General features: G+C 35.7%; 4 protein-coding genes and 1 long non-coding RNA gene across 11 annotated transcripts; 3 read left to right on the top strand and 2 right to left on the bottom strand.

The window, feature by feature from the left end:
• Positions 1-1,069: 1,069 nt before the first annotated feature.
• LOC140863034 (probable choline kinase 3) lies at positions 1,070-3,080 on the top strand. Of its 4 annotated transcripts, XM_073266133.1 has the most exons (8): positions 1,070-1,141; positions 1,286-1,637; positions 1,710-1,831; positions 1,900-2,089; positions 2,176-2,293; positions 2,376-2,423; positions 2,509-2,609; positions 2,830-3,080. In XM_073266133.1, the coding sequence occupies exons 2-8, from the start codon at positions 1,296-1,298 to the stop codon at positions 2,926-2,928; spliced, it is 1,020 nt and encodes a 339-aa protein (XP_073122234.1). In that variant the 5' UTR covers positions 1,070-1,141; positions 1,286-1,295; the 3' UTR covers positions 2,929-3,080. The 4 variants fall into 4 exon arrangements, with proteins under 4 accessions (XP_073122234.1, XP_073122231.1, XP_073122233.1 ...); XM_073266130.1 differs by having other exon boundaries at positions 2,509-3,080; XM_073266132.1 differs by having other exon boundaries at positions 1,090-1,141; positions 1,291-1,637; positions 2,509-3,080.
• A 1,869-nt stretch (positions 3,081-4,949) lies between these two features.
• Positions 4,950-10,396, bottom strand: LOC140864323 (DEAD-box ATP-dependent RNA helicase 39). Its single transcript, XM_073268431.1, has 9 exons — positions 9,823-10,396; positions 9,261-9,356; positions 8,995-9,183; positions 8,046-8,186; positions 7,339-7,479; positions 6,269-6,411; positions 5,890-6,019; positions 5,755-5,803; positions 4,950-5,660 (listed from the first exon to the last, which is right to left on the bottom strand). The coding sequence occupies exons 1-9, from the start codon at positions 10,351-10,353 to the stop codon at positions 5,209-5,211; spliced, it is 1,872 nt and encodes a 623-aa protein (XP_073124532.1). The 5' UTR covers positions 10,354-10,396; the 3' UTR covers positions 4,950-5,208.
• An 18,314-nt stretch (positions 10,397-28,710) lies between these two features.
• Positions 28,711-35,685, top strand: LOC140866507 (uncharacterized). 2 transcript variants are annotated; one of them, XM_073271508.1, is made up of 14 exons: positions 28,711-28,838; positions 28,946-29,097; positions 29,727-29,800; positions 30,603-30,686; positions 31,150-31,230; positions 31,460-31,540; positions 33,284-33,376; positions 33,837-34,016; positions 34,181-34,248; positions 34,320-34,371; positions 34,824-34,877; positions 34,991-35,083; positions 35,228-35,294; positions 35,386-35,685. In XM_073271508.1, the coding sequence occupies exons 2-14, from the start codon at positions 28,956-28,958 to the stop codon at positions 35,475-35,477; spliced, it is 1,161 nt and encodes a 386-aa protein (XP_073127609.1). In that variant the 5' UTR covers positions 28,711-28,838; positions 28,946-28,955; the 3' UTR covers positions 35,478-35,685. The 2 variants fall into 2 exon arrangements, with proteins under 2 accessions (XP_073127609.1, XP_073127608.1); XM_073271507.1 differs by having other exon boundaries at positions 34,293-34,371.
• An 83-nt stretch (positions 35,686-35,768) lies between these two features.
• Positions 35,769-39,188, bottom strand: LOC140866505 (receptor-like protein kinase 7). Of its 2 annotated transcripts, none has more exons than XM_073271505.1 (2): positions 36,511-39,184; positions 35,769-36,386 (listed from the first exon to the last, which is right to left on the bottom strand). In XM_073271505.1, the coding sequence occupies exons 1-2, from the start codon at positions 39,071-39,073 to the stop codon at positions 36,019-36,021; spliced, it is 2,931 nt and encodes a 976-aa protein (XP_073127606.1). In that variant the 5' UTR covers positions 39,074-39,184; the 3' UTR covers positions 35,769-36,018. The 2 variants fall into 2 exon arrangements, with proteins under 2 accessions (XP_073127606.1, XP_073127607.1); XM_073271506.1 differs by having other exon boundaries at positions 36,182-36,386; positions 36,503-39,188.
• Positions 39,189-45,208: 6,020 nt separating this feature from the next.
• On the top strand, positions 45,209-46,661 carry LOC140867538 (uncharacterized). 2 transcript variants are annotated; one of them, XR_012145173.1, is made up of 4 exons: positions 45,209-45,344; positions 45,725-45,788; positions 45,864-45,891; positions 46,482-46,661. It is a non-coding gene; the product is annotated as an uncharacterized lncRNA (long non-coding RNA). The 2 variants fall into 2 exon arrangements; XR_012145172.1 differs by having other exon boundaries at positions 45,214-45,788.
• Positions 46,662-60,045: the final 13,384 nt, after the last annotated feature.

Here is a 60,045-nt window from a genome sequence, read left to right as displayed (position 1 = left end):
TTATCCGTTTTTATTAAATTATCCAAATACATTTTTATAAATTCTCTTTATTTTTTAAAAACTCACATGTTTTTTTCTATTATAATTTTTTACGTTTTTTCCCAAATAAATAAATTGTCGAACACGTGAAATCACGTGTAACGGTTGCTAGTATAATAAAGCAAGATTTTTACTCACGTAAATTAACACGTGTCATTAGGTGCGAAAATTTATGAAAGAAATTTGTATACAATCAAAGTAAATATTACAAATTAAATTCACAATCCATTATTGAAATAAACTTAAGATTCAAGCATATGTAAAACCTTTATCTACTATTAGAAATGAAAACATCTCAAAAAATAAAAGAAATAGAATTTTTGGAAATTTAAGCATTACTTAATAAGATATTTTTGCATGCAAATTAAAATGCCTCTAGATTCTCATGCACTTTTAGCAGAATTATTGGGTTGGAAGATGAGTGGTGTGAATGTAAGTGTACTTCAATAGTAGATTAAATTATTTGTACCTCTATTGGACGACGACTAATAAGAAGAGATTTTAGCTGAGTAAAGCTAGATATTTTTCCTTTGATTGATATAGTCAACTATTGAATTTTATATTTTTTCTTTGACCTAGTCAAAGTTTGAATTTTATAGTTTTTTGTAGTATAACATCTATTTCATGGTCAACATATATTAAAAAATATTTCTTTATAGCATCACTAATAAAAAAAATATTTTTGTAGCAAAAAATATTAGTTTGGACATACGAAATTTTAAACTTCGCATTCATTTACTTTCAAAAAATAATTTTAAGGTGACCCAGTTTTCTTGGTAGCTGTCAAGTTGAAGGGGTCCGATCGTATTTGATTTTGGGAAAAATAAATATTATCGTAAAGTTTGAATAAATAGATAATAAAACAAATGGGTGGCATAAAAGTAATTGTGGGAAGATTCACCACCGACACGTCGTGGAAGCCACGCGTCAAGTTTCTATTGGCCTATGTCCGCGTTTCTTACCGGACGTATCTTCAGATACTATTCCGACAGATTTGACTTTTGTTTTTTATATATATATATATATATATATGATATGATCATATGATTCGTTTAGATTCTTCCTTCCCCTCAGCTCATTCCTCATTTTGTTTAATTTTATGGTGAGTTTTATGGTTTGATTAGACTAGTTTGTAACGATTCATATATCAAAGAAATGATAAGGTTGTTTTTTGGATTGAGTTTTAGGATGGTTGGGCTCTCTTTCAAGAATCAAATCTTGATATATTATTTTGTGTGTTTTGAAGATTAGACACGATGGCGGTGAAGACTAATGGATTTATGGAAGGTATTTTGCCAAAAGAATTGAGGAATCTCCTGTTGTGTCTTGCTTCAGAATGGGGAGATGCCATAGATGAAACTAACTTGGAGATAAACCACCTTAGTGGTGCCATGACTAATGAGGTTTACGCTATCAGTTGGCCAACAAATTCCTCCTCGACAACAGTTTTAGTTCGGATTTATGGGCAAGGGGTCGATCTTTTCTTTGATCGGGAGGATGAGATTCGGACTTTCGAATGTTTATCTATGCGTGGTTACGGGCCCAAGCTTCTTGGTCAGTTCTTGCAAGGGAGGGTTGAGGAATTCATCCATGCTAGGGTATGTGTACGTTTTGTTTTGTTGTCGCAAACTATATATATATATTTTCACTCATTTGGTTTTCTGTCACAGACTCTATCAGCTACCGATCTTCGTGATCCTATCGTTTCTGCCCTCATAGCACTGAAACTAAAAGAATTTCACAATCTTGATATGCCCGGTTCCAAGAAAGTTATGCTGTGGGATAGAATGAGGTACAAATCCCACTAAAAGTAGTTAAATGGCTCTTTTTTCGCCCAAAATCAAAAATTATTTCTTGCAGAAAATGGCTTCAAGAGGCCAAGAACTTGTGCTCTCCCGAACATGCGAGGGAGTTTCACTTGGATAACTTGGACAAGGAAATCGCCTTTCTGGAAAAATCAATGTCCCCCCAAAAGATTGGTTTTTGCCACAACGATCTGCAGTATGGTAACGTAATGATAGATGACAAGACACGATCCATCACTATAATCGTAAGTTTCACATATCTTCTATCAGTTACAATGAGCGAGGATATATATTCAACTTGTATTAACCTCTTTTGTCCTTGGGAATATAGGATTATGAATATGCGAGTTATAATCCTGTGGCCTATGATATTGCAAATCACTTCTGTGAAATGGCCGCAAATTATCATACTGAAACACCTCATGTCTTGGAGTATAGCAAATATCCTGGTTTGTTCCGGTGCAAAATTGGATTAATCTTTATAGTTGATAACAATTTTGCTCACACCCATGTTGAATGTTGTTTCTACAGGTTTAGAAGAGCGCCAAAGATTCATACGTCAATACCTCAGTGATGCAGGTTGTTTATATATACTCAACTATTTCATGTTTCCTAGTGAAAAATATGCTTTGCATTGACATTTCCATTTGTTGCCTGCGTCTAGACCATGAGGCTAGCAACACTGAAATAGAACATCTTGTTGATAACGTGGAGAAGTACACTCTTGCAAACCACATTTTCTGGGGACTGTGGGGGATTATCTCAGTAAGTCCTTTTTGGAAAATAGAAAGAAGACTCGGTTTTTTTTCGTTATATAAAATGCCGGTGATTGTGAAATACAAACTTGGGATTGTTTCCCTTTTTTTTTTTTTGAAAAAGAAAGATTAGATTCATTATCACAAAGGTCGATCAAATATTACAGCTTTTTTCAAAAAGATAGGAATAGCATCCTTTCACAAACTTGGGATTGTTTCCTGATGTGTAGGGATATGTGAATCACATCGAGTTTGATTACATGGAGTATGCCAGGCAAAGGTTTGAGCAGTATTGGTCGAGAAAGCATGGAATTTTCAATGTGAAATAGACTCTAGTGGGGGAGCATATGTAAATATTGTATCATAGATATGCAAGGGATTGCAGTCTATTGTTTCTGCAGCATTCAGTAATGTGTGTTTCATATTGATAAGGTGCTTAGACTATATATATAATACCAAGTTTGGCGAAAAACAAGTACAATTTGCAGTTACTGCCATGATCATTTCAAGAATGTCCTCCTGATATAAACGAGAAAATTCACAATCCAAATCGAGTAAAATTGTCAAATTCAAGGCCAAAATAACACGAAAGTAGGAAGCAGTCCACCAAAAAACTCACTAGTCAGTCATCCAACTGTTGAAGCTCTGCCTTGAGCTGCTGAATCTTGAGCCCCATGGCCCTCTGAATCGCAGCCTTGTCCTTGTCCGGTAGCTTTCTCAACAGCCCTTCATACATATCGACGACTTCACCCACGGCTCTACGAGCGCATTCAGCTTCCTCGTTGAAATAAACCGTCTCTTTGGACTCCATGGCCGATTCTATCTCCTCCCTAGCCTCCGCAAACTTGAGATTTATATCATCCACTTCTTTCCCGCTATCCACACTGTATTGCTTAACATGTTGGAAATTCTTCATGTGGGTCGGTGAAATTATGCTCCTCCGGTGACAAAATTGATGGGCTTTATCGAATCCATATAAGAGAGTTTTCAAAGGAATTGAAGGAAACGGAGATTTGGGTTTCGCATAACTTCGTAAAGGGATTCTGGAAAGCAATTTACAGACCGAACTTGATGAGCGCACATGCATTTTGATTGAGAGAGAGATAAAGAGAGAGGGAGAGGGAGTGGAAAGAGGGGAAGAATATAGATATAGCCTATAGGTTATGAATATCGCGTTAAATTCGCTCGAATCAAAATTAGACGGCCAGATTGGTATTGGGAGTGATTTCTTTGTATGAAGTTATACCAAAGTCACAATTTGATCGAGAGTCGATAAGGACGAACAAGAATCATTTGTAACTAATTCATTGAACTGCTTTGACTAGGGTATTTTAGGCTAGCAGAAACACTGAAGGCGGAAATGTTGAGTGTGTCGATTATCTAAACTTGAAAGCAGAAAAATATCGATAAGTTCAACATGTTTATTTTAAAACGACATATTCGTCAAAAAGTCTAGTACGACAAACGCAACAAGTGTTTTTCTCTCGATGTGTAGCATAGGTTCACCCCAATTTACTTGACCTTGATATAGAAAAAACTAAACATTAATTTAAGATCTCTACGCATTTTATGATTGCTTATAAAAACAAAAAAAAAAATCAGCATCCATATCCTATCCATCATAGAAGGTTCAAGTTCACCAAAAGAGAAGACTTTAGGGGTTGGTATGACATTAAGTTTCAAGTGGATCAGGAAGTTCGATGTAGAGAAGTTAATCTCTTGGAACCATATATACAACACACATTTTCAATTTCTGTCTCTAACTAAAACTTACCGAACCCACTACACAAAAGCCAAAACTCAAATCAAAACCAACTCACGAAACTCCTATAAGTACACAAATCCACCTCCGAGTTCTATCGCAACCAGCAAATATTTCTAAATCCCCAATGGCTAGGCAAATCCTCCTAACCACCGATCAAGTTGACATTTCTCACTTAAGTTTGGGCTTTGGAACTCTACTCTTAAGTGCATTTGCTCTCTTTATGTGTGCCAATCATTCCAGAAGATGGACTCGTAAATGGAGAGCTTGCTATGGATATGGATATCAAGAACCAGTCATTCAACTCAACCCTGAAGATATTCCAAGTAGTCATTTTGGAGAACTGGACCCAAGTACTTGCAGTGGTGAAGATGTTTCTGTATGGAAGAAGAACATACTCATGGGAGGAAAATGCCAGCTCCCAGAATTCTCTGGAGTCATAATCTATGATTCTGCAGGAAATGTCGTCGCTCCCACAAAAATAAATAAATCTCGTCCACCACTTCCATGCGAGTAATGGAGCTTCACAACTTTTTACTTTCATAATTGAACGTTTCGGGAATGAAAATCAACAACAAAAATGCAAAACTCTTTACCTTTCTCTTGCTTTGTGGTTCCATTGGGTTCACCACAGCATCTTATTTTCATTAGGAAAAAAGAGGGACATAGTATTTTTGTTACGTTCTTGCAACTCTGCAATACTATACTTCATACCAATTGCTATTTGAAACGACAATGATACCACCCTTGTGATATTTCAGTCAAAATAAAACATTTTTTACAAGGAAAATAACGGATATGATATATCAATACAATGTCGGGCTTGTTTTGACGGCACTCCCTTAGATCAAGAAGCTTTCACTGCACTTCGACCCCTAAATCCAACAACATTTAGCTTTGATGGAGATCTCTTGGCAGCAAAGTTTCGCCCCCCGGATTGTTTCTTCCCGATATAAGTCGTACCTTTTGTGGTGATAGGTTCAGAAGACCTGGATGTTTTAGAAAACTTACCCAATGTCATCTTGGCCTTAGGTACTGAAAGGTTCTTGGTAACTGTTGCTGCTGCCTTCCCACGAGCTCCAGTTGATTTTGTGGAGACATCTTTAGCCTTGTATTTTGAAGTTAAACCCCTAACCATCTTTGCATTTTTTTCTTTCTGCTCATTTACCCGAGACCTGGCGATATCCCTTTTGATACCATCTACGGATAAAGATTCCAAGCTCTTATTCTTCATCATAGCCTCCTCAATGTTAGTTGCCAACATGACATCTTTTTTAGTTACCAAACTAGTCACCTTCCCTGATATTTCCCGACAGTTTTTTACAATATATAAGCTTCAGTATTCATACTCAGTATAATCAAATTGACACACATTACAGAATAATCTGAATACCTTTTGCTCCCATTCGAGCAGTTCTTCCAGTGCGATGGAGGTAATCGATCTAAACGTGGAAACAAAGTAAATTATATATTTGATGAAAACACAAGAGATTTGACAGAGAGAAGAAAGAACGAAGCAAGTACTTACAGAGTTCAAGGGAAAATCAAACATGATAACATGGTCCACATCCAAGTCCAATCCCCTAGCCGCCAAGTCAGTGCAGACTAAAGTGGGGCAATCTCCATCATCGCTCTTAAACCGCTGCAGGTTTTCAACCCTGTATCGGAGGAATATGACATCATTTTTTACAATCGCACAAAGATCCATAAAAAGAAATTCAAATGATCACTGTGTAAAGTTAAAGTGAAACATGGAAAATGGATGGTATTATTTATTCCGATTAATCTGTATAAGGAGAATACTGGAATTACACAGTGCCTGTGAACCATGTTATGCTTTTAAGGGTAAAAGAACAAATCACAAGCGTGTCAGACAGACAGGATATTAACATGATATCTCATCTCACCTTTGTTCAGCTGGAACCTCTCCGTGGTAATTAACAGTAGATATTTGATTTTCACTTAAATAATGATCCACAGCTCGACTGGAGTTCAGTGTGTTACAGAACACCATCACTCTGTTCCCTTTTGCTAAACTCGGCTCAAGAACCTGCAATTATGCAATAGCCAATATGTATAACCAAATTTGAGAAAACTGAGACAAACAATAACAATTCTCATGTTATGTATCAAAGAACCCATGTAAATTTGACAAATTTTTAATTCTATTACCAAAATGACAATGAATTGGAAAAAAACACAATTAGCAAACCACTATATATAATTGTTTGAGGTATGTATCTTTGAGATTTGAGAATGCAAGCCAGTTTGACACAGTTCAAAAGAAATAAATTGCCAATATGCCAATATGCACTAGGGAAGAATCACAAAAAAATTTAGAGACAGAATTCTCATTTAAAAAGATCGATTTAATACAAATGCTAGTTAAATTTTATGTTAAGATGTTTGCTTTTAACATATAGCGAAAATATGTACTCACTTTTAGTGCCTATATAAGTTCAGGAAAACCAAGTACACATCCCCAGTTATTTTACATGTTCAAATTTCAATATTTAAGAACCAAATAAACAGAATTATCATTTAAAACGGCCAATTTATTAAAAATTCTGGTTAAGTTTAATATTTACTTAGAAATAAATAAAGCGCTTTTTTATGTTCCATTCTCAACCTAAAAAAAAAAAGAAACAAAGAAGAAAGATGTTTCCTATTACTAAGAGCAAAAACATTATTTCTCAGTTTGAGTGCATACGTTGAGGCATTTATGATTTTAATAGTATCAATTCAGCAAAAGCCAAGTTCACCTCCCCAGTTATTGTACATGAGATGGGAAATCCATTGTCTCAATAATTTATTTGTTGATTCTTTCTTAAGACAAAAATGATGTGCTCAAGTGTCATTTATGAGGCATAAGAACAAAACACTTATAGTGAAGAAAAGAACACTGTCATGCACAAAGCTTGTAGGCTCCCATGTGAGATTAACATAACTTCAGGGGCTCAAAAAGAAAGTAATATACCTGTAACAAGGCTTCCAGCTTGTTTTCTGAACCTGAAAGTTTGATAAAATCATGGCGAGCAGAAGCAATCTTCTTGTGGAGTGTAGATGTATGCAAGTGCGTGATTCCTTGAAACTCCTCATCCACCAGACTTTGAACAGCCTACAAGCATGACACACGTGCAAATCATCTAATCTAGAGCAAAGGAAGAATGAGGTGACACATGATTTAACATTTATAAAAGGGGGAAGTAAAAATTACACAAAACCACAATATACTAACCCTTCATTTCAACCCACAAAAAATAACCTAGAAAAAAGTTATTTTCCAAAAAACATTAAATATAAATATGGATTGAAAATGCATCCAACCCCATAAAAGTATTTGACAATAAAACTTATACAGCTATTCTTACCAAGTCACGTCCTATTTGTCAAAATCTTAAGCAGATTTTTAAGTATATAATATGATTTGGTCAACGTTAAGATTCAAATTGGCAGAGATAGTTTAAGAGTCACATCTGACCTCCTGTACCTTAGGCCAATAAAGAATCATAATAACCTTGCTTTTAACCATTGGTGAAGCTATCACAGGTAAACATCACTTGATTTCCGAAAAAAGTAACAGAAGTCCATCTACCATATTTATGTTTGAAAACACCGACCCTTATCTCAAACCATGAATAGCAAGTCCACAACACGCTAAGAGGGTTGCTCAACTGAGCATACCTTTGTCATTGTTGCAGTTACCAACACAGTTTGAAATCCTAGACCGTCTGCTTTTGAAGCACGGTTTTTCAATGGTCCAATAAATTTGCGGATGTCCGGGCCAAAACCGCGATCAAACATGGTGTCTGCCTCATCCAAAACCTGTCACATGTAGCCATCATCAGCGAGCAGTAAGGACAGAAAAGTGACATTATTCATAGTGGACCAGTGACAGGCTGACACGAAAATTGATAAAATGACATCAGACAAGTCAAAACTCAAGCCCTAAATTGATTTACCTCCTTTGTTTGCATCTAGTGTTAGATTCTCATTATTATTTTAATCATTCTGTAATGTAGTTCTTTTGCTATAATTTTTTTAAAAAAATAGCAATTTCTTGTGTGCTAAAGTAAAGATTTTTGCTAGTTTTTATCACTAGTCACTTATATTTTTCATATTTTATGTTTTCTTTAATTTATTGGTTGTTTGATCGATATTGACTAAATTTTCAGTATGACTAAGAGACGTCAAGCACAACATAAAATGGCTAAACATATAATACATAAGTTAATAAATCGTGATTTGTTGTCTATATATCACAGCTCTAATTTTTATACATCTAATTTGATTGTAATGATTAGAGTATTAATTTTCGTTCTTTTTCCAAACTTGATTACTTAAATATCTTATGGACCAAGCAATCAAAACTTGGCATTATACGTTGTGGTTTTTATTTTTAGTTAATCTACTCTAAAACTATAGATTTCAATTTTTTTTTTAATTCTACTAAATTAATATATATATATTTAAATAATTAATTATCCCAAACAATTAATATTCCCCCCCCCCCCTCTTCCCAAACTAATTTTCAAGCTTCGCCCATGCCATAGGTATCATTTGAACTTTGAAGTAAATGCAAATGAAAAAAAATAATGTGAGCTAGAAGATTGGTGGGGGTCGGGGTCATTACCAAGTATTTGATATCACCGTAAACCATATTCCCATCTTCTATATGCTTAAGAACTCTGCCTGGGGTCCCAACAATCATGTCAATTGGGCTGTTCAAAGAATCTTCTTGGGGTCTTAAACGACCACCCCCACTTATCATGGTTGACCTGAATCTTGCATGGTGACTAATGGACTTAGTCACACGAAACACCTAGCAATACGAGCTTGAGTTTAATAATTGGATACTAAGTCAGGTTTAAGCGCATTAACAGATGGACAATAACTAACCTGCTCACAAAGTTCCCTTGTTGGGCAGAGTACAACAGACCGAGGTCGTCTGGACTTCATCAGCATACCATGCAATGCTTCATCCCTTCTCATCAACTACAGGATCAATAAAATGATTCATAAGAACATAAAACTACATCGCATGGATCTGGTTCCATGAACCTTACAAGGGGAAAAGGAGAGCCAAATTTAAACACAAAGTGTAACTCAAGGAAACACTAAGAAAAATTAGTGCAGGAAGTAGGATCGAAATTGGACATAAAAAGTCATTCGACAAAAGCATATGATCATGTTCAGCATTTTTCGACAATAAACACTAAATCATTATTATTTGTAAGAAAAATAAAAAACTAGCATGAGAAATCACACCCAATAACCTCTCCTCAGAGAAGGAACAATTTGAACACATTAATAAAAGACTGAAAAAAGATCAAAACTTTGGCACCTTCTATTCATGAGGCAAACGATTAACATTCAACTAAGTTATGCACTGGCGAGGAATAAAATTACGGAGACTACATGAAAGAAATTAGCAGTAACATTGAGTAGTGAAAAATGGAACCTGAATAAGAGGCAAAAGATAAGCCAAAGTCTTGCCAGAGCCAGTGTGCGACCCCAAAACCACACTCTTCCCTTTCAACACCGCAGGTATTCCAATACATTGAATCTCAGTGGGTGAAGAAATCCCCATTTCTCCCAAAGCTCCCATGACCTCTTCAGTCAAGCCCAATTCCTCAAAACTAGAAACCATTTCCGCCCCACCACTCTTCTCCCGTATTGGAGCCTCGACTTCACCATATTGATATCTCTTCCTCGAAACCAGTGGAGATGCGGTGGGTTTTGAGGTTTGGGGTGAATCTTTGAGATGCCTGAGCCTCAATCTTTCGAGGAGAACAGTGTGTTTTGAGGATTGATAAATTGTCGAAGCTTCGTCAACAGCAGTGGCGGTGCAAAGAGGCCTGAATGTGTTGAAAACCAAAGTCTGTGGAGGTGGTGGTGGTAGTGATGGTGGGTATACATGTGAGGGAATCGATCGGAAGCGTTTTGGTAAAGATAAGAGAGAGAAAGAGAGAACTTTTCCGGTTGTCACCATGTCGCAGAGCTGGTGTGGAGACTGAAACGAAGAGCTCTGGGTTTTGGGTTTTTGGTTGGAAGGCCTGGTTTGGGCTTGGGGGCTGGGCCTGGTCATTATCAATTTTTTTTTTTTTAATATTCTAATTAATTAATGGTTTCAATCAAATTATATATTATAGTATATTATTATTATTACTATTTTGGCATTCAAATTATTTATTTATTCTTTTTTTTTTCTGATTACCTGATTTTTATATAGATTTGTACAAAATATAAATAATAATTAATTTAAAACTAGGATGCCTTTTTTGGTCCAAATTAAAGGCAACATTCGCCCCATAATGGGTTGGTTAAAAAAGTAGGATTAGTTTGTAAGAATTTTTTAAAAAATGATTTTGACTTTTTTTTTTTAAAAAAAAAAGAGAGAGTTGACTCATTTAACTTATAATTTAAATCTAATATTACTTAATTAAACTAATTAATAATCTCTGTCAGTTTATTTGATTCTTGCCGCGAGTTACCCTGATTTTCCCGCAAGAAATACATGTCTTCTTCGTTCTTCTCTTCACCCGAATGCTCCTATATTAGATTCATTTCTATCATTGAGCTGTGAATTAGACCTAATATATTCCAAACATCGTGTAATGCTCGTTCATCTGTCTTTGAAGGAAAACAAAAACTTATCTCACTTCAAATCCAAATCAGTTTTCTCATTTTTTTTGTTGAAAGTAAGCATTAATCTCATGTCCAAGTCATTTTTTTTCATTTAGCAAGTGTTGATAAAAAATGATGTGTTGAAATAAGTTGAGTTTGATTTTATTAGCGATTTATAGCGCTGGAGAAATTATGGGTAGACCATGGTCGACAAAGAGATCTCTATGGGTCGACCATGGGTAGACCATATGTAGACCATGGTACACCATGGAGAGTTCTTGTTATTTTTTATTGATTAAAATAGTCTTAATACAATTTTTGTGAATTTTGTAGGTTATGTCTATAGTTATCAATGTTCATTTCTATGATAGATGGGAAGCAAGTGAAGATAATGTGTATAGTAATATGTATAATAATATAATATAATCATGAAATCAGTTGATTCCTATGTCAAAACATGTATAATTCATATAAAATAATCGTAAAATTAATGGATTCATATCTTAAAATATGTATAATAATATAACATAATCATGAAATCAGTTGATTTTTATATCAAAATATGTATAATAATATAACATAATCGTGAAATTAATGGATTCATATATTAAGATATGTATAATAATATAACATAATCATAAAATCAGTTGATTCCTATCTCAAAATATGTGGGGACCTCGGGTTGCTAATCTCGTTTTAGGGCAGCTAATGATTAATTAAACAATTAATCAAACAATTAAAGAATAATAAATCAAAAGCATAAAAAAAAATCTTAAATATCAAATTCTCGGGTCTGCACAAACATTGGCCTCGCTCGATCGGGCAAAATCTACCGATCGAGCGGGCAATAAAAATCACATTTTCTGCCCAAGAATCACAAGCCTCGCTCGATCGGTAACTTTCACCCGATCGAGCGAGCTACCCTCTACTCAAAATCTGTTGCTGATCTTTGCTGTCAAAACGTGGAACCATAGCATGATTTCTCAATCAAATTCAAGTCTAAACATATAATAAATTCTGAGAACATGCATACTTTCATATACCAAGTTCCTATCATCAAATCATACATGTATTATATCAAATGAATAGCTTAAGAGATATAAAACTACAAGCTATTCAACATAGCATAAACAACTTCAAGTCTTAAGTTCTTGTTATGCTTGATGCTATCACTATACCAAGCTTTAACTTATAAACTCAAGTCCACACTTGCTACATCTCTCCCCCGAGCTATCACTGTCGTCTCAGACCAGCTCCTGCTCCATCTGTTGTGATGCACACATACAAAACAAAACAACAGCCAGATAAACTCCGGTAAGAAATTATTCTCAGTATAATCGACATATAACTGCGTTAAATAAATTCATATCAACTCTAAACATATCAACTCAAGAATAGAGTAAAAATAACGCATATATCGACTCAAACTTCAAATCAAGACTTCAATTTATATAGCGCGCTTATCTCAAGAATTGATTCTTATCACTTCATTGCCATCAAGATTCGTAACCGATCTTGACATGGATATCCATCTAACGAGTTCGTAAACGATTCGCAAATAAGGTTAACCGCAATCTTGGCATAGAATCAACTCAATATACAATCATATCAAAAGCAATAAAGATCCACTACCTGTGATGGATCGACAATAACATAAGTTCTACCTCAAGAACAAGTACTTAAACAAGTATGTGATTTGTTCGGGATAACTCAAGAATAGTCGTTCTTGAGTTTCAAAGTTCCTTGACTCGCGATGTCATCATTATACCTTTCATTCTCGAGTTGACAATTTTCCACATCTGAATAGGAAGTACAATAACAACGCCTACAAGAATCTGATCATTCAAACATCAATCATCTTCACTCACATTCGCTTCCATCTTGATCACTTCTTCTTCGGTTTCAAGTTGAAGTTCTTGAGTCAATAGTCTCCTATTAAACTCTGAAACATATCATCAAAATATGCATATCAAACCTCATTCTATTCAATCATTTCAGAATTGAATCAAACTCATCAATATAGATTCAATCAACATCATTTCAAACTTCAACTTCTTCTTGTTCGGTATAACTCGGAGTCTTGCATCGTTCATCTTTCAAACATGACTGAAACTGAGAAATAAAAATGCTATATCATTTCTAACATTTCACTAACATCTCAATTCAATCTTTGGTTATCAAAACTGATCCTAAAACATCAACCGATGTTGTAGCGATTGAAAATTGGGAACCGACTCGGTATCGAATTCATTATGAACTTCTTATCAACTTCTAATCACTTCATATCATTCATACTTCAAATATCAGCAGATATAATCACATGTTAACAAGTCAAAGACATGCTGAAACCATAACAAGTTCGTTTCTTAATTCATTTTCAATCCGACTGCGATATCGAACGACATACGACTCAAAAACACAAACATCAAGTCATAATCTGATCTCTGCCAAATTTCGCTCTTCAAAACATGCCTATATAAAAAAAATACTTACATCAAATCGAAGGCCTCGTTGCAAGGATTCCAGAACATCTTTCGGAATCGAAATCGGACGAGCGGAACAAAAGTTACGGCGATTTGAACAAATCGAATTCAAAGGAAAAGAAAGAGCTCTCGGCTCTTTGTTCAGAAATCTTCAATTTTGCTGAAGGAAATATGATTTCTCCACGTGCACATGCTGATAATCTTAATCTAAATCGGATATGTATTACATAATTGTAATTTTAGTCCCCAAGTATTCATTAATTGCAATTCAGTTCTCGGCCTTCTTTTTAATTCAATTTCAATCCAAAATAATTTAAGAATATTAGAATTAAAATCAAAACTCTAAATATTCCCAAATTAAATATACTTGGATTAAAATAAATTAAATTTGGATTAATTAAATAATCCCGACCGTTTGCACTTTAACCCTTGCAACTTTGATATTTTCAAATCAGTCCCTGATCGGGTTGTATCTTCAAAATTAATCTTCGTTAATTCCCGAAACATGGAATTTAATCTTAAATCCCATAAATATTCAAATCGAATATTTATTCTTTTAATTTAAGAATTCTCGGAATTTAATTTTCAAAATCCGTAAATTCTCAAATTAAATATTTTCGGCTCGGAAATTAAATCTATCATTTTCATAACTTCTCAAATCAATATTAGCCCTTAATATGGAATTTAATTCTCAAATTACATAATTAATAATTTAATATTTTCGGGCCTTACAATTCCTCACCTCTAAGAAATGATTTCTTCCTCGAAATCGTATTCATCCGGAATATCAAATCTAATTGACTGAATGATTATCTGAAGTGATTCTCACTTCAATCATCCAACTCTGCATTTCGTATTTCACTTCATCTTTCAATCTCATGTCAGATTATTACTTCGAATCTGCTTCTATTCTTTTGTATTCGGTATCTATTCAGTTGTACTTTAAGTCATTGAAAAGAATTTATTTTGAGCTGTTTCTTCCTTCAATCAAGGATTTGTCGAATAATCGACTTAACTTAGAATTTCGTCAATATCTATCTCATCTGAATAAAGTACATAAGAAGAATCTACTGATACTTTTTTCACTTAGATACTGAACTTATCAAACAGGAAAAGAATACATTCGGTCAATGAAATCATCAATTATGTCTGACAGTTCATTTAGTGAAATTCATCCTTTGTGATGATTTGATTCTTTCTCTATATCATTCTATACAAAGTATAGAAATTAAATCAAGTCTACACTGCTATTCAGTTCATTGCTTCAAAATCATTATTCATCGTCACATTCTGAATCTGTAAATTAAACTTTGCACTTTCTCTATTCTGAATTGAATGATGTTTCAAGAATAACTTTTCTACTTAACTAATCAATTTCAGCTTCAAAAGTTATATCTATCATTCAATTACTAATTTTGGTTCATCTTCTCTGCTTTCATTCCATACAGATTCATATTCATTATCCTTGTGTTCCTCAAATCACATCTGATCTGCTGATAATAAATCATGTCTGATCTGATATCATATACTTCAGTAGTATCATTCCAATACAAAGAAATATGATTTCTTCATCATATCATCATGACCTTATCTCAAAATCGATTCATTAGCTGTTACAGGAATTATAATTATCAAGTGGCAACACATCAAGACAAATATTACCGAATTAGGTATCAAAGTTCTGAGAATATTCTCAATATTCGAAAAATCAACTCAGATAATCCATCAATCGACAAATGGTATAATGCAATCACATATAACCAACTCTCAGAACATCAATCAATCAATCGATGCCACATCTGTTGAATAATTCTAAAGTCTTAATCCTGACAATAGATTGTAATCATTCCTGTAATTCATCATATCTCTATCTTCTTCACAGATCTGAATCGATAGCTGCTATTCACATCTCATACAATGTATTCCACAAATCTGATTAGTCTATTCGGATTATTTCGTAATCAGAGTTTATGCTGTATTCACAGATTTCAACGTATTCAGAACTGTTGATAATCGGTATCATATCAGATAAAAGTTTCATTCTCGAAATTCAATTCATCTTCTCAGATTATTCTTTCAATTCAAGGATAAAATATTGTACCTTTACCTCAAAAAGTACTCAAAGTCTTCGAATCATCTGTATTACAATGTAATAGTAAACCCAATGTTTCAATCTGAAACATTATTTCTTGGCTTACTGTTCGTCTTACAACGAATCTAATCACAATTCAGTGATTTGATCATACAGACAAATTATCATATCCAGTAATTTCAATCAATCTGTTCATGACTACCACCAATTTACTTTATATAAACGGCTTCATCTTGGTAGTTTCACAAATTACTCTTTCAAATCATGATCTCATTTCAATTTCTGGAGTTTCTAAACTATCACTGAACTAATCTGGTCAACGATTTGCAACTTCATCAGAAACTCTTTGTACGTTTAACTTCGAAAACATACTAATTCAGTTCCATCTAGTTGCTCTATCTTCTGATAAAACAATTATTGGATGAATCCCAAATTCATTGTTGTGCATTTTCTTCAAAATCTGATATTTCTTTTCGGACATATCAAGCAAAATCAGATAATCAATCATCATAGAATTCATTCATTCTGATCTGAGGCTTCAATTCATATCTTAATCTGGCATTCTGTACTGAATTCTCATCGCTTCAGTTACTTTCTGTGTTTATTTCATCCTCTGAATAGTTCTGGCTTACTTCAAATCAAAAATCATTCTGATTGAGGATATATTCATCTGAATATTTAAACCAGAATACACAGAAATCTAAAATCAATTCATCAGATGTCTATTCCATTCCTCATTTCTATCTCTAAGTACAGATAATTCATATCATCTAATCCAAAAATTCAGGGATAAAATTCAAATTCTTCTATCAGTTACGAGCCAACAATCTTAAAATACGCTGAAATATCATCAAATGATCAATAATTCTAAAAATCAAAATAATAAATCAAGATTGAGAAAATCCCTCAATCAAGGTCATCCAAAAAAAAAATCAAATCGTCTGGATAACAAACTCTGCAAAGTGAAAACAACTCACCTGCATCGTATAACTTAGAATGAGTGAATCAACACAGGCTCTAAACGAAAGCAATGTGCCATGAGAGCCAATCAATATTCAATCATTCAAGAATTATATCTCCAGTTGATGTAATTCGATTCAACATAATCAAAGAAAAGACTCAGCTGTAACTGATTTTCATATCATCCTCTATTTTCTAAACCTCAAAATCATTATTTAGTACATAATCTCATTACGTCGATAATTTATCAATTCATCAATTCGCTATTGAATTCCAGTTCGCAACTGAATCTAAAGTCAAAAATATTACCGGAACATCTCTGTAATCTCTATTCATTGGCATACCTATCACTGCTGGTTTAGATCTTGAACATATCTAGTGCATCGAATATACTGATTTCGGAATATTTCTGTAATCAAACATCATATATCAAACCGAAATCATATAATCTTAATTCGAGATTCTATATCATATCAACTTATTCATATGCACGTTATGTTCTTGTTGATCTAATTTTATGGCTTCTTATCATCAATTCTTCCATTAATCTGTATTCGAATATTGCATCATCATCTATCATGCAATATAAACAGATATTTCAATACGAACAAAAATCATCTTCAGTTTCAGTTCATCGAAGCAATAGTTCCATTCTTCCGTTCAATTCACACAGTCTCTTTTCTGATACAGAGGTAATCATATAATAATCTTTCAGCTATCATGAATCTATTGCACCAATAATAAACAGGTCAAAACAAAATAAATCTGTTACCTGAAATTTCATTCTCAGGTGCAATTTCATTCTGATTCTCTGTATACTTCTAGAATAGAAATTGTAGCTACATATGTGTTTTTCTCACACACCGTAGCATCTTTACAATTTCAGTTCTTTTGCTTCATCATTCAGCTTCAGTTCTATTAAACAAGACCATGTCTTTCATAACATACTTCACTCGTCAGCATTTATTCAGACCTATTTTTCGAATTCAAGCCATAACTAAACAACTCAATCTTGAGCTTCTTATCATTTACAATTCAAAAAATTATAATAGGCTTGAAATCTAACAAGACATTCTTCAATACTCAAAATATTCAACTTCTAAAAGGTATATTTTTTTTTCCTTCTCATCATTTCTATCTGTTGTGGCAAAGAAACATTAATAAAACTCTGTTCTAAGCACTTACCAACAAATAAATATACCTCTATTTTGTCAAAATTTCTTCGTCAAAATCTATCAGCTAGTTGCTAGGTCCTGAAGTTGGTTGACAGTCAATCTGATACATCATTCATCGATATATTCTAGATATCTGAACATCAGTTCTTCAGAACAACTTCTACCTGCAATATATCTATTCATTCGCTGATATTCTGTAGTAACCCAGGTTCCATTTTAAGATAATAATATGTTAAACATGATTAAGGGTTAGTAATTTAGGGTTAGTAATTTTGGAGTGTTATTGGACTTCGGAAGGGAATATGGGCTTTTGACTTTGGGCCGGATCGAAAGCTCCGAACCCAGATCGGAAGCTCCGATCCCAGCCACTTCGGAAGCTCAGCGGAAGCACCGAGATTGGAAGCTCCGATCCTGGAACGGACGTTCCGATCTCCGGCTGCCAGCTTTGCCCGATGACTCAGCCGAGAGTTTTGACAAGTGTTGATCGGGGGTGAGATCGGAAGTTCCGATCCTGGCGTGTCCTGCATGCACGCAATGAGCTGGATCGGAAGCTCCGATCCCAAAATCGGAAGTTTCGATCCTCGTTGGGAATTTTGCCTATAAATAGGGCTCGTTCGATTTCATTTTGAAATACGAATTCCCGAGTTTCCTTCTACAGTTATATAGTGTGAGATATACACTTGAGGGCCCTATCGGTTATAATAGAGGTTCTGGAATAACCAAGGTGTGGTTATAGTCATCCGGGACTAGCGACTCCAAAGGGCTAACTACGGACGAAGGTATGGTCCGGGAATCTATTTAAGTTTTGGGAGTACTTATTAGCTTAGTTAAGGCTTATAGAATTTATGTAGTGATACGGTGAACTTTTGAATATAGGCTTGGAACCTAGGATCCTATTATACTTGAACTAGCCTAGAGGTACGTACACATTGACTGAGATTGCCAGCGAGTATACATGTTTATATGTTGCATTTATTTGGCATTATTATATGGCATGATATATGATTTACCGCTTTCTATATTCATATGTCATGTGCATATACACGTTGAGCCTATACCTTGTTATACCTGACTATAGAGCCGCTCAGCTCTATATTCGATAGTCTATCACTGAGAGTACCGCGACGGTGGGGGCATTTATGTCTGTCTACTCTGGTGTACTAGACGAGTGTGGTTGCACCCAGAGGTTGATCCATGCGGTGGCAGCACTCATGTGGCGCCGGTTTTGAGCATGACTTTTCGGATGACCCTTTACCAGTCATCATGTTGCATGCATTATATACATATGTTTACTCATGTCTATGTACTGAGCGTTAGCGCTCACGTTCTAGTTGTTATCTTGGACACCCTATTCCATGGGGCAGGTCGCAGGATGGACGGAGCTGGTAGTTCAAGGCAGGACTAGAGAGCAGGAGCCTTGAGGATTTTATTATACAGCAGGATCTGATATAGCTGTATAATGTTTACTGTTTAAGATTTCGATTTGGTTGTATCACTACAGATTTAAGCCTGAATTATGTTACTAAGCTGATATGTAAATTATGGTTTTGTTTCCGCATATTTTACTCTGTTAAGTTATTTTCTGTATTAAGTTTAATGCATGCTATTAGTTGCCAGTTAGTAGGTGATTCCATGCAGGGTCATTACATTTTTGGTATCAGAGCCAGGTTAGATTTTGGGATTAGTACTTGGGATTTAGTTTAGTCTTGAGTAATTCTTGCGCATTGGGATTTTAATGTGCAATTCTTTTCAGGATATGGCTGACGAGAGTCACGGTAGTGTTGGTCAGGGAGGTGGTCATCATCATCGTCACCGCCATCATGATGATCATCATCGTCATCATGAGGGTAGACGTCGCTACTCTATCAATAAGTTCATGCAAGTAGGACCGAAACCTTTGGTGGGAGGCGAGAATCCTGAACAGGCGAGGAGTTGGATGTCTAAACTCGAGAGTACTTTTCGTGCTTTCGATTATACCGAGGATCAGAAATTGAAAGTTCTAGAATTTGTTCTAGAGGATCGAGCATGTTTTTGGTGGGATGCCAAAGCTGCTCAGGCACGTACTGAGAGAGGACAGGTAACTTGGGGGGATTTCTGTCGGGAGTTCCAGAAATTGTATTTTCCTCCGGCTGTTCGCCAAGCACGATGTAACGTCCGAAAATTTGCTACGTAAATCCGCATGCATAACTAAGAGATTTAATAAGTTTAAAATAATGTGAAAATGTGTTAAATTGTTTTTATGAGTGATTATTTAAATTATGTGATTTATTTTCATGTTTTAAATATTTTTTCGGCATTTAAATTTGTTTTCTGTGGTTTATGAATTTATTTGAGAAAGTTTATTTTATGATCGCGTAGGCGGGGCCGTGGACGGACGAGATGTTTGTTTCACCCAAAATATTTTCGGAGATTTTTAGGAGCCTTAAAATATTATTTTAAGGTATAATTTGAAGAAAATTATGGTATTTATATATATGTATATTTAGATGTCCGTTTTTACCCAAAATAAATCATTTTAATGACTTTTATTAAGTTTTAAAAATCACCTATTTTATTATTTCGGGATTTTTAAGTTTTTAGCAAATTATCATGTATTTTTTTAGTTTAAATTTTAGTAATTATCTACCCAAAGTATTTATTTAAATATTTAACCTAGACTACCCAAATATTATCCTAAGATTTTCTACCCTATCTCATGCCTCAACTCCCTAGCCGCCTCCCTCAACCTTTCTCCATCATCTTCATCGTTCCAGCAAGATTTTCACAGCCCCGTAGCCGAGCTTTTAAGATTTTATATTGGTTGGAGATCTGTTCGTCCCGAAGAGCCGTACGACGCGACATAAACGTTATTTCTTGCAAATATTCATCAAGGCACGTTTGAATCCCTTCTTGAACACCATTTAAGTCATATTATTCTGATTTTAGCATGAAAATTATGATCTTGCATGATATATGTGGTTTTAATGAAGAACATTCATGAACATGCATAGAACCTACGTTTTTAAAGCTTATGAATCAATTTTATCACGTTTTTCTGTCATGGATTGTTCTAGCTTGCTGACCAACGGGTTGAGGGTTGATATAGGGTCCCTAGGGTCGTGTTTGGATGACGGTTCAGTGGCTTTAGTCGTTGGTTTGGGCTAGGTTCATGCTGGACGCAGGTTTAGACGCAAACTGAGCGGTTTGCGTGCGAGGGCTCGTTCTTGGTCCACAAGACGAGTTTTAGGTTGGTTCTAGTTGAGTTATAATCCCAAGACCTTTGGAAAGTTTTTCCAGGTGGTTCTCCGGCCAGTGGTGGCCGGAGATTGGCGGCCGAACGGCCGGAATCAGCGGTCGCGTTCTGCACGAACAGCAGCAGAGAGGCTCTGTTGTTTTGGTTCGTTATCCTTCTACAGGGCTCGGTTTAAAGTCAAATTTGTTGGGTTAGAACCGTCTGGGTGTTGGCTAAGTATGGGAGGTGGTTTCACATCCAAAGGTGGCCTGAGCAGGCAGCATGATCAGATTTTCAGAAGCCGCTCAGGGCTGCCTCGAGTTGGGCTTAGGGAGAGGTAAGCTAGGGTTGTGTCTGGTGTTTTGGCAGGCCGGGCTCGGCTTTTCGGGTCCGGGTTGGGTCTAAAATATAATGGGTCAAGTTAGTTTGGTTCGGGTTTGGTTTATATTAGTTGGACTCGGGTATTTTTATTTTGAATTAAATAAGAGATTAAGTTAATAATAAATGAGTTTGGGTTCGAGTTAATTAATTAATTAGACTAGTTTAATTTTAATTATGGGCTTAATTAATTAATGAAGTGAGCCCACTAATTTTTCATGGGCCGTGTGATCCATGAAAATTATTGGACCAAGTTGTGGCGGGTTTAGTAATTTTATCGGTCAAATTTATAAGTTAATGGTTAGTTAATAATTTTATTAATTTAACTTTAAGTTAATAAGTTGATGGGCCTAAATTATGTTTTTAGTAAGCCCATTAGTTTTTCATGGGCCTGGGGGCCCATGAAGCTTAATGGGCCTTTCAGGTCGGGCTTTTGGGTTTTTGAGTCAGTCTAAAAATTTATGGGTTTAAGTTAAGTGGTCAGCAGCTCGAACAAGTCCTTGGAAAAATAAACGTCCGTAAATATATATTTAATTCATGCATGCATTTTTATTAGATATATAAGTATGATTTTTAAGAAAATAAATTAAATATATATTTACGGACAAATTTTCATGAAATAAAGAAATAAATGATATTTTTTTAAGTTCATGCATCATGTAAGAATTTTTATGATAAGTTTAAATGTATGTTAAGAAAAATATATTTTTATGGAAGTTGAAGTGAAGGTGGAAAGTGATGTGGTTGGAGGCCGGGATACCTGGGCCCGGTGACCTTCCTAATGATGTATAAGTATGATGAGCTTATGGATCCAGCTGAGAGGGCTGGTGAAGTGGCAGCACAGAGGTGAAAATCCCACCGCCGCGTACGTTGGTTTATAGATTGATCAATCGCTCAGTATGATGCCACCGACATGGATACGACCTGTTGAGAACTAAGAAATTATGATAAGACATTTAATGAGATTTATTAAATATGATGTTTATGTTTAGCATGATGATGAAGCATTATAATTATTTATTCATGTTTATATGCATAATATTTTAAGATCATGCACTTATAATTATTATTCACGTATTTTATATGATGTGTGCTTGTGTGTGGTTTCATTTTGTTATATAAGAATAGAACGTGCTGAGCCTCTAGGCTCACTAAATTTAAATGGTGCAGGTGAGCAGAATGTTAATGAAGTTAATGTGTTCCCGACTGGTGGCGAGGGCATATGAGTATCCAGGCGGCTAGAACCCGTGACAATTGCTCTAAGATGATTTTTATGTTGAGACTAGAACATATATTTCCGCATATGTATTATTATTATAGATTTTTAGTATATGCATGGATTTTACATTTAAGTAATTATTTTCTAAGTTTTCATGAATTTTTGTGAAAGAAATATTATTTAGGAATTTTATTATGACATTCTTATAAATTATTATTTAGTAATTAGTTTTAAGTATTTAATTGCATGCGTGTACCTTTATTGTATTTTTTGTGTATTTTTATTTTAAATTAAGTAAAGTTATTTTTAAGTACGATATATATATGTATGGGCATATATATATTTATATTCATTATTTTATAATAAGAGATTTAAAAAAAAAATTCAGTAGTAGTTTTAGGATGTTTCACACGATCTATGGAGTTGCTTACTTTGAGGCAAGGATCAATGACTATTGATCAATATCAGCAACGATTTCTTGATCTGCTACCTTTCAGTCCTCATATCAATGAGAGTACCGCGATGGCGGGGGCATTTATGTCTGTCTACTCTGGTGTACTAGACGAGTGTGGTTGCACCCAGAGGTTGATCCGTGCGGTGGCAGCACTCATGTGGCGCCGGTTCTGAGCATGACTTTTCGGATGACCCTTTACCAGTCATCATGTTGCATGCATTATATACATATGTTTACTCATGTCTATGTATTGGGCGTTAGCGCTCACGTCCTAGTTGTTATCTTGGACACCCTATTCCATGGGGCAGGTCGCAGGATGGACGGAGCTGGTAGTTCAAGGCAGGACTAGAGAGCAGGAGCCTTGAGGATTTTATTATACAGCAGGATCTGATATAGCTGTATAATGTTTACTGTTTAAGATTTCGATTTGGTTGTATTACTACAGATTTAAGCATGGATTATGTTACTAAGCTGATATGTAAATTATGGTTTTGTTTCCGCATATTTTACTCTGTTAAGTTATTTTCTGTATTAAGTTTAATGCATGCTATTAGTTGCCAGTTAGTAGGTGATTCCATGCAGGGTCACTACATATTCTGTTTTATTCAATCAGAGATATTTCATTCAGCTGAGCAATAATAGAGTTCTGTTCAATCTGACCATTCCATTCTGTTCAGTCTGGCCATACAACTCTGTCAGTCTGGGGTGCTTACATCACCCAAAGAACAATATTCTCTTTGATTCTGGGTGCTTACATCACTCGGGAAAATTCTTATAATAACATCGATAAGAATTCGAAAATTTACAAATCAGTAAATTAATCAATTTAATTTCAAAGGTAGATCAAGAGCACATGCAATTAGTAAATCATCGAATCAAATACTGCATAATCATGCAATACTATAAATGCATATGACTCACTCTACCCCGCTCAGCTTCTATCTCAGTCCAGAACCTAGGCTCTGATACCACCTGTTGTGGGGATCTCGGGTTTCTAATCTCGTTTTAGGGCAGCTAATGATTAATTAAACAATTAATCAAATAATTAAAGAATAATAAATCAAGAGCAGAAAAAAAAAAATTTAAAATTTCAGAGCCTCGCTCGATCGAGCAAAGTCAGCCGATCGAGCGAGCAAAAATATCAAATTCTCGGGTCTGCACAAACATTGGCCTCGCTCGATCGGGCAAAATCTACCGATCGAGCGGGCAATAAAAATCACATTTTCTGCCCAAGAATCACAAGCCTCGCTCGATCGGTAACTTTCACCCGATCGAGCGAGCTACCCTCTACTCAAAATCTGCTGCTGATCTTTGCTGTCAAAACGTGGAACCATAGCATGATTTCTCAATCAAATTCAAGTCTAAACATATAATAAATTATGAGAACATGCATACTTTCATATACCAAGTTCCTATCATCAAATCATACATGTATTACATCAAATGAATAGCTTAAAAGATATAAAACTACAAGCTATTCAACATAGCATAACAACTTCAAGTCTTAAGTTCTTGCTATGTTTGATGCTATCACTATACCAAGCTTTAACTTATAAACCCGAGTCCACACTTGCTACATCTCTCTCCCGAGCTATCAATGTCGTCTCAGACCAGCTCCTGCCCCATCTGTTGTGATGCACACACATACAAAATAAAACAACAGTCGGATAAACTCCGGTGAAAAATCATTCTCAGTATAATCGACATATAACTGCGTTAAATAAATTCATATCAACTCTAAACATATCAACTCAAGAATAGAGTAAAAATAACGCATATATCGACTCAAAATTCAAATCAAGACTTCAATTTATATAGCGCGCTTATCTCAAGAATTGATTCTTATCACTTCATTGCCATCAAGATTCGTAACCGATCTTGACATGGATATCCATCTAACGAGTTCGTAAACGATTCGCAAATAAGGTTAACCGCAACCTTGGCATAGAATCAACTCAATATACAATCATATCAAAAGCAATAAAGATCCACTACCTGTGATGGATCGACAATAACATAAGTTCTACCTCAAGAACAAGTACTTAAACAAGTATGTGATTTGTTCGGGATAACTCAAGAATAGTCGTTCTTGAGTTTCAAAGTTCCCTGACTCGCGATGTCATCATTATACCTTTCATTCTCGAGTTGACAATGTTCCACATCTGAATAGGAAGTATAACAACAACGCCTACAAGAATCTGATCATTCAAACATCAATCATCTTCACTCACATTCGCTTCCATCTTGATCACTTCTTTTTCGGTTTCAAGTTGAGGTTCTTGAGTCAATAGTCTCCTATTAAACTCTAAAACATATCATCAAAACATGCATATCAAACCTCATTCTATTCAATCATTTCAGAATTGAATCAAACTCATCAATATAGATTCAATCAACATCATTTCAAACTTCAACTTCTTCTTATTCGATATAACTCGGAGTCTTGCATCGTTCGTCTTTCAAACATGACTGAAACTGAGAAATAAAAATGCTATATCATTGCTAACATTTCACTAACATCTCAATTCAATCTTTGGTTATCAAAACTGATCCTAAAACATCAACCGGTGTTGTAGCGATTGAAAATCGGGAACCGACTCGGTATCGAATTCATTATGAACTTCTTATCAACTTCTAATCACTTCATATCATTCATACTTCAAATATCAGCAGCTATAATCACATGTTAACAAGTCAAAGACATGCTGAAACCATAACAAGTTCGTTTCTTAATTCATTTTCAATCCGACTACGATATCGAACGGCATACGACTCAAAAACACAAACATCAAGTCATAATCTGATCTCTGCCAAATTTCGTTCTTCAAAACATGCCGAGATAACAAAATACTTACATCAAATCAAAGGCCTCGTCGCAAGGATTCCAGAACATCTTTCGGAATCAAAATCGGACGAGCGGAACAAAATTTACGGCGATTTGAACAAATCGAATTCAAAGAAAAAGAAAGAGCTCTCGGCTCTCTGTTCAGAAATCTTCAATTTTGCTGAAGGAAATCTGATTTCTCCACGTGCACATGCTGATAATCTTAATCTAAATCGGATATGTATTGCATAATTGCAATTTAGTCCCTCAAGTCTTCATTAATTGCAATTCAGTCATCGGCCTTCTTTTTAATTCAATTTCAATCCAAAATAATTTAAGAATATTAGAATTAAAATCGAAACTCTAAATATTCCCAAATTAAATATATTTGGATTAAAATAAATTAAATTCGGATTAATTAAATAATCCCGACCGTTTGCACTTTAACCCTTGCAACTTCGATATTTTCAAATCAGTCCCTGATCGGGTTGTATCTTCAAAATTAATCTTCGTTAATTCCCAAAACATGGAATTTAATCTTAAATCCCATAAATATTCAAATCCAATATTTATTCTTTTAATTTAAAAATTCTCGGAATTTAATTCTCAAAATCCATAAATTATCAAATTAAATATTTTCGGCTCGGAAATTAAATCTATCATTTTCATAACTTCTCAAATCAATATTAGCCCTTAATATGAAATTTAATTCTCAAATTCCATAATTAATAATTTAATATTTTCGGGCCTTACAAAATATGCATAATCATATAACATAATCGTGAAATTAATGGATATCTTAAAATATGTATAATAATATAACATAATCATGAAATCAGTTGATTCCTATGTCAAAACATGTATAATCATATAACATAATCGTGAAATTAGTGGATTCATATCTTAAAATATGTATAATAATATAACATAATCATGAAATCAGTTGATTTCTATGTCAAAACATGTATAATCATATAACATAATCGTGAAATTAATAGATTCATATCTTAAAATATGTATAATAATATAACATAATCATGAAATCAGTTGAGTCCTATCTCAAAATATGTATAATCATATAAAATAATCGTGAAATTAATGGATTCATATCTTAAAATATGTATAATAATATAACATAATCATGAAATCAGTTTATTCCTATGTCAAAACATGTATAATCATATAACATAATCGTAAAATTAATGGATTCATATCTTAAAATATGTATAAAAATATAACATAATCATGAAAGCAGTTAATTCTTATGTCAAAACATATATAATCATATAACATAATCGTGAAATTAGTGGGTTCATATCTTAAAATATGTATAATCATATAACATAATCATGAAATCAGTTGATTCTATATGTTTTGACATAAGAATTATCATATAACATAATCATGAAATCAGTTGATTCTTCTGTCAAAACATGTATAATCATATAGCATAATCGTGGAATTAGTGTATTCAAATGTTAAAACATGTATTATTATATAATATACTCATGAAATAAGTTGATTTTTATGTTAAAATATGTATCATTATATCTCGATGGTCTTGGTTCACCAATACAAATCTCCATGTTCTACCAAAAAATCTATATGGTCTAACATGGTCTACCAAAACATCTTTATGGTCTACCATAGTCTACCAAAAAATTTATATGATCTACCGTGGTCGACCATGGTCTACCACAGAGAAATCTCCATGTCTACAGTGGTCTAGCATAGAGAAATCTCCATGGTCTACCGTGGTCGACCATGGAGAGCTATTGTTGACCATTGGAGCTCTTAAAACATTCAAAGATTCAAATGATTTCTATGTCAAACATTAAAAGATTCAACCATAAAATCTTAAATTCCTCACTTCAAAAAAAAAATAAATATACAAATCAAAACAATGTTCATCGATTATCAAACATATTACATGTTAAAAAAAAATCTAAACTCAATTACAAGTCTATGATCTAATTTTAACACTAGGTGAGCACTGTGCCTAGATAATGTATATCAAGCAGCAACTAGGACAAATGCTCTGAATCCTCGCTGTACAATAAAAAAAGTAATGAACTAGTTAGTCATCTGTCAATGCTAAACATATTAAACATTATATGTAAGAGAACCTATTGTTTTATCTGGGCTTTGAATCATCATGCATCTTTATATACCATGACCTCTCAAGATATGGATTGTTCCCAACAAGGGATAGCTGACGAGCAACATTGATAAGAATGAGTCGTATGTCCTAATCTAGAACTTTGCAATTGGGTCGTGTTTTCGCTGCAAGTCAAATATAATGCACCTGCAAAATAAAAAAATAAATGCGTTAAAACAATTAAAAAAACAACTATTAGTGGGTCAACCCAAAACCGTGTCTGGTCGCCAAAGAACAATTACCCAATAGCTTAGGTCGACCCAAGGCTTGAGTGCCCAAGGGTTGACCCAAGCACATGGGTCGACCCAAACCCAAGTACACATGTTTGGGTCTGAACAAGCAAACAATAACGCAATAGCTTGGGTCGACCCACAACCGTGCCTGGGTCAACCCAAGGCTTGGGTGCCCAAGGGTTGACCCATGCTTGGTCAGACCCAAGCACATGCACATGCTTGGGTCTGACCAATCATGGCTCAGACCCAAGCACGATCCAAGGTTTTGGGTTGACCCGCTTGGGTCTTTCCAGTTTGTTTGTTTTTATATTTTAAATAAATAATTTAAAAAAAAACATATTAGTTTGTTCATCTCTCAAAAAAGGATTTGAGAAAGAGAATAGATATTTTTTTGAAAAAAAGAGAATAGTGAGATGAAATCTGGAAAATGGATAAGAATGAGGGAAGAAGAGGAGAGTTTGACGAGAAGGAGAGGAGAGTGACGAGAAGAGACAAAAAGCTTAGGTTAAAAAATGTTTTAAAATATAATGATATATATATAGTTAAACGAAGGACAATATCGTAAATCGCTAAAAATAGAATTGAGTCCATTTTCCCCAATTTTCCCCATTATATACACGGCAACAGCGTTGAAGCTCCTGAGTCTCTGCAGGTTTCCTCAAGGTTCATTCAAATTCTTATCTTTTTTCCTTTTCGACAGATCGAGTATCGTTCAACTGCCAATTTCATTTCATTATTTTATTCAAATTTTAGCTCGTTTTTGTCAGCAGATTTTCGGTTATGGAGACTCTGTTCGGGAAAATGCGGAGCCTGGATGCGTACCCTAAGATCAACGAGGATTTTTACAGCAGAACTCTCTCTGGCGGCGTCATCACCTTAGTTTCATCTGTTTTTATGCTGCTCCTCTTCATCTCCGAGCTCAGTTTGTATCTTTCTCACCTTAAATTGTGTGTGCAATCGTGTGATCGCCTTTTGTTGATATTGCTTTATGTGTTGTTTTTCTCGACAAAATTTTTTATTCATCTGAGTTTTCGAGTGTCAGGGGTTCTATCATCAGACTTTATCTTGTGGATAGGGTAGCAAATAAGATGCTAGGCGAGGACAGAGAAAATCAAAGTTGATCTTTGACAATTATCATTCTACTGATTAGTACTGGATGTTTGATGATATCATCCCTGGTAGTCAAGCTCGTTATGGAAAATTGACGTTTTAGTTAGTCAATGCGTTGTTACAAGGTCCTAATTGTAAAATGACATTCATATTATGATGTATGAATTTTTAAGAGATCAGAATAATGGATCAAGGTACTGTATGTAATGATTCACGGATCAATTTCCATTGGACAGAATTCTGTCCTTTAACAGAATTTGTGTCTGTTTCTTTGCGTGGAATATATTGTTACCTTTCTCTGAAAAAATGTACCTCATAAATTCCAATAACTATTATCTAGATAGTTTTGACATTCCTTGCCTTGAATATGGTTTGATGCTATTGATTTTTATTTCTTCCTCTTTGTCGAGTACGGTTTGTTTAATGTTTCCCTTTTTTCAGGATTATATTTCCACACTGCAACCGAGACCAAGTTGGATGTAGACACATCGAGAGGAGAAAGGCTTCGCATTAATGTATTTCCTCCTATCCCTATGTATAATTATTCCGCCTCTCAAATATTTTTTTAGAAATTTAATCATTCATCCCATCCAGTTTTCTTCGCAATTGCCTTCATGAATCAATTCTCACCCCTTTTGGGCCTTTGTTTGTTGCTGTGTTGAGTGTGAATGTGAATGTTCCTTCCTTCCCTTTGGTTTTTGTACCTTCTTCTTGGGGGATTGGGTAGTGGCTGGAGAAACATGAATCCATGATTGTAATATCTGTACTCATATTTTTTCCTGAATCTTTGTATTTTATGCACTTGATATGACTTTGAAATAAAAATTTGAATTACGTAATAATCTAACTATTCAAACACCAAAATTATATTTGTTTATTAAGATGGAATTGTGGCTGTATTTACTCAGTAAACGGCAGATTTTGATAATAAAAACCTGCTTTCTGTCTTATGAAACTAACTCATTGGTGTTAACATCTTTCGTTTGGTTTTGGCTTTGAGGTTGTTTGAATATTACTTAAAAGATCAAACGTATTGAGCTGGAATCTTACTTTTGAGTCAGATTACGATTACAAGTTGAGCTTGAGCAACCTGATATGTGAAATAGACCCACTCATTTTTTCCCACTTTTTTTACCTTATTATTATTATTATTATTATTATTATTACAAACATTTATTTATCTATATCCTGTTTTTTTTTATTTCAGATTTTTGCTTTGTTTATAAAGTTGTTTGTTAAAGAATTTTGATGATGCTGGGCGAACTATGCTTGACTAGAAAATTAATTGTGATTTTCTACATCACATCTAAATTGCAGTTTGATGTGACTTTTCCAGCCCTTCCATGCTCTATACTTAGTCTTGATGCTATGGATATAAGTGGGGAACAACATCTGGATGTGGTAAGTTCTTTAGAAAGATCATATCTTTTAATGCCTTCTCAGAGTTCTATTTCCACCTAAAAGAAAAGTTTTCATTTAGAATTGTCATTTACTTGTGCAGAATCAATATTTTTCGGATTTACATGGAGGAGTGTATTGTTGTAATGATTTTAAATTGTCAGTAGTAATAAACTCGTTTCTTCCGATTCTCCTTCAGTATGTGATGATACGTGGGTGTGCCACAAAATGAGGTTCAAATGGATGGGTGTTATTGAACTATTATTAAGCCTGTTGCCTTTGAACATGAACTCTCAGCCAAGGATATTTTTCCCCAGCAACTGTTTAGATATTGCTTATGAATTTGAACCAGAAAGAAGTGTGACCCTGCAAAGTATATTTATTTCACAGATTTATTAAAGATAATAATAAGGTGCACACTGCTGTATTTCTCCTGGGACTGTGACAATTTTATTTACTTTTTCAGAGACATGATATAACTAAAAGGAGGATCGATGCTCATGGTAATATCATAGAAACAAGGGCGGATACTATTGGTGCTCCAAAGGTAATTATTTATGAGTATTCTCTATTGCATTAGAGGACTGTCATCTTTTGATAGGTGATATATAGTTGCTCACTGTGCCAGGAACATCTGTAAAGTAGTCTACTTCATGGAGTCATGCTGAATAGACCTTTCTCTATTGTAGCTATTTAAGCAGCATGTTTTTGTTGTTACTACCAAAATGGTCGTGACCGATTCTTTTCCTTGTTTGCATGTTCTTAAAATGACATAGATTGAACTTCCTTTACAAAGGCATGGTGGAAGACTGGACCATAATGAGACTTATTGTGGTTCATGTTATGGTGCAGAAGTGGTAAGACATTTTCATATTATTATGTTCATTATGTTGCTTTTATGTGTGTCTTTGAAATGGATTGCGAAGAAGGTCAGGGACAAGTGTTAAGAGCTCAGGCTGAGCTTTGTCTTTCCCTGAAGAGATTTTACAACTTTTTAATCATGAATTTACTGGAGTAGAATATATGTCTATATGTCTGATCTTTTTGTCAAAAATGAGGAAATCTTATATTTTACTTCAACGTTTGTGCACTTAATTATACAGAGTGAGAGTCATAGAGAAGGAAAATACCAAAAGTTTGGGATTCATATATACATAATCCCGTAATCTATGCTATCCTAACATACAGCCTATCTATTTAATATTCAAACAACCAATCTAATTCTTAATTGATCTTATCATGACCTACAACAGTCTCCCTCAAGCTGGTAGATATGGATCTTCCATTCCCAGCTTGGAAATTATGTCTTGAAAGGCTTCGTTGTTCAGTCCCTTGGTGAGCACATCAGCGAGTTGACCATTGGTAGGTACGTATGGTGTTGAAATAAGTCCACTGTCAATTTTCTCCTAAATGAAGTGTCTATCCGCTTCTACAGGTTTCGTCCTATCATACCCACTGGATCATGGGAAATATTGATAGCAGATTTATTATCACAGAAAAGTTTCATAGTTCCTTCCCACTTGACATTAAAGATCATCAAGGATTATCTTGATGCACAATAATTCACATATTCCCAAGGCCATTGGCCCATTGCCCTAAACTCTGCTTTGGAGCTTGATCTTATTACCACATTTTGTTATTTGCTCCTCCATTTCACCAAATTACCCCCAGGGAAGTGCAATATCCAGATTTAGATCTCCTATCCACAGGGATTCTGCATAATCAGCATCGGTATATACTTTGATGTTCGATCCAGTATTTATTTTAAACAAAACACCCTTTCCAGGACTGGTTTTTCGATAATGTGGTATTCTGTGGACTGCCTGTAGATGCCTTTCTGTTGGATCATGCCTAGATGAACTCACAATACTCACTGCAAATGCAATATCAGGTCTCGTGTGAGAAAGATATATAAGCTTCCCTACTGGCTTTTGAGACATTTCTTTACCAACCACAGGATCTTTAGTTAATTAACCGATCTTCTGATTAATATCGAATGGTGTCTGGGCTGGTTTGCAAATTGCAAGTGAACATTCTTGTCTCCTTCATAAGTCTGTGATATATTTCTGCTGTGAAATAAAGATACCCTTGCTAGAATATGCCACTTCAATTCCAAGAAAATATTTCAGCCTCCCAAGCTCCCTTTCTTCAAATTCTTTTACTAGACATCTTTTTAGAATTTTTTTCGTTCTCATTATTCCTAGTCATGATTATGTCGTCAACATATAACAAGAGAATTGTGACTTCTCGTGAGATTTTATGATTGGAGAAATGGCCGGAATCTTGATCGGAAAGAGCAAGAAGTGTCGACCGGAAAAATGTTAAACCTAGGCATTGGTACCATGTCAAAAATTTGGAAATCTTATATTTTACTTCAACGTTTGTAAACTTGTTTATACAATTAGAGAGTGAGTCTTAGAGAAAGAAAATACCATAAGTTTGAGATTCATATCTACATGATCCCATCATCTATGCTATAAAAAAATTACAGCCTATCAATTTAAGATGCAAACAATCAATCTAATTCTTTAATTGATTTTATCGTGATCTCTAACGCTTCTTATTGCTTTTATTTGATCAAACACACATTATGGTTGCAGGCAGATGACGATTGTTGTAACAATTGTGAAGAAGTTCGTGAAGCTTATAGAAAAAAAGGCTGGGCATTGTCGAATCCAGATTCTATTGACCAGGTCTCTCTCTCTCTCTCTCTCTCTCTCTCTCTCTCTCTCTCTCTCTCTGATTTTTCTTGTAATGGAGCTTTATTTGTATCTCAAGTTTGTTTCCATATCAATCCAATTTTCACCTTCACTGCCTTTTGAACCTTTTTTGGAGTGTGTGTATGTGTGTGTTATGGAGGTATGGAACACAAGTGAAGATGCCTGCCTTATTTTCTTTCTTTTTATTGCTTTATAAGGCTTTACGTAAATTTTGATTCTTTTCTTTGTTTTTTTTCTTGTTATTTGCTCTATTTTGTTTTCTTTATTCTTCTTGACATGGTACCAGCTCTTCATCATTGTCAGCTTGCCTGTATAGGGGTCGGGAAGATATATGCAGTTGAATCTAGTTTCGTTGAACATAGCATATAGATCAGTGGTTCTAAGTGTTCTAACTTGTGCGCTTTATGTTTTCCCCATTGTCACATTAACTTAGTGCAAAAGAGAAGGTTTTCTTCAAAGAATCAAAGAAGAAGAGGGTGAAGGATGCAACCTCTATGGATTCCTGGATGTCAACAAAGTAGGTGGTAATTTTCATTTTGCACCTGGGAAGAGTTTCCAGCAGTCAAATGTTCATGTCCATGATCTGCTAGCCTTTCAGAAAGACAGTTTTAATGTGAGATGTTATTTATGTGCCTTTACCATGTGTTTACTTTCTTATAGAAAACCTATTGAAAAACTTTCACAGTGCTTCATGATGTATACAAATGAGTTACTTCTCTTTCGATTCATTATACTTGTTTTGAGCTTCAAGAATTGAATTTTGGATCTATACTGCAGATAAGTCACAAGGTCAACAGATTAGCCTTTGGAGACTTCTTCCCTGGTGTTGTGAATCCTCTGGATGGGTATTTTTTTCTGCTTTTCTTAGCGTCAATGTCACTATGTGAAGTTTATCTGCATTTGTGTCTAAATGCAGCGTGCAATGGACACAACAAACACCAAATGCCATGTACCAGTATTTTATCAAGGTTTGTAGTTTATGTATCTTCTTGCTATATGGTAAAATAACGATAATTTTTGTCAACCTTTATTTTTTTGTCATGCCTTTTGGGGCTGTCTTTGGTTCGAAACATAGAGTGCGTATAATTGTGCCGCCACTGAAAAATGTTACATGATCAGTCGAGCTTTTGGCACAAAGAACTACTTTCTGAGCACTGTTGTTCCTGCATATAGAGAAATTGTGTAGTTCAACATTTTGGATGAAAACATTTGTTCATTTACTTTTGAAGCAGAAGGTAGTAGAATCTTGAATTCACTTGTCCTAAACAAAAGATTAAGTAGGCGACCTTGTGTAGTAGAAACTGAATTCCTGTAACACTGCTTCGTTGGTTGTTTATTTCTGTTGCAAACAATGAACTGTTAAGAGTAAATTTTTGAAGTTATAGGTTGCATGAGTGTTTAATCTGTTTGCATATTGCAGGTGGTACCAACTGTATTCACAGATGAGAATGGACATGCCATCCGTTCAAATCAGGTATGATTGAAACACTACAAGCGCATTTTCAAATCTAATACCCTGCTGCATTTTACGTCGGGATCTTTCTACTGGAAAGGACTTGAGATTCATAATATTTTGTTGTGCCACAGTTTTCAGTTACTGAACACGTTAAAGGAGCAGAACTAGGTCGACTTCAAGCTCTTCCTGGAGTTTTCTTCTTTTACGACCTCTCACCAATCAAGGTGAATATATACAAATATAGAAGTACTGGATAACTATTCCATCCTGACTGTCATCAGAGTGAAATCGAGCCAGTCACTTTCTAAATTTGCCATTTTCTTTGAAAGCGTAAAGTAATCCTTCTGTTCTTTATTTCATGGTTACAGGTGACTTTCACGGAAACGCATGTCTCATTCTTGCATTTCTTGACCAACGTCTGTGCCATTGTTGGAGGTCTCTCTCTGTCTATGTGTGCCTGTACATTTTTATGTTTAATCCTTTGACAGCCATGTATTTTTGGTCATCTGGTCTGTTATATTTGCAGGTGTTTTCACGGTCTCAGGGATAGTTGACTCGTTTGTATATCACAGTCAAAAAGCAATAAAAAGAAAAATGGAAATCGGAAAATTTAGTTGATGATACATGCGCCTGCACTACAATTGCTTTGAAGTTGGAAGAAGGTGGTGGTTGGAGAGGAGCATTTTTATTTTCCCTGAACAAAATTAAAATAGTTGAGAAATTCCCTTTTAGGCGTAAAGCTCTCGATGAATACAAATAAAAACTATTTTCACTATATTCAAAGGTACAAGTACAACTCAAGTTTTATGAAGACTTGCTTCATATATCCACTAGGTGCCATGGCAGTTGACATTGCTTTCGAGTCACTCGTTCATCGATAGAAATTTGTCTTTATTTCTATTTCAAAACGTTTTTATCTCCAAAAATCGAACATAAATTATCAGAGAACATGAATCACTATTACAAATTATATTGGTTTACTTGCTAGCAAGTGTATTTGATGAATTCCACTAGAATCCAACACTATCTTCCCTGGAAATCAAGACTGAAAAATCTTTATTGTTTCATTTCATATGCCAACTAGCTACATGGAAAAGATATCGCCCATACGTCATCTTTCGGGGGCAAGATTTTATATTTCTGGTCTCATTATTCTAATTCAACCTTTTCTTTTACCATCTAATTTCTTTGCCGTGGATCCAACCAATTCGCCAGCCCGGGATTCTTCTTCTAGCATCTGAACCACACTTCTCATTGTAGGCCTCGTTCCTGGGACCCTTGCTGTGCAGAGAATAGCAACTTTTAAAATTTTTAAAGCTTCTTCTTTATAAATTTCTGGAATTGTCGAGTCCACAATACTTAAAACACTCTCTTTAGTCTTCAATTTGCTAGACACCCATTCAACTATGTCTTTGGCCTCCCCAAACTCGGGCTCGATAGGCATCTTCCCCGTTACAAGCTCCATTAGTACCACTCCGAAGCTATATAGATCGCTCTTCTCGTTAACTTTGTTCGTATATCCATATTCTGCAGACAAGCAAGCATGATAATATAAGATGTCTTATAACATGTTCGATTTTATGGAGCAATTCCTTGTTTGTAACCATTTAAAGTTTTAGATAAAACGGCTGACTTGTGACAACCTGGTTACCTGGAGCTATATAACCATGCGTCCCCGCGAAGGTTTGAGTAGATTCGTGATCAGTTGAACTTGCCTGAACAATCTTTGCAAGTCCAAAATCAGCAATCCGGGGCTTCAATAATTCATCCAAAAGGATGTTGCTCGACTTGACATCGCGATGGATTATCGGCCTGTCGCAACCATGATGCAAGTACTCTAACCCTTTTGCAGCACCAAGTGCAATTTCCAATCTTGCGTCCCAATCAAGAGAGAACTTTTTACTGGTATGCAATCTATCCCAAAGACTCCCATTAGGCATATACTCATACACCAACAAGCTTGAGTCCTCACTAGTTATGCTACAATACAACTTCACAACATTAATGTGCCTAATAGAACTTAATGTTTCAACCTCTGATTCAAATTCCCGAGACCTGGTGCCTCGCCTTTCCAATATCCGAGTCGAACTGCCCATCTTTTTCAGGGCATTGTGCGGAAGATGAGAGTGTAAAATGTGTTTCACTGCAAATACCTTTTCGTCTCTAACGACAACTTTATACACATTGCCTGAACCACCTCGGCCTATTAAATTTTCGGGCTTGATAGAATCAAGAATATCATCCTCTGTGAAAGTTAAAATATGAAAAGACTTTAGGTCCCACGAATCATCCTTCAAAGATCGTTCCTCTCCATGTTCGCTCTTCCTTTTTAATAAAAAGAATGCAACCATGGAAACAAGCCAGGCAATGGCAGCAACCACGAGGCATAACAAAACTGCTACAAGGTACTTGGACATGCGATATTCACGCGAACATCTCCGGAATCCCTTGATTTTCTCAGTGCAAAGACCACGATTGCCCAAAAAGCTGCCATTATTGGCTTCAATCAAAAGTGATTCGGGTATAGGACCCGTTAATCGATTATAGGAAAGATCCAGAAGATTCAGCCTCAGAGAAGACAGTGTCTCTGGGATTGGACCGGAGAGTTGATTTCTTGACAAGTTCAAGAAATTAAGAGCAGACAAGGTGCCAAGAGAGGCTGGAATTCGCCCACTCAGTGAATTAAAAGCCATGTTAATGTCATTGATGGAAAGAGAGCTGTGTAATGAATCTGGTATGGAACCAGAAAACTGGTTTACCTGAAACTGAATAGTGTTGAGTTGCTTCAATTCTCCAATGGAGACTGGTATTTCGCCTGAAAACTGATTGTAACTCAAGTCAATAGATACCAAAGACGAAGCCTTGGAGATCTCAGAAGGCAATTCTCCTGAAAACCTATTGTTGGCAAGAAAAAGATGCACCAAGTTTCTGGCTTTCCCTATATCAGAAGTAATAGGCCCTTCAATTTTATTATCCGCTAAATCAATAATTTCTGCGTTAGGCAACCCCCATATCCCAGCAGGGACATGACCCGATAGTTGATTCTTGCTGACACGAAAACGTATCAGCGTCGTGCAGTTGGCATACGTTCCGGGGATTTGCCCCGTTAAGTTGTTCTGCAGAAGTGCAAGTTTCTTCGTCGTGCCCATTTTGCACATGTGCGGAGGGATCGAGCCTGAGAAAAAATTCTCAGACACGTCGATGAAGAAGATTTCGGCCGACGAGCCCAGGTTTTGAGGAATTTTCCCCGAAAGGTTGTTCCCGTAAAGTGACAAATTCACGAGATTTTTGAAATCCCCAAATTCAGCAGGAATTTCGCCGGACAACTGATTTTGATAGAGGTGTACGCTTCTCAGCTTATGCATGAATCTGATTTCAGAGAGACTTCCGGAGAGATGATTGGCGGAAGCATCAAAATTCTCAAGATTTGTGAGATTTCCCATCCCGGAAGGAAATTCACCAGTCAATTCGTTCCGGTACAGCTCAAGCTGCCACAGCTTATTAAGTTTGGTGATCCCATGGGGGATGTTACCAGTAATGCTATTCTGAGCTAATTCAAGATTAATAAGCTGAAGGAGATTTGAGATGTGTTCAGGGATTTGGCCTTGGATGCTGCAGTTGGACAAGTAAAGCCAATTGAGGTTGGTGAGATTGAGAATCACGTGAGGGAATGGATGTAGATCAAAGGCGTTGTCACCGAGACTCAACGCAACAAGATTAGTCATGTTTTGAAGAGAATCCCAAGGGAAGATTCCTGAAAAGCCACTGTTGTTAGCGTACAAAGAAACAATCCCAGTAAGGGATGAGATGTCTGGAAATGGTCCAGAGAAGAAGTTGTTCCCCAAGTCCAAGTAGTTGAGAGAAGAGGTGCAGGAGGTGAAATCTTGGGTTACGGGACCGTGGATACTGTTGAATCCGAGGGAAAGTTTCTCCAGAGACGTCAAGTTGCAGATGGCATTGACAGGAAGGAACCCATATAGATTCTGGTTGGAGAGATCAATTTCTTTGACAAAACCATGAGAATCACAAGTGATTGTTGAAAAGTTGCAAACTGGGGTATGGAGGTTCCAGGAATCGAATATTTTGGTGTGGGAACCATGGAAAGCAGATTTAATAGATAACAGGGTTTGCAGTTCATCGGAGTGGACCAAGGATAGGAGGCAGAGGAAGAGGAAGAGGAAGTGAAAATACACGGTAGCCGCCGCCAATGCCATGCAGTACCGATCGATCTTTTCTTTAATGTTTGAACGTCAAGTAGGTAACTAGACAGAGAGTATTATTCATGCAGTAAAAATCTCTGTAATGATAATATGAAATCCATAATTGGGAAAATAAGGGATATATATCTGGTCTTGTTTTTAATTCAATAGATAAACTTCTGATTGAAAAGATTATATTACTCCTATTTTAAATGTTTTCTCTCTCTCTCCTCCTCCTTCTTCTTTCACGTTTCTGTGTTGTTTTTTTTTTCTATTTTCTTTTCTCTCTCCCCTTCCTCATTTTCCCTCATCTTTTTTTTTTTGTTAAATTCACCAAGCGGTTGATCGTCTTTCTTGCCCAAACGGTAGACTTGGGCTCGGTTCACTGCCAAAGCGGTCGACCGCTTTGACAGCTTGGTCCCGGCTTGGTCGACCCAGGATTGGGTCAACCCAAATCATTATTTATATATTTTATTGTGTAGTATTATTATCAAAAATATTGTTGGTTTAGTGGTTAAAGTCTAGGTTGAGAGAGGAGTGTCAGGTTTGAATTTTGGAGAGAAGAAAGGGAAGGGAGGGAGGAGGGAAAATGAGAGTTGGAAATAATTTTTTTTTTTTAAAAAAAAATATCAAATTACCCTTAATTGAGATTTTTTGACTGAATTAAAAAATCAAGAGTTTTTTTTATTGAATTAAAAACAAGACTAAACCTATTTATTTAAATGACCCTAATTGGAATTCGGGATTATTCAAGGAAAAAAGCATAGCAATGCAATGCAAATCCAGGCGAATTGAACATGGAGCGAAGAAAATGCATATGATAGGTCCCACCAAAGCGCCGCCTACTTTGACTTCCACTCTTTCAAAATGATGATCTTCCTTATCTATAAGGCCAACAAAATTATAAAATAGAAATCCCACCGTCTGTTGTCTTTGTGGGATGATCCTGAATTCTTCAAGATAACTATTCGCATTAATTTTTCAAATATAAATATTATTAATGATATGCCAACGATAATATAAATTAACCCATGACCCAACTTAACTCGATCTTAGTAGGAATTCATATATTTGCTTATTGACGCTCATGGCATAATATATTAAGGAAATGTTTGCAATTATTTAAAAAGGAATATTTTTCGCTTCTCTCATATTTCGCTTCTCCTTCTGGCAATTTAAGTAAAACATCAAAGCTAATTTCATGCTGATTTAATTATTCAAAAGTGGTTAGATATAAGGGATATTTTCTTAAATAATAATTTTCATCATATTACTATAATCAATTTTAGCCTTCAATTAAATTACTTAACCAAAATAGTCTTTTTATTATATCAAATTACAAAGTTATCCTTTTAAACCTTATTCACAAATCACAATCACTTTCTCTATTTCAAAGTATTTTATCATCTCATCAATTCAATCGTTGATGATAGTAAAGAGCTATGAATTAGTTGTAGTGTGATTGACCGATGCCAGAAATGTCCTCATTGATCAAATATAAATTATTGTAATCAATGGAGCTATGAATTAGGATGAATGCTATGATTGTCGAAAGAAAGAAAATGCATCCAATTACTTAATTTCACCAATCATTTCATTTCCATTTACTCCGATCCGTGTGCAATAATAACATCAATTATTGATATTATTTAATTACAATTCGACATTTTTTATACTTTTTATTGTCAGCAAAAGGCCCACTAGGCACGGCCCACCAATGCTTTAATATATAATAATAACTAAGCAACTTGGCACACTTTGTTAAATTAACTAAAAAATTGTGATAAATGCATTTATGCTTAATTTAAACATATTTCATATAGTGTTTTAAAAATTCAGTTAGTTTTGGTTTTTTTTTTGGTTTGCATAAAAAAGATAAATAAAATGATAAGTAATGGGAGAAAGAAAAATAACTGCACCCACAAAGAAAAATGGATGTGGGAAGTTATTTTTTGAAATATGGATTTTACTGATGAATATTATTTGATTTCCCATTTTTTTCTGTAAAATAGTAAGGGATTATTTGAAAATTAGAAAAGGCCATAACAACTTACCAAAAAATTATTATGAGACTCACATCTTTAATATAATCAAGAGAGATAATAATAAACAATAACAAAAGTGGAGGGGAAAATCCCGGTTCAATCCTAAATGTTTGGACACATTCTCGGTTCAGTCCTAAATGTTTGAACGTTCCCGGTTTGGTCCCAAATATTTTTCAAAAATTCCCGATTCAGTCCTAAATGTTTTTATGTTTCCGGTTTGGTCCCAAATATTTTAAAAAATTTCCAGTTCGGTCCTAAATGTTTTAGGTTGCAGATTTCGTCCTAAATATTTTCCAAAATTTATCGATTTGGTCCTTTCATCTACAAACAAAGTGTGATAAAAAAAACTTACAAACAAAAGACAAAGTTAAATAAAATAGAAGCTAATAATAATAATAATAATAATAATAATAATAATAATAATAATAATAATAAATGAGCAAGAATTTCTTTCAAATGAAAATATAATATAAATTATGCAAAATAAAATTATAAAATAAAAAAATAATTGAACCGTGCAATCTTATAGTTAAAAAAATTATCAATCACAAACAAATAAACAAATATTTTATCAAATAACTAGTATTACTTATTTCACAAAATATTTGAAATTTTCAACAAAATTTTCAAGAGAAGAATACTTATGGTTAACAATTAAGAAAATATAATGAATTATTTGACCACTGTTGAAGTAGTGATATAAAATTAAGTTTTATTTAATAGTAAATTTTTCTCAAATACTAATTTTTTAAATTATAAAAAGAGTTTTAAAAAGATATAAACCTCCAGATTTTTTCTTAAATGTGCAAGCATCGTGAATGAGAATATAACAAAATTAATAGAAATGTGAAATAACATCATTAAATTTTAATTCCTCAAATTTCGTTTATTTTATTTAAGTTTTTATTTTGTAGCATCATGAATTTAATATTTTCATTTTGAACATTGTGTAAAATTGATTTAAATTTGGATAAAAACTCTAATAAATTTGTGTTTTATTTACAACTTTTTAAATGTTAAATATATAATAAATAATATAAAACTCAATTATAAATGATATAACACTACGCGGTGTTAGTTTTAACATACGAGTAGATGGAAGGATCAAACCGAAAACTTTTGAGAAATATTTGGCACGAAATCGGCAATGTAAAAATATTTAGGACTGAACCGGGAACTTTTGGGAAACATTTAGGAACAAACCGGGAACGTATAAACATTTAGGATTGAACCGGAAACTTTTGAGAAACATTTAGGACTAAACCGGGAACGTCCAAACATTTAGGATTGAACCGAAAATGTGTCCAAACATTTAAGATTGAACCGGGATTTTTTCCCAAAAGTGGACGTGGAGAATTTGAGTGCGTGCGTTGACGCCCTACCTGTTTATTTTCGGGTTTGAAATTTGCTTTAATTTAATTAAAGTGTTGCTTTATTAAAAAAAAAACATTTGGGCCCCCATTTTAGGCCCATATATAACTGCAGATAGCCCAACCCACTCCACTTAATTCGGTACCATGACTATGCATGCGCTTTCTGTCCGAGTTAAATGACTCAATCCCATCCTCGTAAAAACACAATGCATGCGAATTTGGGTGGCACTCCTTCCCATTCATAAAGATAACAGAGTCACGGTATCAAATATTTATATTAGTGAGATGAGTGATTCAATGACCATCTATGTCAAAAGTTAAACTAGTACTTTTAGAATAAAAGATAATAATTTTTTATTGACTGAATTGAATAAGACTAAAGAGATCCGTCTCAAAAAAATAAATCGTAAGATAATCTAATTGTAATTTATAAAAGACATTTATGCCACGTTAACTAGAAAATTATATATATTTATATAGTAGCTAGTGTGCGTTCTTTCTATATATTTTAGATGCTTAGGTACCGTTTGGTACATAAGATGAAAGTAGGATGAGACACAAATTTTTACTCATCTCATGTTTCTCTCATTTTTTTGTTAACTTAATGATATCTCATGGCCCGGTATGACATTAGATGTAGGCTTGATGACAAATACCTCTCAACCCATGGTATTAGTGGAGGATGAGTGTCATATAAGTGAAATTATGTGAAATTGACAATGATAATTAAGAGAATAAACACAATAATCCTACAAAATCAAAAATATACAAAACAACATATTATTCATATCTATGTTTTGTTTATCCATATCTCATCATGTTTTTATTCATCTATCATACATCTTATCTATGATACCAAACGATATCTTACTGTAAGTACATGTACTGCGATTAGATATTATAATTCATGTGCCTTAAATTCTTTCTATTGTGTGGAGCAAGAATTATAATAAGAAGCATTAATCTTCTATATATATATATATATATATATATATTATGTTATGCATCTTCAATTAAAGTACACCATGTAGAATTCAGTTACGGCGTCGCCTTGTATAGATTCTCAAAGACTAATCGAGATAAGCTGCAACTTAAAAGGGGATTTATTCCTCAGAAAAAAAAAACTAACTGTCATGCATCTTGATCATGTCCATGACTGATGTAACAGTTGTTCTTTGGAATCTCATGCAATTTGTGAATGCATTCGGTGTGTGATATTCCCATTAATTTCATCGCATGCATGCATATGTGTGTGTGTTCTATGTTTCATGATATTAATTTGTCTCAAGAACTAAAGCATTTCTAGATTTTTATGTAACACCACTTTATCAACATTCCCTTTTCTTTTATTTGCATCTCAGCTTTGGAATAAATTCTTATGGTTTGCATTATCAATATCTCCTGCAATTCCACCTTCACTTAATTAACCATTATATAACACTTTTAATTTAGGGTAGGACGCGGAAAATGTCACCTTCACATTTCATGAGCTTAGCTTAACTTGCTCGAGAAAAGTTAAGTTGAGAGATATTTAGGTAGTGTTTGAGAGAGTTTCTAGGAAATACTTTTTCAGGTAGGACGCGGAAAATGTCGCCTTCACATTTCATGAGCTTAGCTTAACTTGCTCGAGAAAAGTTAAGTTGAGAGATATTTAGGTAGTGTTTCAGAGAGTTTCTAGTAAATATTTTTTCAGTTTTTTCTTAACAAAATTTCACAAAATTTCAAAATTTTATTAAAGAAAAGCTGAGAAGTACTTTCTAAAAACTTTCTCAAATACTGCCTTAAATGAGTAGTGTTTGGGATTATTTTATGAAGCACTTTACTTAAAAGATCAAAAAGCGCTTCCTAGAATCAATCTCAAACCTAAAAAAACTCAAAAATGTTTCTTAAAAGCAATCACAAGCACTACCTTAATATCACTGATATTCTCGCATGTCTACATCTTGAAGCATCTAGGTAGCAATATGGGTTTATGGATGTATATGTAACTTTTACTTATGCTTGAAGCATATATTTTTTAGAAAATCGATCGCATTATTCTTTTCTTAAATGAGAACATAAGAAAAATCTAAAATATGTATATTGTATAAATTTTTTTCTTATTCGCTTTTCCTCGAGGACCATAATCATAAATATGTGTGTATATATATATATATATATATATATATATATATATATATAGTGCTGCACGCAATTATGTTATATATCCTAGATAAGGTTCTCTGCGTGACCAGTCAATTAGGGTGGACATCAGTTTTGACAGACCAACTACTCTTCACGTGTCCAATCTAGTAGAATTTGAGTCGTCACATGCGTCACGAAATGAGGTAAGTGGCGCAGGGAGATACCCGACGAAAACCCTTCGACGTTCAAGTCGGCGATCACCTCAAAATATGTACTAAAAAAACTAAAGTTTTTAGAGCATAAATTGAGAGATACCTTGCAAATAGAGAGCTAAAGTCTATTTATAGAATTTTCTAGATGGATAATGGACTTTTGAGGGTGCGGGCCCACTTATGGGCTTTACTCAATAATCTATTGGTGTAACGTTTCGTTTCTATCTTAATTGATGTTATTTGAGATATTAAGTGATTTCAGAATTCGAGAGCCGATTTTTATTAATCAGGGACCTTTTTGTAATTTTTGAAAATTTCAGGGACTAAAACGCAAAATTGAGTTTTGTTATATATTTGAACTTTGACTAAGTCCTTGAATCACTCCATCATCCCCTCCACAACGTTCCTTCACCATTTTAGGCGATCAAAAAGCTTCCAAGCTTTTGTGATTTCGATTCTAGCTCAATCCGTCCGATAGAATTGAATTCTGACTTGATATCTACGATCACAACTTCGAGTGCTCCGTTTGGATGTAAGTTTATCTCAATTTTGAGAGGTTTGAATTTTTGGATGTTGTTAGAATTAAATTATATTCGGAGAGGATGATTATTAGATAGCGGTGACAGTATATCAAAGACGGTTCGAAGATCTAGCGACGATCAGATTTGATATGAATTTTCTTATTATTTTCGAAGATCTGATTTTTGAGATGTGTTGGTATTGTGTTGGATATGATGTTTGAGGATCGGAATGATTATATTGAATTGATATCCTGCTGTATGTGTTTCCGATTTGATCAGTTTACAGCCGTTATGCCGTCAGTTTGAGTTTTGGATATCGTTTCGATATTTTGATCGTATCGAGTTTGATTGAGTTTTGATGTCGATATTGATCTGTGACTTCTTCTGAAAGATTGATTGGGAGTCCTTGGAGTTGCTAGAGTTTCAGCTTTTGTCAGTTTGAAAGAGTTGAGCCGGTATAGTATCGATGTCTTTCTATATCGATTGATGAACTTGAGTTGATATTGAATTGAGGTTTTATTGTGTTACAGATTGAAGAGTGTGAAGCGACGAGAAGAGGTATAAGACGACTTTGGAATGAAATAAGGCGATTAACTTGAATTCGGATTGATTCGAGTGTCCTAAAAGAAATCACATATTGCATGTTTATATGCTTATTAAACTTATGATTGAATTGATTTTTTTGAATGCATGAGATTTCATATGAATTCATATTGAACCGATTGATTATTCATTTTGAATTAGACGATCTGAAGATTATAGTTGAGTGGCCTTGGTAGGCGATTTACTATAAGTGTCGACTAACTCACTATAATGCCCTAGAGTTTAGAGGATTAAAATATACCTCATCCACCTCGAAAGGGGAGTTCGGTGTGATTGTTGGATATTTTAACCTCGGGATCCCAAACCGAAGAAAGAAAGAAGAATTCCTTTTGATTATCTGAGTCTAATAATCCAGAAGTTTTAAAGTCATGCATATCATTTTAATTCCTCAATTGAATGAATTACTTGAGGTATATGTGGAATTTGATTATATATCATGTTTTGATATATTATGTGATATTGTATGCTAGTCTCTTTTACTGGGAATATTATTCTCACCGGATTATCCGGCTGTTGTCTTTGTTTGTATGTGTACTTGGCAACAGGTGGGGCAGGACCGAGTCAGAGGCAACATGGCTAGATGGTTGAGAGGATAGAGTGAGGCTTGGATGTTAGAAGTCGTTTATGTATTCGAACTCCTTTCTGTTTTTGAATAAGTCCGAATTAGATGGATTTTATGCATGTTATATTTGGAGGATTGTATAACTCTAGACCTTATCCTTTTGTATCTTGTCGAATAGGATATTATGTTGTTGTGGTATGGTTTGAGTTGAGTTTGAATTGGAGAAGGAAAACCAGAATTTTTTTGGTACAGAGCATCTCGCTCGATCGGTTAAATCTTACCGATCGAGCGAGCACCCCTGTACTGAGGCAGAGAATAGGACTTTTTGTGTCCGCTCGATCGGAAAGATTTTACCAATTGAGCGGAGGCCCTTTTTTTTTGGACAGTGACTTTTGAATTTTTGGCCGCTCGATCGGTAAGATCTTACCGATCGAGCGAGCACCCCTTTATTTTTATTTTTTTTATGTCTTAATCCTTACTGTTTAATTGAGTTGGTCAATTGCTTTAACTTAAGATTATGATTAGAATCGAGGCCTCACAATTGGACCATTCCATCCCAAATTATTACACACTAAATTTCATTAATTATGAATCTATGGTCAATATCTATCAATATATATAACTTAAGCAACATTTTTACCCATCACAGAAGACTTAATTGAGCAGGGTTTCAAACTCATAAGATGGATCAACATACTAATTTATTTTAATATTTTAGAACAATCTCCCACTTGAGACATATAAGTAATTCATATATTCTATATACATGCAAAACTTGATTTAGCTCTTTCTATCTAAATCAAAATATTTCTTAATAATCTGGTTTATTAATCATGTCAATATAGAATCAAATAGAGTTTCACAAAAGTTATAAATCATTAGACCCATCAATTATCATAATAAAGACATAACCATTAACATATATAGATTAAGAATGAATATAACATTGAAATACATAATGTGATCCAAGAAAAAAAAACATGTATTTCACAAAAGTTATAATGAATTATTTGACCACTTTATTTTAGAGTAGTCAAAATAAATTTTAATCTCTATAAAAACTTAAATTATGTCAAATAAGTCAATACTCAAACCAAACATAAACTCTCATTATACAAACATATCACCTATATGGACAAACATCAATGTATATATATCAATTTAGTAAGAGTAATGCATGCTTGTCTAAACCAATTTAAATTATTGTAGTCGAGTCACAACATCGGACATTCTCATTATGTACTCCCTTATGTTCCCTCTCTTTGTACCACATCGAGAAATATTTATTCAAAATAGTACTCGTCTTGACATTTCCGTTTGCAACAGAATTATCTCCTATTTGATCGAATGAATTTTTTAGCATATATCTTTTTCATTAAGAATTTCACCCCTTATAATATCTGAAATGATGTGTTTCATATTCATTAGACGCATGTAATTTGATCGTTTTAACTATTCAAAAACACATCTTTGATCAACAGAACATCCATTTGGCCGACAAAGGTGTGGAATTATATTCACTCAATGCAAAGTCTAGATCCATGCAATCGAGTATTATTATAACATGATCTTTTCATTTTTGAATTTTGAATAATTAATTAAGTACTATAATGTTGTTCAAGTTGGCAGATATAAAATATGTTAAAACAAAACAGAATGAATGCTCATAATAAATAATAGTTCATGCACAACTAGACCTGGCCATGGGCCGGGTCCGTTCTGGGTTGGCATTTAACCAACCCTTAACCGGCCCGCCTATGGCCGGTTCCGGTCCGGGTCCGATTAACCGCCGGTTCAAGGTTCGGGCTAACCCGTTAAATTTTAAAAAAAAAAATTGCAGCGCCCCAGCGCTTCCAAATCAGAGCTGGGGCAAGACCGCAAGTGAGCAACTTCAATTTTTTTTTAATTTTTAAACAAATTTTTAATAAGACATATTCTTTAAATAATCTCAATCAAATATTTCATATCTCCATAATAAAAATCTATTACATTTATTAAATAAACAATATATTAAAATTTCAACATCTTATGTGAGGCCTCGATTCTAATATTCTATCCTTAAGATAATATAAACAATTATCATGCACCATCTATAAGATAAGGCAACAAGTAATTTTTTTTTTAATTTTTCGGGTGAACAGTGTTGCGCTCGATCCTATAAAAGTCCAGGATCGAGCGCACCAAATTTCAAAACTCTCTGCCGAGAAAAAGAAGTGTGCCGCGCTTGATCCGGCAAAAAGCCAGGATCGAGCGCACCATTTTGTGAAAATCTCTGCCTCGGAAATAACGGGGGCCACGCTCGATCCTGCAATAACCTAGGATTGAGCGCACCCCCTTGCCCAGAAAATTTCAGAACATGGAATGTCTTTCCTTACAAACTCAATCCAATCAATAATCATAACAACATGCATCAATCCAAATTCAAAAATAATCTCGACTACTCGATACAACAAGATACAACCAAGGTTTAAGTTTAGTAATTACTTCAAAATATAACTAGATTCGCATGCATTACAAAACATCAAAAGTTCGAATACATTCGACTTCTAAAAACCAAGCCTCACTTCTAATCTCTCGATCCTCTATCCACGTGGTCTCTGACTGGTACCTGCCCCACCTGTTTCCAAGTACACATACAAACAAATACAACAGCCGGATAATCCGGTGAGAATTGACATTCCCAGTAAAAGAGACTAATATTCTATCAAATAAATATTTCAAGTCATATATGAACTCATTCTTCATATAATCAATTAATCCAATCAAATACTGAATTAAAATGATATGCATATCTTTAAAACTTCTGGATTATCAGACTCAGATAATCGAATGGAATTCTTCTATTCTTTCTTTCTTTCTTCGGTTTGGGATCCCGAGGTTAAAACATCCTACAATCACACCGACTTCCCTCTCGAGGTGGACGAGGCATATTTTAATCCACTAAACTCCAGATCATTATAGTGAGTTAAACAACGAAGTAGTAAATCGCCTACAAAGCACTCGACTACAATCTCTAGATCGTCTAATTCAAAATAAATAATCAATTCGGCTCAATATGAATGCACATGAATCTAATGCATTCAAATAACAATTCAGACATATATTCAAATAAGCACATAAGCACATAAACATGCAATATGTGATTTCTTCTAGGACACTCGAATCAATCCGGACTCGAGTTAATCGTCCTATTTCATTCCAAAGTCATCTTATACCTTTATTCGTGTTGTTCACAATCGTCGATCTGTAAAACAACAATTCTCAATCAAAGTTCCCTCAATCAAAATCTATCCAAATCCATCGAGAAATAAAGAATAACATCGACACTATACCGGCTCAACTCTTCCAACTGATCAAAGCTGTAAGGCTCTCAACTTCCAGGACTTCAAATCAATCTATCAGAAGAAGTCATAGTGATCAAATTGATATCAAAACTCATATCAAACTCGGTATAACTCAAAACATCAAACCGATATCTAAATCTTAAACTGACGGCATAACGGCTATAACTGATCAAACCGGAAATGCAGACAGCAAAACAACAACTCAATAAACTCATTCCAATCCTCAAACCTCAATTTCAACACAATCTCAACACATCACAAAATCAAGGTTTTCGAAAAATAATAAGAAAATCATAACAATTCCGAACGTCGCTCTATTTCAAAACCGACAGATAATAAACGACCAGAACTCTGTCAAGAACAACATACTCGAAACTCGAACGATTCTAACAACATCCAAAAACTAGAATGTATCCGATCGTAGAAAAACTTACGATATAACGGAGCTCTCGTTGCAGTGATCGCTAAACTGCCTTCAGAAATAGATTCTAACGACCGGATCGAGCTCGGAATGAAATCACAAAGCTTGGAAACTCATTTGGGTCGGCTTAAATGGAGGAGGCGTGCTTGAGGAAGGAGGAGAAGTAATGGACCAAGTCAAACTAGACAAGATAATATATAAAATCCATTACTTGCGTTTTAGTCCTTGAAATTTCCAAAATTTTCAAAAAGGACCCTGATCAAAATTAAGTCGGCTCGTGAACTCTGTAATCTCCGATTAACTCAAATAAACTCATTGAAGATAAAAAACGGGGCGTTACAATTCTCCCCCTCTAAGAAAAGATTTCGTCGAAATCATCAATATCAACTCATAAGAAGAAAATTAAGAATTCAAGAATAGAATTAAGAACTCACATGTAGTAGCCCGTACCCTAATTGAGTAATTAAAGGATTAATGCTAATTAATTGAATTGGGTATTGGACGGATCGGAAGCTCCGAAGGCACGATCGGAAGCTCCGAACAGGATCGGAAGCTCCGATGAGCGATCGGAGGCACCGATGTTATTACGTCAGGCATGACGTGTGGTTGGATCGGAAGCTCCGATCAGGACCGGAGGCTCCGATCACCCCTATCCGAAGTCAACAAGTGATATTTTGACACGTGGCAGATCAGGATCTTCGGAAGCTCCGATGGCAGGATCGGACGTTCCGATCGAGGTTCGGACGTTCCGATCAAGGATCGGAAGTTCCGATCGTTGTCTATAAATAGAAGGCCGAGACTTCACTTTCATTTGCCAATTCCGAGTTCTCCTTTCCTTTCTAGTCCTTTTGGAGCTGTTCTAGTCTTCTTAGGCTTGGTCCGGAGGTCGGCGAGGCGTTCGGTAGTCGTAGCGGAGTTGTGCCCAAGTTCTGGAGGCATCGACATCAAAGGGCTAACGACGGACGAAGGTATAGCTTTTGCTTCCTATAAATATTTAGGAGTATGCAATAGCTTAGTTAAGGCTTTTAGAGCACTTTAATGATAGTAGTATCATTTGGCAGTGTAGAGCAGACTATAGGCGTGGACCTAGAGTTGGTAGAGCTTGCACTGTATTGAGGTACGAAAGTACTGTTCGAGATATCCTGACTGAGCATGCATGTATTATGTGACCGCATGATTTATATGCCATGATATTATGCTGCATTCATTTGCATCTTGTTGTATCTCCTTCGAGATGTCTGTTAGTAGGGTTGTACCCTATCCTGTTAGTGGATGGACTTCCATCGATTTGGGTCCGGCGTTTCCACGATTATGTTGGAAAACTGGCGAGTTCCCAGACCAATTACGATTGATACCCGGTGCAGCGGAAGTTTAAAAATTTTGTTATGGAACAATTCCATAGTGTGGGTATCAACCGTTCATCGATTGAATTACGTGTGTGTAAAATTTAAATAACAGTTAAATAAATTTTACCTCAAATCTCGCAACGAGATTAATGGACACCAACAGAACAATTCTGCTCTTGTTGTCTCTCCCTGGAACCGATGAACTCCTTCAATCAGGTCCACGAACAGAGGTTTAATCCCTCTGATAGATTGCACTAGAAAATCTATCAGAAGTTTTCTGCGAAGAGAATACACGAATTTGATTCGTTATTCCTTACTGCGATTCAAAATCACAGACCGGAATTTTCTCGGGCAGAGGGGAGGGGTCGGCCGAAAACGTTTTTGAGAGGGGTAGGGTTTCGAAAATCCTGTCTCAAAAATTATGACCTGTTGTGTGTAATTTCTGTACTGAAATAACTTATTTATAATGCAGGCCACTAACACCTTAGGGCCCATTAATCATAAGCTGGGGCCCGACAAGCAAAGCCCGCTCGTTCAGAAATTAATATAAAATTCATCGTGACTCCGATTGATGAAACGATTTCACCAATGTGCACAGAAACCATTTCTGCACGTTTTAAAGTCAAAATAAATTTTCCTGAATCCGAATTCAGTGGTTTCCAAAAATGTCCATCCCTATGTCATTTTAGGAAATCCTACTCCTTACTCTTATTTAAGAAGTCCAACTCCTTAGTTCATTAAATTTAACTCTTTAAATTTAACTATCTCAACGGGGATTAAAACTCCATTACACTGTGTGACCCTCAATGGTTCAGGGATACAGCTAGCCGTGGGCTCACAACTCCTTGTGACTCGGAACAACACTTTCCGACTTGCCCAACGAATCATGGTAAAGCGCCTAGCAACATCGCCCCATGATTCCCTAGGTATCACTGATAGTGCCTACAAGAACCAGTAGATTTTGGTTAGCGTACAGTACGGTCCCTTCATCCATATATCCCGATCGAATCAACAACCATTGGTATATCGAGAGTCGCTCAAGATTCGATAACTATGCAATACATCTTGAAGATCAAATTAGTGACATCGCATGTGCTACTAAGAAACCATTTCTTAAATCACATCAAGTACTCTGGCCAGAGATTTGTCACACTAATATCTCCTCAGATCGCATAGGATATCCACACTCGCAAGTATGTGGTGAATCCTTGACAACAATGCATTGACTCCTATATGTGTCGTAACTGTACCCAATCTCGACACCTGATGACCCCCATAGAGTCGGTAAACGAGTCAAAGTACAGCACTAGCATATAGAGTCTCCATGATGTTTCAAGTCGTAAGGACTAATGGTGTACAACCAAAACCGCGGACTTTATCCACTCGATAAGTGATAACCACTTGGAAAGTCCGGATAGGGTAGTTCGACTATTCATCCTATGAATATCCATTTGCATGCTTCGAACATCTCCATGTTCCCTACCAATGAAACGTGGTACTCCGCATCGCAAATGCTAGTCTCAAACTCGAGCGATCCTTATCCTTATTATCGGACGGCTCAATTGACTAGGAACGATTTTAGAATATACAGTGACTATAAGATGTATTTCATGATAGACATCTCCATGTTCTACCACATCTTACATACACTATAGTATATTCAAGGTCTTTATCAAAACAACAATAGTATATCACAATATAACAATATGAAGTAATATAAAGTCATTGCCATAAAAGTGTAAATAATATTAAACAAAAGATTGTTTATACAAAGAGTCAACAAAGCCCATAGCCACACAGTTGGCTCACTGGGCACCCACTCTTACAATCTCCCACTTGCCCTATAGCCAACTAGTCATACTACGTAGACCCATTGCTTCGCGATGTTTGTCAAACAATGGTCCTGGCAAAGGCTTAGTAAGTGGATCAGCGATATTGTCTGCAGAGGCCACTCGTTCGACAATGATGTCTCCTCTTTCCACAATCTCCCGGATTATGTGGTATTTCCTCAGTACGTGTTTGGATCTTTGATGAGACCTTGGTTCCTTTGCTTGAGCAACGGCACCCGTGTTGTCACAGTACACCGGGACTGGACCAACAAATTCAGTAATAACGCCCAACTCTTGGACGAACTTCCTCATCCAAACGACCTCTTTAGCAGCAGCTGATGCTGCAATGTATTCAGCCTCAGTGGTGGAATCCGCTGTGGTGTCCTGCTTGGAACTCTTCCAAGAGACAGCACCGCCATTGAGCATGAACACAAATCCAGAGGTTGACTTCGAGTCATCCACATCACTTTGGAAGCTAGAGTCGGTATAGCCTTCCAATTTGAGATCTCGTCCTCCATACACCATGAACATATTCTTAGTCCTTCGCAAGTACTTAAGAATGTCCTTCACGGCTTTCCAATGCATTTGACCAGGATTAGACTGATATCTGCTCGTGACACTCAGAGCAAATGCTACATCCGGTCTGGTAGATATCATCCCATACATGATACTACCTATAGCTGACGCATATGGTACATGTGTCATATTCTCTATCTCTGCATCAGTCTTGGGACACATAGACTTGGATAGAGAAACTCCATGACACATGGGTAGATGTCCTCTTTTGGACCCATCCATTGAAAACCGTTTCAATATGGTATCGATGTAGGTTGATTGAGTGAGTCCTATCATTCTCTTAGACCTATCTCTATAGATCTGTATCCCAAGAATGTAGGATGCCTCTCCCAAATCCTTCATCGAAAATCTACCTGATAACCATATCTTTGTTGACTGCAACATCCCTACATCATTCCCAATGAGTAGGATGTCATCAACATAAAGTACTAAGAATGTCACCGCATCCTTAACTACTTTCTTGTACACGCAAGGTTCCTCCGGGTTCTTGATGAAACCAAAATCTTTTATTGTTTCATCAAATTTCTGGTTCCAACTTCTTGATGCTTGTTTTAGACCATAAATTGATCTCTGAAGCTTGCATACCTTATGCTCGCTTCCCATGGATGTGTACCCCTCAGGCTGCTTCATATAGATTTCTTCCTTAATGTCTCCATTAAGAAAAGCAGTCTTCACATCCATTTGCCATATCTCATAGTCATACCATGCAGCTATGGCAATCAGGATTCTTATGGACTTGAACATTGCAACTGGTGAAAAGGTTTCATCATAGTCAACTCCTTGCCTTTGAGTATAACCTTTCGCCACCAATCGCGCCTTGTAGGTCAATACCTTACCATCAGGCCCAAGCTTTCTCTTGTAGATCCATTTACACCCTATTGGAACAATTCCATCGGGAGGATCTACTAAAGACCAAACTTGGTTTGTATGCATCGAATCCAATTCTGACTGCATAGCTTCAAGCCATAAATTCGAATCCGCATCAGAAATTGCTTCCTTGAAGTTTCTTGGATCACATCCAATGTCGGGTTCATCTTGATCCCCTTCAAGAAGAAGACCATATCGAACTGGAGGTCTAGAAGTCCTTTCGGATCTTCTAGGTGCAGGCGTGTCCAGCAATGGTTCCTGAGGTGTAGGATCGTTATTTTGTATTTCGGGTTCTTCTCGAACTTCTTCGAGTTCCATCATCTCGCCTTTCTTATCCAATAAGAACTCCTTCTCCAAGAAGGTGGCATTCCTAGAAACAAACACCTTTGTTTCAGCAGGATAATAGAAATAATATCCGATTGAATTCTTCGGATACCCTACAAAATAACATAAGCTGGATCGACTATCCAACTTATCTCCCACTGTCCGCTTCACGTAAGCAGGACATCCCCAAATCCTCAAGTACGAATACTTAGGAGCTTTGCCATTCCATAACTCGTATGGTGTTTTGTCCACTGCTTTAGTGTGGACGTTGTTCAACAACAATACCGCCGTTTCAAGCGCATAGCCCCAAAACGAAGGTGGAAGCTCAGTGAAGCTCATCATAGATCGAACCATGTCCAACAAAGTTCGATTACGACGCTCCGATACACCATTAAGCTGTGGTGTCATAGGAGGAGTCCACTGAGAGAGAATCCCATTCTCTTTCAGATAGTCCAAAAACTCGGTACTCAAGTATTCTCCACCTCGATCCGATCGAAGTGCTTTAATACTTTTACCTAGCTTGTTTTCTACTTCAGCCCTGAATTCTTTGAACTTTTCAAATGCTTCAGACTTATATTTCATTAAATATAAATACCCATACCTTGAATAATCATCAGTAAAGGTAATGAAGTAGGTGTGGCCATGTTGAGTCCCTACTCTAAATGGACCACAAACATCTGTATGGATCAAATCCAACAGATTCTGACTACGCTCAGGTTTCCCTTTAAAAGGAGATTTAGTCATTTTTCCTTTTAGGCAGGATTCACAAGTAGGTAGAGAGTTAATATCAGACATATCAAACATGCCCTCTCCCACTAGCTTGTTCATCCTCCTTGAGGAAATATGACCTAGTCTAGCGTGCCAAAGGTTTGCCGGGTTTTGACTATCGATTTTCCTTTTGTTTGTTGTCGCCGGTTTGTCAATACAATTCACTGGAACGTCTTTTAGTTTTAAATTGTATAGATCGTTTTCAAGTTGTCCATTTCCAATTAAACATTCATTCTTGTAAATATTGCAAATCCCATTCACAAAATTACAAGAATAACCATCTCTATCAAGCATAGAAATAGAAATAATGTTTTTAATTAAATCTGGCACAAATAAAACATCTCTCAACAATAATTTAAAACCGTTCTGCAATATCAAACAAACATCTCCAATGGCCGTAGCTTCAACTCTGGAACCATTCCCGAGCCTCAGCTGGGTCTCACCCATTCTAAGCCTGCGACTTCTTGTCATCACCTGCAAATCATTGCAAATGTGAGATCCACATCCGGTATCCAATACCCAAGAAGTTGTATTAAGTGACATGTTTATTTCGATATAGAACATACCCTTTGCAGTTCCCAACTGCTCAAGATACTCCTTGCAGTTGCGCTTCCAATGACCCGGCTTCTTGCAGTAATGGCAAACATCCTTGGATTTTCCATTGTTTGAAGCCTTTGTCTTTTGCTTCTTCTCGAGTTCCACTTTCTTGGGTGGGGCAGAACGTTTCTTGCCCTTCATACTTGGCCCCTTCTTAGCAGAAGATGAGGAGCCCACCAAGAAAGCTGGCTTATCCTTCTTAAGTGTGGATTCATATGTAACGAGCATATTGACCATCTCTTCAAGGGTGGCCTCTATCTTGTTCATATTAAAATTTATCACGAATCCATTAAATGAAGAAGGAAGAGATAGAAGCAGCAAGTCCACATTGAGTTCATGCTCCAACACCAAATCTAGGGTCGCCAACTTCTGTATGAGCCAAATCACTCGTACCCCATGATCACGGACCGAAGTCCCTTCACGCATGCGGCACGTCATCAACTCCTTAACAGTAGCGAACCTTTCAGCCCTCGACTGAGCCCCAAAAAGTTCCTTGAGTTGCGTGTGAATGTCAGCAGCATTCACCGTGTCCTCAAATCGCCTCTGGAGTTCATCAGACATCGAGGCTTGCATATAGCATTTGGTCTTGATGTCATGGTCACACCATGCATCAAGTTTGGCCAATTCCTCCGGACTTATGTCAGCTGGTGCTTCCTTCGGAGGTGCTTTCTCTAACACGTAGAGCATTTTCTCCGAAGTTAAGACAATCTTCAACTTCCGGAACCATTCCGTATAGTTGGCGCCAGTCAGCTTGTTTTGTTCGAGGATCGAGAATAAAGGATTTCGCGAATTCATTGTATGAAATACTGAAAAGGAAAAACAGACATATATCAATGATTGTTTAACAATTTACTAAGACATAAAATAGGCGAATTTAATTTTATGAATCTCACTCCCACTATTTTAACGATTTCACCACCCTCTAGTGAAAACGGGAAACTTTTTCCTTAGTGAGAACATGGAGTCCAATTGACAAACTTATGGTCCCGAATAATATCAGCCAACCATAATTCTCAAAAGGTAGAGCCCAATTGCTTCCAAAGCAACCCCATGTGTTTACCTCATGTCCAATAAGGGCCCAATAATATGACGCCGTTTAAAGTGACATGTCAAGATGACCCATCAATATTAAGTTGTGATGGACGGTCGCCATGTGGATCCCCCAATAATATGAGCCGATCCCATGGGAGTTCCACCCAACTTACAACATTTGTCGATCCAATGTACAGCTTTCCGACGGACGGGCCCCCCCAATAATATGAGCCGGACCGTATCCGCGGGTAGCATCACATACATTGACCGTTGATGGAAGGTAGGAACATTTAAACAATATTTAAATTTCCTTTATTTATCTTGATATAAATTTTAAATCATATTTAAAATGAGGGATTTTATTTATAAAAATATTTGTCTCATCATATTTAATTTATTGCATGCATTGCCGGATTCACGCAATTTATGTCTAAACATGCATACAATCATAATATCACATATTATATAGGATGATCGATTCCATTTCTAATTGACCCGTGGTTGCCAATCACGGGTCTTAGTCCAATCCTAGGTAATATGCAGTATGCAAATGCAATCCTATTACATATGCTTCCAATTTACATTTCTTCAGTCTTCATTGTCTGCTGGGCCCACCATCTTCAAATCTTGATCTCCCACTAAATCTAATGTATTTACAATAAATAACAATGACAAGTAGGGGATACATTTTTAGGGGGTGGGAACGGGCTATAAACCAAGCCCACTTTTATTACATATGACATTCATATCGGGCCATAAACCAGGCCCATTAATAAAACCAACAACAATAAAGACAAAATGTAAATTCCTAACATACACCTACAAAATTGGTCATGGCAATCGATCATCCTTATCCAATAACATTTAATTCAAAATTAATTTATTGGATAACATGCTGTGGCAATTCAAATTTAAACAAGATAAAATCATATTTTATATATAAAATCACATTTCACATATAAAATCATATTTTATCTCCATATCAAATAAAATCATATTTTATCTATAAAATCCAATTTTACAAATAAAATCATATTTTACTTAATATATCATAAGATCATATCTTATCATCAATTGTACCAAAATAATTGATTTCAAAATTCAATTTACGGATAAAATATTAAAATTTTCCAAAAATTCAAATTTATCCAAAATCAATTTTAAAATTTACGGACTCGAACAATTCGATCCGAAATCTCGTGAACCAATCAAAAACAATTTTTGACCGGACCAAAAATAAAATTTTAACATATTAAAATTAATTTTTAATAAAATATTAATTTTTCCCGCGGGCCACCCGGGACACTCCCGGGTTGGCCCGCACCCGGGGCGCGGGCCGGGGCAGCCCGGCTGCCCCCTTAGGGCAGCAACGCTTGCTGCCCTGGCGGCGCCTGGCGCTGCCGCTGGGCGGCGCCGAGCGCTGCCCTGGGCAGCGCCGAGCGCTGCCCTGCGCAGCGCCCAGCGCTGCGCTGGGCAGCGCCGTGCGCCGCCCTGGGCGGCGCCGTGCGCCCCCTTTGGGCGGCGCCGTGCGCCGCCCCTGGGGGCAGCGACCATCGCTGCCCCCTCCGGGCAGCGATCCAATCGCTGCCCGGGTTTCGCCCCCGGAAAAAAAAATTTTTTTTTTTATTAAAAATATTTATTTTGTTTCAAAAACCGAGACTCAAAAATTTTGTACAATTGATTAATTCAATCGATTGATCTGAGCAACCTGGCTCTGATACCACTGTTGGAAAACTGGCGAGTTCCCAGACCAATTACGATTGATACCCGGTGCAGCGGAAGTTTAAAAATTTTGTTATGGAACAATTCCATAGTGTGGGTATCAACCGTTCATCGATTGAATTACGTGTGTGTAAAATTTAAATAACAGTTAAATAAATTTTACCTCAAATCTCGCAACGAGATTAATGGACACCAACAGAACAATTCTGCTCTTGTTGTCTCTCCCTGGAACCGATGAACTCCTTCAATCAGGTCCACGAACAGAGGTTTAATCCCTCTGATAGATTGCACTAGAAAATCTATCAGAAGTTTTCTGCGAAGAGAATACACGAATTTGATTCGTTATTCCTTACTGCGATTCAAAATCACAGACCGGAATTTTCTCGGGCAGAGGGGAGGGGTCGGCCGAAAACGTTTTTGAGAGGGGTAGGGTTTCGAAAATCCTGTCTCAAAAATTATGACCTGTTGTGTGTAATTTCTGTACTGAAATAACTTATTTATAATGCAGGCCACTAACACCTTAGGGCCCATTAATCATAAGCTGGGGCCCGACAAGCAAAGCCCGCTCGTTCAGAAATTAATATAAAAATTCATCGTGACTCCGATTGATGAAACGATTTCACCAATGTGCACAGAAACCATTTCTGCACGTTTTAAAGTCAAAATAAATTTTCCTGAATCCGAATTCAGTGGTTTCCAAAAATGTCCATCCCTATGTCAT

The sequence above is a fragment of the Henckelia pumila genome, chromosome 4 (genome assembly GCF_033568475.1).
Source record: "Henckelia pumila isolate YLH828 chromosome 4, ASM3356847v2, whole genome shotgun sequence".
NCBI classification, from domain to species: domain Eukaryota; kingdom Viridiplantae; phylum Streptophyta; class Magnoliopsida; order Lamiales; family Gesneriaceae; genus Henckelia; species Henckelia pumila.
This window is presented reverse-complemented; position numbering and strand designations above follow the sequence as displayed.

Bases quoted from the DNA above. Each gene is read 5' to 3' on its own strand.
- LOC140866505 (XM_073271505.1), bottom strand. From the start codon at position 39,073: ATGGCATTGGCGGCGGCTACCGTGTATTTTCACTTCCTCTTCCTCTTC. The intron at 36,387-36,510 runs GTAACCAGGTTG...GCTTGTCTGCAG, and splicing joins GCATGGTTATATAGCTCCAG to AATATGGATATACGAACAAA.
- LOC140863034 (XM_073266130.1), top strand. From the start codon at position 1,296: ATGGCGGTGAAGACTAATGGATTTATGGAAGGTATTTTGCCAAAAGAA. The intron at 1,832-1,899 runs GTACAAATCCCA...TATTTCTTGCAG, and splicing joins ATGCTGTGGGATAGAATGAG to AAAATGGCTTCAAGAGGCCA. The intron at 2,424-2,508 runs GTTGTTTATATA...GCCTGCGTCTAG, and splicing joins TCAATACCTCAGTGATGCAG to ACCATGAGGCTAGCAACACT.
- LOC140864323 (XM_073268431.1), bottom strand. From the start codon at position 10,353: ATGGTGACAACCGGAAAAGTTCTCTCTTTCTCTCTCTTATCTTTACCA. The intron at 9,357-9,822 runs GTTCCATTTTTC...TTGATCCTGTAG, and splicing joins ATCTTTTGCCTCTTATTCAG to TTGATGAGAAGGGATGAAGC. The intron at 9,184-9,260 runs GTTAGTTATTGT...TCGTATTGCTAG, and splicing joins CAAGGGAACTTTGTGAGCAG to GTGTTTCGTGTGACTAAGTC.
- LOC140866507 (XM_073271507.1), top strand. From the start codon at position 28,956: ATGGAGACTCTGTTCGGGAAAATGCGGAGCCTGGATGCGTACCCTAAG. The intron at 31,541-33,283 runs GTAAGACATTTT...TTATGGTTGCAG, and splicing joins CATGTTATGGTGCAGAAGTG to GCAGATGACGATTGTTGTAA. The intron at 35,084-35,227 runs GTGAATATATAC...TCATGGTTACAG, and splicing joins ACGACCTCTCACCAATCAAG to GTGACTTTCACGGAAACGCA.